The sequence below is a fragment of the Magnolia sinica genome, chromosome 12 (assembly GCF_029962835.1).
Source record: "Magnolia sinica isolate HGM2019 chromosome 12, MsV1, whole genome shotgun sequence".
NCBI lineage: Eukaryota > Viridiplantae > Streptophyta > Magnoliopsida > Magnoliales > Magnoliaceae > Magnolia > Magnolia sinica.
In genome coordinates, this window is record NC_080584.1 from 78368333 (window position 1) to 78440421 (window position 72089).

Consider the following 72089-nt stretch of genomic DNA (forward strand, 5'->3'; position numbering starts at 1 on the left):
GCGTCCACGGTGGTCGAGACTTAAGTTTGATATGTCTGATGCATCATGTCGATCTGGTCTCGCAATTCTTTGAGCTGGGTCTCCTAGAGATCACTGTTTTTAACCACTCCTTCCTGATCCTAATTAGGTTCGGGAGTCCTTTCGCATCTTCTTCGTTACAATTCGTGACAAAGGTCGGTCGAGGCCAGTGATGATGTTTCAAAGACATGCATCAAGGCTCAGTTCGATGGCTCTCGTAGCCATATCGGGACTCGAGCAGACGCTCCTCGCGACGCGTCTTGAGACACTACGAGGGCCTGACGTTTTGCAATTGTCGGAGCATTTACCTCCTGGACTAGAGGTGGATGTTACCTCTTCATTTGCTGCCTCATTTGGCTGACCTTATTGACCAACATTTCCATCTGGTGCTGTAATGCTTGGTATCTGCCTCCTCGGTTCCTGGATCACTGAGTAGGTTCCGTTGGCGTAGATTCTATCTGTAGTCCAGAGGTTGAATTTCGCGCCCTAGATGGCTCGGGATCAACAACGACAATTGGCATATGCATTTTCTTTTTTCTTCTTGGCATTCTCTCTGTGTAGTAAAAGTAGTTTTTTGTTCAAGTTCCCTCAGACAGTGCCAAAATGTTGATGCAAAAATCTGGTTTACCCTCACTGAGCTCCGAGCACTCGCGTTAAGACCTGTATGCTTGCACAGGAGAAGGACAAAGGAGACCCTGACTAGAGAAAGGGAACCTCTGATGCCAAAGTCAAGCTAGGAATCTGGGTAGGTTTTGAGTGAGAGATTTTGCGTACCTGTCTATGCAAATGAGTCCCATATTTATACCTTTTGTATAGAATGACCGTGCCCATCATTCTCGGCACAACTTATGCCATTTAGCGGGAATGACGCATGCGTTGAAATTGACAGTTGCCCTGAGATCGTGCACCAGATATTGTTTCATATGTGCGTAATTGGAGTTAAGCCTCGAGTGTGATTGTAGGGCATATCTCCGTCTAAGCCAACCTTATAATCTGAGTCCTTCCTATGACAGTTTGGTTGTGTTGTCAATGAGCACTTGGTCTGAGTCGACGAATGAGGTGTGTAATGGCTTCTTCTGGGTTCCAGGTTGATGTGAAAGCTCTACAAAAGAATTTGGACAATATAGTACAGCTTGCTCTAGGCCACAGGTCGGCTTGACTTGCTCAGCCATCCCTTCTCCCCGACGTAGTCACCCAACTGGCCTAGCCGGGCTTATCACAATAGGAGTTGGCTCAAATTCTCCCATAACAGTGATTATTCCAAAGCACTCTTTTATCACTTGGTTAAACTTTCTTGGTTGACTTACAACAAAAAATAGATTAAAAGGATTTAATAATATACCGAATGAAAATTGTACTTTTCGTTTGTGGGATTAAATCTATTAAGTATATTTTCTTTCAATTCCTTTTCCTTTTTTGCTTTGGAGGAAAATTCACTATAAATTTAATCTCATTCCATTATTAGGATCTTCCATAAGAGACAGATTGTGATTCTCTCCTGATAATACCGGAAAAATTCCTATAAACAACGTTAAAATGTAGGCTTTGCTTCTTGGTATTGTTTGGCATGCTTGGAGGGAAAGGAAAGTATCTTAAGATGCATTTTGAAGAATGTAGGAAGTAATGTCATGCGTTATCTTAGTCCTAACATTGCAAGCAATGCATCTGCAAATCCCCTTGTTGCATGGAATCTTCCCACTTCCATTAATGAAACCCATCTTAGACCCTTTATACAATGCCATAATAGTATTTCTGCCAGATGCTGGAACTTGTCTTGTGCAGCTTTTCTGCTTTTCCTTCACAGGATGTATCTATTGGGGTGCATCTCTAAAATGTAGCGGCATTGCTCTAACGATTAATGCCTTAAAATTATTTTCTACAACTTAAGGACGTTGGTTTCAAGTTTCATTTCATATATTTCCTTTGACCTCTACATTAAGGAATTAATCCAATGTAAGATCCAGCCTGGTCCTTGTGGGGTATGCGTTTGTATGCTCGATTTATGAATTGTAAAGTTAAGTGTGTAAAGATTGACCTTATTTCCATTGAATTTGAGAAAGAGAAAGCTGATTGTGAAGCTCTATTTTGTCCCTTATCCTTCTCCCTTGATTCGCCTCTTTTCTTCTCTTAAGCTAGCCCTCCTCTATTTTGTCAGAAGCTTTGGTTGTTTCTTGCTAGGTCTGGGCGTGGGCATTCCTTTCCCTGACCTAAGGTGTGAGTTATTTTCTATTCTTTCCTAGCCTTAGATGTGAGCTTTTTCTTTCTCCTAAGGTTAGCCTTTTGTGAAGGGTTTTTACTTTCCTCACCTTTTGTTTCTTCTTACTCTTTAGTAGTCACAAGTTGAACAACAACTTGGATTTGGTATTTCTAACTTTTGATTTTTCGAATTTTTATAGGCAATGCAATTGTTGGTTTGGAGTATCAATGTCAGTCTGATTAGTGAATAAAAGTAATATTTGATTCGCATTATGGTCAGGGCAATCACTTGTCATTAATGGGAGACCCATTGTCACATAAGTGTCAAAATCAAAGTTCAAATAGCAAAATTAAGATGAGTATCAACTAGTCATTTCAACATCAAACTCAAAGAAAATTCTAGAGCAACCATGAATCAGGGGATACCTTTCATGTCTTTTTTATCAGTGTAGTGGTTGGATCCCTGTAAAGCCACAGAATATATGCAGGGTAGTTACCTCATTCCTTCACCCTTGGATGCAATTAAGTTGAACTTTCTTAAACAAACAACTAATGCAGATACTTGAGTCATAACGAACCAAGCCAGTTTTAAGCCTAACTAGAATGTTAGGGTGTTTTAAGCTTTGACATTCTGTTACATGCAACCTCTATCAAAGTGATGCAGGAGAGAGCTTAAAACAATAACAGAAAGATCACTATCTTCCTCAAGTGGTTAAAACCTTAATCTACAAGGAAAGTTCTTAGGTCCATAAGAAAATAGGAGAGAAAATTTCGATATTTTATTGAATAGTGTATGTTATGGTAGAATTTGAGCCGACCCCAATTGAAGTCAGCTCGACTCGGCCACATCCTCGGATGGTTCAACCGAGCTTCGTTCAAGGTCTACTCAACCAGACGAGCGGCCGCATCAGATACTTCATCAGGTAAGATCACAAAGCTAGGTAAGTTTGACATGTGACGTGATATGGGCTCGGATGATTTATACTGAACCAATTGCAAGTGATCGAGACATACCTATTTACAATTGATTTGACATGATCCGAACCTAGTCAGGGATAGTTGTGCGCGACACGTTTGTTCTGTCTGAATCCAGATGATCAATCGAGATACTGCGGCTGAACCGGGCTTAATCAAGTCATGCACGATAGTATTAACTACTGCACATGATCATGGAATAACCGACGACATCAGCGTACGCGTAGTTCTCGCCTAATGACAGAGATCATTCCGAGATTGACGGACATGTTCACTCCAACCAAATAATATAAATAAGAGATTCACCCACAGGAATAAGTACGTAAAATCTCTCACCCGAAACCTACCAACACTACTAAGAGCCAGATTCCTAGCCTGACCTTGGCATCGGAGGGTCCCCTGCTTAAGCTAAGGTCTCCTTTGTCCTCTTCCTGTGTAGGTTTACAAGGCTCGGCGCAAGTGCTCAGAGCTCGGTGAGGGTGAAGCGGATTTTTACATCAACATTTTGGTGTCGTCTATGGGAAGCGATATAAAAACTTCTCCTACCCTACTAGAGAAAATGGCAAGAGGAAAGAAAAAAGCACAAGCTCTGATAATCGTGGCTAAATTATCTTGATGATATGATAAATCTTGGGGGTTATACCTCACTGGGATAGCCATTGACGTTATCAAACCGTATCCAGTGTGTAGGACATGCAGAGGATGTGCATGCCGGTGATTATGTGGAATAGGAGGAGCCAGATGATCTTGTGACTTTCTATTCTTAATTTCATTTGTGTTTAAATTTTTACTGTCATGTTTTGTAATAAGTTAAGACATTAGTTTGTATAAGTTTTTGGGTAACCACAAGAATATTTCGCTATGCATATTTGAACTCCCGCTTATACTTGATTGCTCATATTCCACTAATTTATTAACTCTGATAGAGAAGAAAAAAAATGTACGTGATATGTGAGCCACAGTTATAAGTTAACACTCGAATTTTTGGGGAACGATTAGTGTACTCGGGTTTTGAGAATGAGTGTGTTACACTTATCTTATCCAATTAGAAGATAAAAGATTTAAAGCACAATTTGAACTTCTCATTGAACTAGTTCTCACATGAGTATTGTGATGATTGGAAGGGATTCCATCATCCTACCATGCCCAGGAGACAATGGTAAGCAACAGGATTTTCTAATCTCATAATCTCAAAATGGAAAAGAAGATATTCAAAGCTATTGCAGCATCTATTGTAATTTGAGTCATAATAAATCATAAAAAACTGAAAATATTCCTTAATAATCAATAAAGTTTAACATAAATAAGAATAAAAGAAAAATAAATATCCTAACACGCTACAAGCTTCACCTCTTATCTCTAACTAAGAAGTTTAGTTAACCATAAACATGATTGAACTAAAAACTCTTAAATAAAACATAAAAATAAACTAAGGAAAATGAATAAAAATTCTTGGAAGGCTGCTCCACCCTTTGGCTTTACTCCTTGAATCCTAATTTGTGCTTAGAAGCAATTAAGAGACTCATATTTATAGTATTTGCTCAGACCGACTTTGAAACCACCTCAAATTTACATAAAAAGTTACACTTCAGTCGGATCGAAGTTGGGTTCGGTCGAACCGAATTAATGCTGAAAATTCCACTCTCTCGCTGGTCAATTCTATGTAATTTCGGTTGGATTGAAGTTGACTTTAGTCGAACTGAATTATGGCTAAAAAATTTATTTCTCGTTGGACTGTTTTGCCCGATTTTGGTCAGACCAAATTGAATTTTAGTTGGACCGAAGGGTGTTTCAGGACATTTTTGTTTCAGGCTCAGAATTCCAGAAGATGTTTTTTCACGACAATTTTAGGAATATATTTTTTTTAGGACAATTTCAAGATTCCTTTTCTTCACTTCAAATCTTTAATTCTTTTCATTCCTCACTTGGTTTTCTTAGATCTTTGGCATGTGAATTCTTCATCAATGACTTCCAAATATTCAAATATTCATTTAGTAATTTTTTTAACATAAATCTTCCTTTTGGCATTAATTTCACCTTAAGTTCTTGAAATCACCTCGCACTTGAAAACATGCATAATTAGATTGATTAAGCACTATCATATTTATAAAACTAAGGTATAAATAAGGAGAAATATGTAATATTTCACACTCAACACTTCTTTCTAAGTCTCGACTACTTATCGGTCGATGGAAAGCTCCACTAACTCTCACGTTTAATTCTTGTAAAAGGACTTCATCTCATCATCTATCGCTGTTATCCACTTTTTAGCATTTGATTTATCAAGATTCTCTTGAAGAGCAGACGGATCCCCCTCATCTATAAAGATGAAAAATATAGCATTTGAGTCATCCTTATGTCTTGTCGGTAACTTGCGATCTTGGGACAATTTTATTCTCACAAGTGGCTACTCCACCCTCTCTTGTACCTCTATAAGCATCTCTGTATCAGTCTGTGACTCATCTCTATCTACCTGAACGTCCACAATCAACTTTTTCACTTCCTTGTATTCATCCTTAAAAAATAAGGATCCTTCGTTGAATTTGACATCACAATTAAGGATTATTTTATGTGTGACCTAGTCATACGGCTTGTACCCTTTCGCACCACCACCATATCCAACAAAGATGTACTTTTTTAATTCTTTTGTCTGGCTTATATCTCTCAATTGAGAGTATATGAGAGTGAGCATCGCAACTAAATACACACAATCCTGAGTAGTCTGCTTGATGACCACTCCATACTTATTTTTGAAATTTTACATTCAATAATCATAGAAGGGGACTGATTTACCGAGTAATAAGCCATGTTAATGACTACAGTCTACAATTTCTTGCCCAAACCAGTATTATTGATCATGCATCAGACCCTCTCCAAGAGAGTCTGATTCATCCTCTCAGCCACACCGTTCTGCTCTTGGGTATGGTACACTGTGTTGTGCTTCACGATCCCTTCGTATTTGCAGTATCTATTGAATTCTCCAAAAGTGAATTCTCCACTATTATTTATCGTCAGCACTTTCACATTTCGTTCTGTCTATTTTTCCATAATTGCTTAAAGTTGGTGAAAACATCGAATTTATTTTTAATAAAATAAACTCATATTTTCCTATAATAATCATTAATTAATATAACAAACCATGTTGACCCTCCACCCAAAACCACGGGCGTCGGCCCCCGTACATCAAAATGCACATAAGCAATCTAAATTTTACATGGAAGCACCTAGAAATGAATCAAACAAAGTAATATCAATTGCACAACCAAGTCTAAACATAAATAATCTAAATTTTACGTGAAAAAATCCTTTTGAGAAAAAACCACGGAACAAAGCGATGAATAATGCACTATGAAAGCAAAAATTACAAGAGAGATATTACTGATTCAATCAAACCTCGAATCTACTCTACAAGCCCAAGTTATGCCCTTGAAACCTTTAGAAACGAATTTAGAAAGCCTTAACTCTTCTTCTCTCTCCTAAATCTTGATTACACCCGATATATATAATATTACAATCAGATGAGGAAACAAATTCCACACTTACACAATTCTGCCCATGTGCTCATTGACACTTTTGATGGGACTTCGATGACATCAAAACACTTTCGATGAAATCAAGAAAAACACCAAAATGTTCCAGCAGTAAAATGTGGATTTTTTAGATTTTTCTGATGGTATCGTGTACCTATCCATGGCATCGACCACTACTCGATGGCATCGAAAGATCCTATTATTTACAGATTTAAGAAATCAACAACAAAGACCACCACGGCATAATGCTCCAAACAATTTCATCGTCAACAAAGACTGGATGAACCTACTGCATTCCTCTTAAATTTCAATGAACTTGCCTGAAGTGGCTGCAGGGAGATGCCAAAATTTCTGAAACGTAAAGGCACGTACTTTGATCTCTTTGCCCCTGCCGCAATCATAGATGGCTCTACAACCATACCCGGTTATAAGGCTAATCCGATTCAAACCGGGGGCGTAACCTGAAGTCAGGGATTACTGATGTGAAAGTAATCCACGTGCACGTTTGAAAAGTCATCACGGCTTTCTTAATGGAACCCAACTAACACATGCGTCTGGCCCATCTTGGACTTAGAATGCATGGTGATCCAAATGCCATACAGCTACGTGGTGAGCGGACTCCATGGGCCCTACCATGGTGTATGAATTTATACCACTCAAGCATGACCAGTGACACAGATTGTGTAGTGAGGAGCTCACCACGCTATACGCAGCATATGGAATCCATCTATTTCTGTGGAGCCTACCCTGATATATATGTTTTTCTCTTTACTCTCCATCTATTTTGCGAGCTTATTTTAAGAAATGAGCCACATTAAAGGATATTTAAAAATAAAGTAAACTACATTATTGGAAAAAGTGAGGATTGAATGGCAGCCTTTTGTTCCCTCCTTTTAAAAAATGAGCTCAAAATTAAAGCATATCTAAAGCTCAGGTAAACCATACCATAAGACCAAAAAAAAGTAATTTATATTTGTGTTTCCTTTGGGTCGGCCTCCGTAGCTCAGTGGTAGATACTCCTGTTACACTAACACCAGGGATCCAATGACCATGTAGCGTGGGAGGTGTGTGGGTGTGGGTAAAAAGTTAAAAAGCAAAAAAAAAATATTGCATTACCTTCAATTCAGGACATTATCATCAGGTTAAATGAGGTCACTGTCACCCTACTTTAGCTGCGCGGCGCAGAAATTGCCATGCAATCGGCGTCCCATCCTTCCTTAAATGAGAAATTATACGATGCGCTGATGGATTATTTTCCTATATGCATTACTTTCTTTATTCTTATAACTGAGACCATGGTTAAATTATCTACACCGATGGTTTTATGTGGAGCAACGTGGATGGAACACTTACAAAATTTTCTGCTCATCAAAGAATTGAAACCTCCAAAACTGGGATACATTTTCAGTGAATATTGACGGTTACTGTTTTCTCTTATAAAGTTGTGCCACGTTTTGAATGGTTCAGATTGTTTTATTAGAATTTCGTTAGATGATACTCAAACCAATGTTATTCTCAAGCTTTCAGTGGCCTAGATTAACTAATCATGGTTTCACTAATCTGAACTGAAAGTCCACTAATACCACGAAAACACCCGCATTTCCTACCGTATAAATAGTCTTCCGAAGGGCGTCTTTGAGGGAAGCGGATTGCCAGTGATCCTGGACAGAGAGATATACCTGTCCTCAGTGCTGTGTGGGCCGTAGAGATGTACTTGACAAATCTACTCCATCCATCTGTTTTTAATTACCACAATAGGATAGTAACCTTAAAACCCAGCAGATCCAAAACTCAGGTGGGCCATCCCAAACGAAACAGTTGGAACAAAAGCGTCCACCATAGAAACCTTCTTGAAGGTGACCGTTATGTTTATACGCCGTATGAACCATTCCTAGGGTTATTACCATCAAATAAATTATAGCCACAAATATCATCCTGATACAAAATTTCTGGCAACTGTAGCCGTTCAACCACCACGGTTTGATGTGATGTGGCATCACTATTGGGTTTTGATTTGCCTGATTTTTAGAACCCTACCCTACCGTGATCTTCTAAAACAGTTAAGTAGGGTGGATTTTTTCAACGACATTTATGGCCTCGGGGGCAAGTAGAGCTAGACACCAAGCAACTCGATCAGTTGCTTTCCCCAGCTCGAGTTCGGCTTATTTCGGTGACCGAGTCATTTGTCTAGCTTGACTTCGCTCGGGTAGCAGCTCGAGGCGGAGATGGAGTATGAACTTTCAAGTTTTTGAGTTCGAGTTTAGTTCTGGGTGACAGACAAATCATACGGCTTCCGCTCCACTGACTGGTACGTAAGAGAAAATCTATGGTAGGGTTGCTAACATTTTGGCTGTGTACACACGAGCTTCTAGTTTGGTGAATGGGGTCTTTTTTGGTAATCTAATCATAGGTGTGATGAAACACATGAGGATGGATAACTAAAGAAAATATTTTTGATTGCAGTGTCCTATTTATTAAGGAATTTCTCTTATGAATGTAGACCGTTGCTAAATTTCTGTTGTAAAGCAGTCATTAATAAAAGGAATAATTTTTCAATTTGAAGATTTTCACATTGAAGATTTTTTTAATCAATTTTCATTAAAAATGCAGACAAAACCACGTGAATGGTGTGGATTTCTGAAACATGAGCCCCACCTATCATAATTTAAAAGGCATGTATAGTGCACAAACATGAGCCCCACCTATCATAATTTAGGAGGGCGTTTCAGTCACAATAAATTCTCATTCTCACATCTATCTTGCTTGTCCATGCATGTTTCAGTAGGCATGGATACCAGAAGAAGCTTGCGATTTCTCTCTCTTCTCCTCTTCTTCATCTTGTCTCTCAAGGCCTACCTCTCCAATGATTCAGATTCTATCACCCCAACTCAACATCTTAGTTGGCCTCATAACCTAACCTCTCAAGGTGGGGCATATGAACTGGGTTTCTTCACACCAGGCAACTCCCAAAAATGCTACATAGGCATCTGGTACAAACGAGTCCCACAACAAACAGTTGTCTGGGTAGCCAACAGAGAAAAACCCCTCCCAAACCCCTCCAATTCAATCCTAAAAATTGCAGAAGACGGCAATCTCGTCCTCCTCAGCCCCTCAAATTTCCCAATCTGGTCCACCAATCTAATATCCAAGCCATTGAATTTGACTGTAGCGGTCCTCCTAGACACTGGAAATCTTGTTCTGAGAGACAGATCCAATTCCTCTGTGGTGCACTGGCAGAGCTTCGATCACCCAACTGATACATGGCTGCCTGGAGGGTGGCTTGGATTGAACAAGGTAACGGGTGAAAACCAACGGCTTACTTCATGGAAGAACTCGGAAGATCCAGCCCCTGGGCTGTTCTCCATAGAGATCGACCCAGGACCGAGCACACAGTATTTTATTATGTGGAATGGGACTAAAAGTTACTGGAGTAGTGGAAATTGGGATGGGGCAATTTTCAGCAATGTCCCCGAAATGCGATTGAACGATTTCGATTTCATTCAAGGCGAACGGAGGAATTACGGTTTCAACTTCATCAATGATGAACAGAGGAAGTTTTTCAATTACTCAGTGAAAAATACTTCCTCCCTTTCCAGATTCGTGATTGATCATTCTGGTCAGATCAAGATGATTTCATGGCTAGAATACTCCTCTCAATGGAATCTGTTCTGGGCGCAGCCAATATCTCAATGCGATGTTTATGCTCTTTGTGGTTCCTACGGAAGCTGCAACGAGAAGAGCTCGACCTGTACGTGCTTGCCCGGTTTTGAGCCCAAGTATCAGAACGACTGGGATTTGAGGAGTTGGTCGGGTGGGTGTATGAGGAAAACCCATTTGGAGTGTGGGCAGAACGAGTCATTCGATAGTGAGAAAAACGGGTTTTTGGCTTTGCCAGACATGAAGCTGCCAGACGGCTCACGATCATTGGTGGTTGGGAGCATCAGAGAGTGTGAATTGGCCTGCTTAAATGACTGTTCTTGCACTACTTATGCTTTTCAGAGCAGGTGTTTGATATGGAACGGAGAATTATTGAATCTGAAGCAGCTGTCTGATGGAAATAGTGAAGGCCAGACGTTTAATCTCCGTGTTGCGGCCTCTGAACTGAAGATTTCGGATCGTAGTAAGGGGACCAGTACATGGGCTGTTGTAGGTGTGGTTGCAGGGGCTGTTCTTCTTTTGGGTATTGCTCTGTTTTTTATTTGTAGGTGGCAGCGACAACGGAATATGGTCAGTTCAGAGGCAGTTCAAGGCTCTTTTATTGCATTCAGCTACCGAAGCCTGCAGATTGCAACGAAGAATTTCTCAAAGACATTGGGCAGCGGAGGTTTCGGTTCTGTTTTCAAAGGGACTCTGCCTGATCTAACAATGGTGGCGGTGAAGAAGCTTGAAGGGTTTCGGCAAGGAGAGAAGCAGTTCCGGACGGAGGTGAGCACGATTGGGATGATCCATCACATTAATCTCATCCGCCTTCGTGGGTTTTGCTCGGAAAGGGCTAAAAGGCTGCTCGTCTATGATTACATGCCAAATGGGTCTTTGGATTCTCATCTGTTTGGTGAGATTGCCAACATCCTGGATTGGCCGATGAGGTACAAGATAGCAATTGGGACGGCGAGAGGAATAGCTTATCTCCACGATAAATGCCGAGACTGTATCATACATTGCGACATTAAGCCTGAAAACATACTTCTAGATGGTGGGTTCTGCCCAAAGGTAGCGGATTTTGGCCTGGCAAAGCTCATGGGCCGGGAATTCAGCCGGGTTTTAACAACCATGAGAGGAACAAGAGGCTATCTTGCTCCTGAATGGATTTCGGGGGTGGCAATCACGTCAAAAGCTGATGTCTACAGCTATGGGATGATGGTTTTCGAGATCATATCAGGAAGGAGAAATTCTGAGCACTTCGAAGTAGGGGAAACGGTGTTTTTCCCAATTTGGGCTGTGAGGAAAATCACGAGCGGTGAAATCCATTGCTTGTTGGATTACAGATTGGAGGGAAATGCGAACATGGAAGAGCTCGGTCGAGCTTGCAGAGTGGCAGGCTGGTGCATTCAGGACAACGAGAATGACAGGCCATCGATGGGGCAGATTGTTCAAATCTTGGAGGGTGTTTTGGAGGTGAACGTGCCGCCGGTACCAAGATCACTTCAGATTCTTGCGGAGAATTAGTCGGAAAATCAGAACATCGTTTTCTTCTCTGAGTCTTCGTTGTATCAGGGGCCGAGCAATGAATTAAAAAATTCGCGATCCAAGACCACTTCGTCAGCAGGTTCCAACGAGTGAAGATTGTCATGGTGAGATCTCAATCGTTCAAATTTTCCAATATAATTTATGGCTCAGAAATTACGATTTGTTATAGTAGCTCTGGTTTGTTTATTTTCTTTGTATAAGCCGCATTTGGATGTTTAATTGAGTTAAATTGCAATATTTCGGTCTAATATAGTTGAAATGGCCACGCTTAATGAAGGATTGCTCCCTATCTGTGGTGTAAATTGTTTCAGATTCAACTTGAAACCATGGAATTTAGCCTCCCCGCTGAGTTAATTGTTTTGTATTTCGAAGCACCGGTAAAGGTTTGCCACAGTGCCGGGATCGTAACCGTGATGGTCACTATTTATATTTGATTAAAATCTGCATTCTTTTTTTACACATAAATTTTTTTGTACATATTCATATGCAAAACACATGCATAAATTGCTGCTCACACTATCCAAAAGCCTCCTGTGTCCAGATTAAATTGGGGTTCAAAATTAGGAAAACTTAATCTAGACCTTACATATGTCCAGATCCATATCATCTTCGGTCCAGATTTCACCTAAAACAATCCTGACCCAACCAGATCTAGCTTATATTGAGTTGAATCCAACCAACATAGTTTGTTTTGGGGCTGATATTTAGACCCAATAAAATTAGACAGGTTGGTTCTAAAACATTCATTGACCTGCATAACCCATTTGCACCCCAATCAAGCATCCTATCATTCAGTGTGTTCAACTGAATATTTCAATATTGCAGCATGTGAGAGGAAGTCTACGAGAAAACCAAGCCTGCAAGAACCCAACAAAAACAGAAATCAAGACCATCAGGTCATCAATTGTCCCTGTGATGTTCTCGCCACACGTCTAAATTGAAACACATGCAAAAGATCTGAAATATCCATCAATCAGGGCACATACCCAAAATCAGGCAGGTCCACTCATAGACAACTAGAGCAAAAATAACTACATTTTTTATATTCAACATACGTATGTTGCCTGCCTGATTAGTGACCCAGTCAGATTAATGGACTCGATGTTGCACAATCCAAATGTTGATTGGAAGATACCAGCGAAGAAAGTTGCAGTGAAAGCCAGCTTTCTGTATGTGAGTGGATCAGCAGAAGGATTTACCACTTTCCTAAGCATGGAAGACAGCAGCAACGAAACTACTGCAACCGGACCGATGCCGATCTCCCTTGTCGAACTCCCCATTGCAGCATAAATTAACAGCGGGACAACGTTGATATCTAATTTGAGCAAACAACCACAACTCACAATCAGATAAACTAACTGCAGACATACATACGAAGGAAATGATGCAAGGTGCTGGCAAAAAAAAAAAAAACTGCAGATGCTTTGTATTAGGGACATAAAGTGAGGCCAACCGGGAGTAACCAAAATAGTTGATATTCTATGTTGGCTCCATGCAATCACAGACATCTAGAAAGATTTTATTTTATTTTAATTCTTCTTCCTCTTCAAAGAGCGACCGTAGAATTTTGCATTTATATCAACACAAATATAAATTGCACTGGATTAAGTGCATCAACAGAAATCACCTCCAATTTGAACCACATGGTCCCCTTGAATTATATCCCATTAACCCAATATAGGTTTCTCAGGAAAAAATAAAAAACTGCTAGTGTATGGAAGTTAGCAATTGAAACATAATCCTGCCAAATGTGTTATCCAAAGATGGCTATACCACCTTCCAGCACTACCGAGTCATTTCCCTGTTAAAAAATAAAATATCAATGAATAGAAAGCATATAAAAGATTTCCCACAAATTGCAATTAACGTAGTTCTCACCTTGAGAAACTACACAGTTGGACTTACGAGGAATATGACTAGTTTTTGGTTCCATTCTTATTATGAATTCCAAGTGAGAAATAACAAGTTCTAGCTCATCCGCAAAGATAAAGATTTCTGACATCTACTGCACATGATTCAGTGATCCAAGCTGTTAATCTGAGGGGGCCCTCCATGAATAGGAATCCATTGGAAATCTCCTAAATATAGAAGATCAAGCGCTTCAATTAGCTCCCAAAAAACAGATGGTGAAGATGAAAATTACAACAGGGGTCCACATTCAATGGAAAAGGCCAGATATTGGGGGTTATGATCATCTGATATCAGATCTTATAGGTAGATTTCCCACCCACGTAGGAACCCATCAGATTAACGGTTTGGATCACTAAACCAACTCCCCACATGCAAGGAGTCCTTTGCATCACCAAACAAGGACCTTACAATTCTTCACTACAATCTGGCCATTTCCTCTTAATTTGTTGAACCATTCACTGCAATTCAGTTTAAAATGTTCATCCAAATGCAACCTAGTGAATGGGTACTATTGCCAAAGCCTCCACAAGAGCCACAAATGACTTTGGAATTGATAAGCAACACCAAACAATTCAGGAATGTCAGAAACCAAACCATAAACCACATAATCAATCAACATATATTGATACGAGGCCTTTTCAATAATTTAGCATTTCCAAGAATTGTTAAAAAAAATACATCCAACTATACTGAAGGATACCATGTCAAAGTCAATGCAACATATCAAATTCGATAAGGGAGTATGTTGCTAAGTAGAAATCATAACACATGGTAGCACATAGAGAAATAATAATAATAATAATAATAATAATGAACGTGATGATAAGTAGCGTGCTAAAAGAGTGAGGATAACACTCTGTTCTTCCGCAAGGAATTTAGACACCTTTAAAGTAAAAAAAAAAAAAATATGAGAGAAATATCACACCATACAAAGAATTGTGGAGCCAATGCACATGGTTAAAGGACGAAAACAATATTTGAAGCAGAGTAGAATAATAAAACTTATCAAAAAAATGAAAATAAGAAGTTGCATATTGAAATAATCAAGAAGCCACGGTATAAGAAGTTGCAAAGGTAAGAATATCCGCAAGCTTTGGATGACAAGTTTCAAATAATTCTGTTAGAAAAGGAACTTAACTGCATCAATTGCTTTGCACTTTCTTTTGACTGGGCATCATAAGAGAAGAGTGTAACCTCCTTCGTTGCACACAATTCACCACTTTCACTAAAACTAAAACAAGAATAAGAATACATAGCATAGCAACAAATTTAGGAGCATAGGCAACAACGCTCAAGGATGTACAACATGGTTTTTTAACTTTATTTTGTCACAATTGCTTTTTAGTGTATTTCTCATTCATTATTTACAAAGGTATTGTATACATTTATAGAGAGATTGGCTACGCTATTCTTAGCTATACAGATTACGCTATATAGATTTTCAGGACTAGAATCTCTTTGATTTGATTTATTCCTATAATCTCTTAATTGACAACTCACGCCAACACTCCCCCTCAAGTGGAAGCATCCAAATCTTTAATGCGCAACTTGTCTAGTGAGTTGTAAAAACTCTTTACTTGATACGGCCTTTGTAAGAATATCCACCAATTGATCTTCGGACTTCACAAATGGAAACCGAATTATTTTAGCTTCGAGATTTTCTTTAATAAAATGTTTGTCAATCTCCACGTGTTTAGTGCGATCATGCTGAATAGGATTGTGAGCAATTGAGGTAGCTGCCTTGTTATCACAAAAAAGGTCCATCTCAGACGTAGGAGCAAATTCAATTTCCGTTAGAAGTCTTCTGAGCCATAGAAGTTCACAGAGTCCTTTAGCCATTCCACAGAACTCTGCTTCCACACTTGATAATGCCACCACCTTTTGCTTCTTACTCCTCCATGTAACAAGATCCCCCCCAACAAACATGAAATAGCTGGAAGTGGATCTTCTGTCTGTGGTGTTCCCCGCCCAATCTGCGTCTGTATAACCATTAACTCTGAGATGGTTATTTTTTAAAAACATAAGCCCTTTCCCAAGAAGGATTTTAAGTATTGTAAAATTCAGACCACTGTTTCCATATGATCCTTACTAGGTTGATGCATAAATTGACTTACAACACTTACTGCATAAGCAATATCAGGGCGGGTATGTTAGAGGGAAATAAGTTTCCCAACTAACCTCTAGTATCTTCCTTTGTCTGTTGGCATTTGGCTTGGATATTCTCCGAGCTTGTGATTCTGAACAATTGGAGTGTCTGTTGGCCTACAATCCAACATTTCAACATCGCATGGTAAAGCCAATATATATTTTCGCTGGAAAAGAAATATACCTTGCTTTGATCTAGCCACCTCTATTCCCAGAAAAATATTTAAGTTCTCCCAAATTTTTTATCTCAAATTCGGTTGCCAATTGTTTCTAAAACTTAGCGATTTCCTCTATATCATCCCCTGTGATGATCATATTATCGACATATACGATTAAATCTGTTACCTTGCCCTGTTGGTGCTTCAGAAATAATGTATGATCCGAATTACTTTGACAGAAGCCATACTTCTTCATTGCTTGACTGAACCGCCCAAACCATGCTCGAGGTGATTGTTTCAGTCCATACAGTGCAGGCTACAATTTGCACACAACTTCAGTTTTTGAGGATGTTGTGTAGCCTGGAGGAGTATCCATGTAGACTTCCTCTTTAAGGTCACCATGAAGAAATGCATTCTTTACATCAAGCTGATGCAATGGCCAATCCAGGTTGGCTGCGAGAGATAGCAGAACCCTGACTGTATTTAGTTTAGTTACCGGTGAAAAGGTTTCTTGATAATCTACACCATATGTCTGAGTATATCCTTTTGCAACTAGCCTCACCTTGTATCGTTTTATAGATCCATCTGCCTTGTGTTTAACAGAGAAGACCCACCTGCACCCAACTGTCTTCTTCCCTAAGGGTAGTGGAACCAAGGTCCATGTTTGATTTTTTAGTAGTGCCCCAATTTCTTCCTCCGTTGCTTTGGTCCACTTGGGATCTATTAATGCTTCCTGAACTGTAGTGAGAATATGACATCCGGAAACCTCATGTGAGAATGTCTTGAGAAGCTCAGGTAACTTTTCAGTGGAAACATAATTGGCAATTGGATATCTCGCCCTTCTTTCCTCAATGTTTCGAGAATATCTATTTGGTGGCTTGCCTCGGTTATGCTTGAAAGGTAAGTTATACCCAGCGAAAGTATCTATGTTATTTATAAATGAGGGTGTTCCAATATTACTTAGCTTAGGAATATTCTCAGGAGATGGACCTGCATGTACTAAGAGACGGGGGGATTCTGGTGTTTCTCCTGATGGTGTAGGCTCAGTTTCCAGAGGTCCTCTATATTCAAAGGATATGTCTAGCCCTGAAGATGTATCTGTTGATTCCTCACCAATTATTGATGTGTCATTCTGATCTTCAAGTCATTCAAAGGTTAGCCACTTCAACTCTTCAACTCCCCCTGAAGTAAGGCCGAGGAAGGGTAGAATGATGCAGATTCCAAAAAAGTGACATCCATAGTCACATAGGTACGTTGAGTAGTAGGGTCATAGCAGCGGTAGCCTTTTTAATGCGCAGCATAGCCCAAGAAGAGGCACTGAAGAGTACATGGGGCAAGTTTAGTGCGCTGGTTCTTAGGAAAGTGTACATATGCCACACATCCAAATATGCCAGGAGGGAGCATTTGGGCTGTAGGTAGAGAGACCGAGGTTGCCAGGGACTATAATGGAGTACAAAATTTTAAGATTTTTTAGGGAAGGCAGTTGATCAAATGGACAGCAGTAGTAATAGCATCGGGCCAATGCCGTGTGGGGACAGATGTGCCGAGGAGGAAAGCTCGGGTAGTCTCAAGAATATGGTGATTTTTTCGCTCAGCGACCCCATTCTGTTGTGAGGTCTGAGGACATGAGGTCTTGTGGATAAGGCCATGATGTTGAAAATAGGTATGAAAGTGGTGATTAACATATTCGCCACCATTGTCATAACGGAGAATCCGGATCTGAGCAAAAAACTGGGTCTTAATCATAGCATGAAAAGACTGAAAGATCTGGAAAACTTCATCCTTTTGTTTCAATAAGTATAGTCAGGTCATGCGGGTGCAATCATCAACAAATATCATAAACCAGCATATACTAGAGACAATAGATAAGGGAGATGGTCCCCATACATCCGAATGGGTTAAAGCAAAAGGGGTATCACTTTTATTCATGCTTAACAGATAAGTAGCCCTATAACTCTTGGCTAAAAAATAAGTATCACAAGTAAATTCAGAGGTCTCAACATAAGAAAATAAATCAGGAAATAAATGTCATAGATACCTGAATGATGGGTGTCCCAAACGACGATGACACAACCAAATCTGTCGAGTCTTGGAGCCATGCGAAGAAGATGCGTGATGTGCTCAACTTGAACTGAAATCTTCCAGTAGTATAATCTCCCCTTCTTAGTACTATGTCCAATTATCTTCTTAGTGAGAATATCCTGAATAAGACAAAAATCGGAAAACATTAACACCACATAATGTAGCTCTGTAGTAATTTCACTAACAGACAATAACTTGTGGGACAAGGAGGGAACAAGTAAAGTATGACATAAATGAAGAGATGGTGATAGGGTCACAGATCCGGCCCCTGTGACCAGTGAGATCACCCCATTGGCATTTGCTATGCTAATGCGCCGTGGAGATGAGTGGTGAGAGAGATCCGTGGGATCAAAAGTCATATGGTCCGTGGCTCCAGAGTCGAGAAGCTAATCACCACGGTTGACATCTTGGCGATGACTAAGCAAGGCGTGATAGAGATTACCTTGATCCATAAGGGAGAAGTCCTGTTGGGAGGGGACGATGGGTGGCATTAGAGAGAGACAAGGTTTGACTGTCGTTACAGCAGCCTTACCAGTGCCTTCAGCCGTACTAGTAGTATCCCATTTTTTCTTAGCTTGAAGTTCGTGCCACCAATCAAGGTATCCATGCAACTGGAAACAGTTGTCACGTGTGTGCTTCATATTGCCACAGTGAGAACATTTGAGATTGTCAAATGAGGATCGGCCTTTAGAGACAGATTTTCCATGATGATGGGGAGTCGATCCAGAGAACCCAAGCTTGAGGCCTCTCGAAGCAAGCACAACTCTTGGAGGTTCATGATCACCTGCGTTCATCACCACCTAGCGAAGGGCCTCTTTATGGACATGAGCAAAAGCTTGCTCCACGGTGGGAAACAGATGTAGCTGCAATACGTCACTGCGGATGTTGTCTAACTTGTCGTCAAGGCCATCCAAGAAGACATAGACCCGATCTTCTTGGAGGAGATTATTAAACCTTTGAATGTCAGCAGGGCACTCCATTGGATTTGGACATCAAAAATCAATCTCACGCCAAAGACCTTGCAAGTCAGTGTAGTAATTTTCCAGGGATCCACCTGCTTGGCGGAGACGTGAGACATGACGCCGGAGATCATAAAACTGGGATGTATCACCACCATCAGTACCACCACCTGTTTAGCCGTGGGAAAACGAATAAATTTTTTGATTAAATTGGATCCATGGAGTTGATTAGCCATCCTTTGACAATGGTGTTATCAGTGCGCCATTTGCGGAAGGATGGATCGGTAGGAGATGGCGAGGTCAGTTCGCCATTGATGTAACCTAACTTGTCTTTGCCAGAGATGTACATCTCGACAACTTAGGACCATAAGCCATAGTGGGAACCATCTAACTTGATGTCAATCGGTAGAGCCACGGGTTCAGAGGTCACGATTGGGGCCTGAGATTTAGACAAAGCTTTGGCCATCTTGGAGGTGAATAATTCAGAAAGAATCTGGTCGGTGGGAGATTCATCCATCTGGTTTGGGGTTACATTGGATGCCATAGGAGAGGGTGGTGGGCAAAAGGAGGTTTAGAAGCTAGTAATGGATGGGCGTGAACAGGGACTAGATCGTGACTGGCTCTGATACCATGTCACAATTGCTTTTCAGTGTATTTCTCATTCATGATTTACAAAGGTATTGTATACATTTATAGAGAGATTTGCTACGCTATTCTTAGCTATACATATTACGCTATATAGATTTTCAGGACTAGAATCTCTTTGATTTGATTTATTCCTATAATCTCTTAATTGACAACTCATGCCAACATATTTTACTCTCATGTGGGAAATACTTGAATAATTTGGAAATGGCTTCTCTGAAGAAAATTTATTTAGCATGGACACAGACATTGTCTGAGCCTTGGATGTAGATGTGGAGCCAAATCCATGGCAGCGTTGAAAATTAAGACTTCCATTGTTTTTTGGACAAGGTTATTTACATGGTGAGATCCACCTGATGCACAGTTATGATACCCTGATCATGTGCATGGTTGGCACCTGTAATTGAATGTAGAGGTGTGTTTGGGCTCATCAGAGCTCCATGTATAGGAGCAAAACACAGATCCTCGAGTCAACCAACACACTTGCTCAAGCAAGCCAAGCTCGAAACTCATGTAAATCATGTCAGATGATTTTTGTTACTGCAGCCATCATACTCTAATTCAATGCACCAAGTGTGATGCAAACATAGGTACTAGATCCAAGACTCCAAAAAATGCCAGCAAAAGCAACATAAGGACTACTAATCAAGACTTGTACTTATCTATTTTTTCATGTAAATTCAATTGCAATTGATTACTTTCTACGCAACGGACAACTCCATTAGCTTCTATGTTTCATTTTTGTATAGAGAGTATATTTCATCATATATTGCTGTCATCCACTTCTCTGCATCTCTGTCTTCTTGTGCTTCTTAAAAAGTAAACGGATCTCTCTCATCTGTAATGAGAACGAATGCAACGTTTGAGTCATTCCTGTATCTCAATAGTAACTTGCGATCCCTTGATGGATTTTTCCTGACAGGTGACTGCTTCACCTCTTCTTACATCTCTACCTACAACTCAAGTTCTTTAAGTGCTTCACCCTTGTCTGTTTCAACATCAATAACTGATTTTTCTATTTCCTTGTGCTTATCCTTCCGATACAAGGGCCCTTCATCAAACTTGACATTCAGACTAAATATGATTTTCCGTGAAACTCGATCATACAATTCGTAACCTTTCACTTCTTATCATAGCCAACAAAAGTATACTTCTTCGCCCATTGGTCTAACTTATCTCTTTCAACTAGTAGTACATGAGAGTAAGCATCGAAACCAAATATCTACAATCCTGAGTAATCATCTACCTGACCACTTTATACTTCATCTGAAATTTTGTAATCAATATAAACATAATGAGGATGTTTCTCTTAAACACCAGCCTAATCAAATCATTAATCTTCATTATAAGTTTATTTGGACCCATCATTTCATTATAATTGCAATCAAACCTTTGGTCTTTAGTACTAGCCTCATCCTACCATTTTTTAATAAATATGAACCAAATCCAACCGTTCAACTCCAATATCAACCTAATCAATAGGTTTATCTTCAATGTCCTTTTAATTAAAGGGACTAGTTAGACTTTAATGGGATTTACAAGCACCTAAATACAATTCGTCTCACTTTGATAGACTTTAACAGATTTCAATGGTCTTCATTAGGCAAGGAAAATTGTGAGTTTAGTAGATCATTATACATTTTTTACCATGTCGTTTTAGAAGAAACTTGTGATCATGCTTTGACGAAAGGAATGGTCATCTTGTATGAGAGAGCCGAATTAGGTTAGGTTGGATTGTCTCCACCATCAGGCTCAACTTCTTGTTAGTATGCCTTCACTCTACCCCACATGAGAGTGTAAGTATGTCATGAACAAAATATCTGTTGGACCTTTTGGGCACTTTCATTTGTTGATGATCATAAAGTCACTTCAGGGGCTCATTTATCTATACTATGAATAAGCTTAATGATACATTGGAACTTGATTAATCCTTAGACTCTAAGATGTGGTTCATGACTATATGTGTCATGCCCCAAAAGTAGGATATAAAGTGCGCAACCTTATAACCGAGTTATGGTTCAGGACTCGTACACCAAGTGTACATCATTCCTATCATCAAACAATTGTGAAGGGGCACAATTTGATTTATTATATGTCTCCACACATTAACATTGATACATCCACACAACTACACGTCTTGAATTGATACTTATTCCATCACATCCACAACCACAAAATAAAACTCAATAGAATCAAACTATGACCACCCATTTGGGACTTTATTTAACTGGAATATCAAATATTGTACAATAAAAGCATAGTTATAGATTTAATTTAATATCAGTAATTACAATGAATGGAAGCTAAATCTTTTATAAATCAACTACATAAATAGATTATCCATCTAGTGCGATAAGTTCATCTTCCATCATATACGACCATTGGTCTTGGGTTTCATCCACTAACCCAACCTCATTCTCTGGCAATTGATGCAGTTTACCTGTCTTATTCATCTTTGTACGGTTGTCAATCCACAATATTAACTGGCCAAACTAGTGAGTGAACCCTGCATGGTTCAAACATAACAAAATATATAATATAGTACAACAAACATGGAATGGTATATATACATGCAAACATGAGTATGGATGTTGAGATGTCATGGGATATATGTTAAGTGGGATAATTGTCCACTTGCTTGGGTTGAATATTCGTCAACCCAAATTTTTACCCTCCAGACATCCACTATAGGTAGGCATGGGCAATTTGTACCCATCAGACATCTACCTAATTAGGCATAGGTAGTGTACACATCTACTCCGTGGGTAGGCTTTCACTAATGTGAGCATTTGCAATGAATCTACTAGAAGAACCATCCAGGGAGATCCCTCTAGAGCCTAGGCACGAGGTGTGCATGCAAGCATCTATAGCATACCTCTAGGAATTAGCATAATGCTATGAATGTAGGTACACTCATATCTATGATTTGTCATAAGTGACCAACATATAAATCTCACTAAGAGGAAATCATCGGTTTATGTCATCAATGCATTGCATGTCACATATAGAATTCATATTAAGTATTCAGAATGTAAATCATACAACATGAATTATAATCAAATAAAATCAGTATCAATTACATCCGTTATGACAATCATAACAATTACAACAGTCATAGGATTCACTCACCTATTCCTATTAGAATCAAATCCATCGTCGAATGCTTTATAATCTAGAATTCAAATCCCTATTAAGATGATTTAACAATTCATGAATTCAATTAAGTTATCCCATCAAGTGGGGTCCACCTTTGATCAAACTAAGATGACCCACCATTACTCTTTTAAACTAAATTTAAAAACAAAAAAGGAACTATTGATCAATGCAGTAGATCGATCAAGCTAACTCGAAGGCCCTTTATTGACTTCTAATTGATCGGCTATAGATCAGTGAAATTTAGAATTAAACATTTCAAGTGTCTAGACAAATTTTGTCACCTTTGATCGATCGAACTTGCTTGTTGATCCATCAAAACAGGTCGGGTTAATTCAATTTATTTGCTGGACAATTTTGATAATTCTCAATCAGTACCCTGGATAGATTGAAACCGATCGAGGAGACCCTTGATCGATCGAACTTGGACTTTGATAAATCGGACCACGATACGATTTTTTGACATTGTTTGCTGGACAAAAATTGACACTTTTGATCGATCAAACATCAACTTCAATCGATGAACCAAAGTCGGCTAGGTTCTATTATACATTCGATCGACCGAAGTCGGCTAGTTTAAACGGTCGTTAGATTTGATCAACAAGTTTAAATTCTACCTAAAATTCCAAATTGCTTGTGGGTTGATTTCTACTAGTTTAGACAGGTCGAAAGGTCAAAAATCAAAAAAATTCCAATTTAAATCTCTAGACACTTTTTGATTATTTCAAGTTGTCAACTCAACCGGTCCACGGACGTAGAAAATTTACACAATTTTCTTAATTTATTTACTAATTTGATTAAAACTCATTAATTACATTTTAAAGGTTTGTGTAGGATTATTTAAAGTGGTTAAACTAGTTTTTATGAGAATGACTCATTCAATAAATCAACTCCTTCAAAAAATTATTTCTCTCATGGAATTGCAAAAAACTTTTGTGATTTTAGGAGTGCCTCATGGATTCAAGGTAATTATTGATCTAGAAGATGGTGATCAACTTCTTCACGACATTACCTTTGCCAGTTTAGATCCTCAAATCAACTGAAATGCGGTGATCAGGCTAATACAAAACAATTAACTTAGTTCGGGAGGCTAAATTCCATTGTTTCAAGTTGCATATGAAACAAATTAAACCACAAATAGGGAGCAACCCTTTATTAATCGTGGCCATTTCAACTATATTAGACTGAAATATCGTAATTTAACTCAATTAAACATCCAAATTAATGCAGCTTATACAAAGAAAATAAACAAACCAGAGCTATTATAGCAAACTGTAATTTCTGCGCAATGAATTATATTGGAACATTTGGACAATTGAGATCTCACCATGACAATCTGCACTTGTAGGAACCTGTTGACAAAGCGATCTTGTAACGCGAATTCTTTAATTCATTGCTCGGCCCCTTGTACAACGAAGACTCCGATAAGAAAACCATGTTCTGATTTTCCGTCTGATTTTCCACTAGAATCTGAAGTGGTCTTGCTACCGGCGGCACGCTCACCTCCAAAACACCCTCCAAGATTTGAATAATGTGCCCGTTGACGGCCTGTCATTCTCATCTTCCTGAATGCACCAGCCGGCGACTCTTGTTAACCGAGCTCTTCCATGTTAGCATTTCCCTCCGATCTGTAATCCAACAAGCAATGGATTTCACCGCTGGTGATTTTCCCCATAGCCCAAATAGGGAAAAACACTATTTCCCCTACTTTCAAGTGCTCAGAATTCCTCCTTCCTTAAATGATCTCGAAAACCATCATCCCATAGCTGTAGACATCGGCTTTGGACGTGATTGCCACCCCTGAAATCCATTCAGGAGCAAGATAGCCTCGTGTTCCTCTCATGGTTGTTAAAACCATGCTGAAATCCTGCCCAATGAACTTTGCTAGGCCAGAACCGCCACCTGTGGACAAAACCCACCATCTAGAAGTATGTTTCCTGGCTTAATGTCGCATTGTATGATACAGTCTAGGCATTTCTCGTGAAGATAAGCTATTCCTCTCGCCGTTCCAATTGCTATCTTGTACCTCGTCGGCCAATCCAGGATGTTGGAAATCTCACTAAACAGATGAGAATCCAAAGACCCATTTGGCATGTAATCATAGATGAGCAGCCTTTTTAGCCTTTTCTGAGCAAAACCCACGAAGGCGGATGAGATTTGTTGATCCAAAAAACCTGATACACCTCCTTTTTTATCGCCACCTGCACAAGAAAGATGTAAAGGGGACTCTGGTGTTCACTCCCCAAGTATAGGGTTGTGATGTAGTAATAAACTCGGTGAGACCGAGGTCAAATCCCAAGGGACTGATACCTGTACGTTATCTGAAACTAAGTAGAACTAGAACTAGACTAAGATGTAATCTAGATCAAATAGAATTTAAGGAATAATTATGGAATAATTATCTAAAACTTAAACAATTCAGGGAAGGGAAGCTGGGGACTCAGAGGATCCACTTGTAGAGATCAGGGAGATCTTATGCCATCACCATGAAAATTAAACTGAACTTCTTTTAAGATAGTTTTAAAGAGATGAAAGATATATAAATTAGAATGGATTCCATCATCAAACCATGCCCAGGAGGTAAAGCAAATAACAGAATTAAACTAATTACCAACCACTCAACAATGCATGAAGGTTAGGGAGGATACCGTCATCCAACCATGCCCATGAGACGATGGTGAACAACAGGGCTTCTTGACGTCATAAACATCAAAGGGAGGGAGAAATACTCAAAGCCATCGCAAATCTATTGTAATTTCAATCACAACAAACCATTAAAAAAACTGAAAGTATTCCTTTTAATTGAACTAAAATCAACATCAGTCAGTCTAGCATAATTCAAAGGCATAGAGTCAGTCCCATCACACCACAAGCTTCCCCTCTTAGCCCCAGCTAAGAGGTTTAGCCTGCCATGATGCGGCTAACCCTTAAACAAAAACAAAGATAAAAAAGAAAAAAACACTTTACTATCTATCTCTCTCCCTGCTCCACGTCCAAGGTCAAGTCGTCCCTCCTCTGCCCCCTCTTCACGTTCTAGATCTCTCCCTCTTATAGAAAAAGGCTACGTTTGGGAGCTGCTGTGATAGAGTCAGAAAAGAAGTAGGCTGTGGAAGATTTCTTTACGCAGCAAGGTCGGTGCGTATATATCCCATACGCAGTAAAAATCTAATCCTCATAATTCCACTCTTCCTTGTAGTTCCTCCAGAAGATCAACGTCCCTTGGGGCATTTTTGAGTGGCCTACATGATGGACGGATCAGATCAACTGTCTGATCATCACCGAGACCACACCATAGTCCGTAAAAGTCGGCTGCGTCCTAGCGCAAAATAGGGATTTGCGCTGATTGCGCTGCGACGTTGGTGGGGCCCACTTCTTTGCTATTTTAATAAATCCAACCCGTCCATTAGAGTCGACTCGAATTTCCAGTTGGAAATGACTACTCTTGGATTGCATTTGATGCGGTCCACCTGATCTTTCTCACCGCCGTTCGTCCAATGTTTAAACGATCGAAATTGATCTCAAATTGTATTGTGAAATTTCTCCACCTAGGCACTGGTTACAGGGCCCTTTGGAGTCCATTGGACGGTCCAGATCGGACTGATCAATTCAGAGGGTGGCCCACAACATTCCTCTGCAAGCTCGCTTACGGACCACCGTTTTGATGCTCGGTGGGCCCCAGGATGACGTTCCATAGTAAATCCACACTGTCCATTAGAATCAGAACAAAAACATATTCAGAGATGTCTGGTTTTGGATCTGCGTTGACGTGGCCCACGAAATCTGTAAAGCCACCATCCGTTATACGTTTGAAATTGCATCCGTGTGTATACACATGCATGGGTCCCAGAAAACACCTGGTGTACGGTTTATTTTTCCTCCCAAGCATAATGGACGGACCCAATTGCACATATAATGGTGGTGTGAGCCCACTTCGTGGTTCAGCGGACGCTGGTCCGTTTCTCTGGCAGAAAATAGAAAATCTGTTTCAGTTTTTAAAAAGGGACGGGTCAGCGCAATGGCTGACCTGTTCTTCGACCAGTGCATGTCCGATGCATGTGTACCCTTTGTACACGCATTGTACGTGGGGTCCATCATGATCTACTCAAGCAATCTACTCCATCCATCCGTTTTTTCAGCTCATTTAATGAGTTGAGCTGAAGATCGAGGCATATCTAGATATCAGGTGGGCCCTAAATCAGAGTTGTATAGGCTGATCTGTCCGTTGGGCCACTTCCATAAGGATCCAATGACTGAAATTCGACGTGTACGGTTAATTTGGGATTCTCAGGTCAGATATAAAGTTTCGAGCTAAATGGATGGTGGGAACCCTATGATCTTGCATTCTGGACCAATTTCGAGCCACTTGAGCTTCAGTTTCTCGATTTTCTCAGATCTCTGGCATGTAAATCCGTTGATCTTGCTCCCCTGGGGTCCGTCCCTTGCCTTTAATGCCATCAGAGCGTTAAATCCATGCTTTAAGTTTCCTTTTCAGTCCATGCTCGTAAATACACTCTGCATCACAAACATGATTAAAGCGGGCCATTAAACAGTATCATGTTCGTAAATCCAAGCAATAACTAGGGTCTAATATGCAATATTTGACCCTCAACACCTGGCTAGAGCCGGGGAACCTCCGATGCTTAAATCAGTGACTGGACAAGAAAGAAGGTCTTTTTGAGGTGTTTTCTACCTACCTTTGATCCTGGAGACGTCATTCTTTTATGGGAATGAGAGGTCCCGACGTGCAGGGATTCTCTTCCCAATTCTTAGGAGATTTGATTTGGTTTGTTTACGAATTTCACCCGATCCTGAAATTCTCGAAATCAGAGATCCTTATACTGAATTTTCGGGACGGTATTTTAGGTTTACACCGTCTATTCCTTGCTCGGCTTGGCCTTAATCGACTCTAATAGTAAATGAGTCTCGGATGGCTGTAAGGATGGAGCTTTTTGCCTTCTGTTGGATGAAATGGAGTCGATCCGTAACCGATATCCTTTCTTAATCCGATAGTCGACGCTATAACCGCCCTAATATGGGACGGTTTTATGGTTGGTCAGGTGACTTCTAGCATTCGGGTCTTAATTGGCCCCTTTAGACGTTGCTGCCTCATTAGCCGAGTCAACTTTATGCGTCTTATATATTTTTCCTATGGCTCTTGATTGTTTAAGTCTTGATCGGGATTCATTCCCTGCAACTCAAGCTAAGTTTCTCCTTTAAGCTTCGTCTTGTCTCGGTCCGACCTGTTGCCCCGGACCCTCTAGCAGTGTTAGTAGAGTTGGTCAATTCCATAACCGAGTCTCCGAACTTGTCATATTTTTCCCCAACAGTAAGCCCCCTTACTCCTTGTGTCAACTATGTTGATGCCAAGGAGTAACAAATCTCTAAGTCGATTTGCACTGGAGACAGGGGTTATAATGGAGCATTTAATACTCTTTAGCTCCTCCTTAACGCACTTCAGCCCGTTGCTCAAGGTCGCACAAGCGAACAATCATTAGAACATTTTTCACGCTTATCAGCGCTGGACGCGTGGCGAAGGCAATGATGGCTTCAGTAGGCGTGCGACACGTGTCAGGCGGGGGAGTCAAAACAGGCGTTGATTCAACTCCTCCTTAAATGCCTCTGCCGCATGGCAAGGCTATAAAAGGAGGAGTAGGACACTTCTTTCCCATTTTCATGCATTAGCTCCTTCTCCCGATTTCTCTTCTTTGTTATCACCATTTTCCCCACTGTTTTCATCTTCCTTTTCCTTTTTGCTTCCTTGTCTATGTACTTTTCGCCTCTCTGGTGAGTTTTCTCTCCCTCCCTTTCCTTTTCAATCTTAATGGCAATGCATTCTTCAAGTCCTAGGGAGGGGATTTCCAGTGATGAGGACGAAACGAGACATCTCTGAAATGTCTCAGAATTGCACATTGCTGACGGAGATAGCGATTGGCACCAACGAAGCTTTCCAGTTCTCTGAAAGAGTGTCTGGGACTTTAGCGGAACGTCCTGCTTTGGCAGACCCTTCTCACGAAGATGTATCTCTAGTGGCTGCCCCAGGCAGACCTAACCCTCCAGATATACCTGGGGAGGAACTGGAAAAAGAGGATGAAGAGATTAAGGGGGCCAGTGTGTCGGTTCCTCTTAGAAGATCAGCACGGGCCATTGAATAGGCATACGAGGAAGGGGAGGTTACCGAGGGAGGGGAGGCTGGAGACGAGCAGAGGGGTCCGGTCCCTTCGGTCTTAACTGAGGCGGACTTGGACAAAATTCGAGTCAGGTACCATGTCCCTGACTCAATTATTCTTCGTCTCTCCCTCCCGAGTGAATTACCCGACCATCCTCCTGCTAGGATGGTTGCGATTTTTCAAGTCACTATGCAATGTGGCTTGCGTCTGCCCATCAACTCGTTGCTTGAGATTTTTTTTTTCTAACTCTAAATCGCTCCCGGGCAGATAGTTTCGAATGGGTAGAGGAACTTGTTCGGATGCTCAGTGCTGTGGGCTGAGACAGATTAGCCCCCACTGACTATCGATGAGTTTTTCTATCTGTATTAAGTACGGCCAAACCCTCAACAGCCCGGCTAGTACTTCTTGTGCGCTTGGCGGAACAAGGGCAGTCCTTTGATAACCGACCCTCCTACCTCCAACAAGCACTGGAGAGAGAGGTGGTTCTGGGCGTGCGATTGCTGGGAGACTACAGAGCTTGGGCTCTTCGAACCTCATGTTCCTCGAGCGTTCTCTAAAGCAGGTGACTCGGCGTTTCCTTCCTCTGCCTTTTCTTGTTACGATACTTTCGAGTCTGACTGAACACGTTTTGCAGATATCCTCAAGAAAAGGCCGAAGCTAGAAGCTGGTGCTTTAACTCGGATCAAGATTTAAAGGCAGTCTTGGAAGATACTTCTTCAGCCAGAGCGTCTTCTTATCTCTTGCTTAAACTCAACCGTGACAGGTATTCGCTGGTTGTTCTGACGCATTCTTCCTAGATTTTATTCTAACTCTGTGCTTTGTCTGATATAGAGATGGCTGAAGCTCAGCCCCTTCTGAAACTAGCTTCCAAGATGAAGGCTCTTCTGAGGTCGATGCTTCTATCGGAGACTCAACCTTTGAAGAAGCCGAAGATGGCTCCAAAGGCTAAGGGGACATCCACCCTGGTCACCTCTGCCCTGGTCATCCTGACTGTGGTCGTACTCTCTGACCCAGAAGAGAGGGCGGAAGAGGTGGGTGCGATTCCTACTAAGTCCCAGGTGGCTCCTAAGCCAAGACCCGTTACAGAGTGGGTCTCGGAACTGAGAGAGGAGCAGAGAGGGGAGACCTCAGGGGAGGAGATGACTCAATAGGAGCCTTTGCCCCTTCAGCGGGACATGTCGGTCATGGTCCCTTGGGCCATCTCTCATGGGGGAGAGACGAATTATGCTGGCCTCTGTAGCTCCCCCTCGAGGCGGGTTCTTGCTCACGCGACAAAGGTGCTGCTGGAGGTAAGGTCTTTGATCTTTCCTGTCTTAAGTAGTTCACCACTCGTTTCGGCAACTTAGTTCTGATATCAAGTTTTCTTTTTACAGTTTGCCCCATGCGTGCTTAGGAGTGCTCGGATCTTACTGTTGCTAAGAAGCGAGTCAATGAGCTGGATGTGCAGCTTGAAGGCGCTATGACTCGGGTCGGCTTGTTGTCGGGCAACTTGGGTCTTGCCAAAAAAGTTACCGAGGATGCCAAGGCCGAGTATGCCTGCACGGCCATGCTACTGAAAGAGGCTCAGGAGGAGAGTCGACGAGCTCGTCAAGCTTATGCCACTTACGGGGATTAGCTAGCCCGAATCAAGGTTGAGGTCAGGGCAACCATTGAGCAGGCCAAAGATGAGGCTAAGGACCAAGCCATAAAGGCCTTTCTTGAGTTCCAAGAGTTTTCGGATGACAGGGATCGCTTGTATCAGGATGGGTACACAGCTTGTATCCAGCTGATGAAGCAATATTTTCCCAACTTTGATCTCTCGAGATTCGAAGAAGGTGCTTCTGGGTCTGAAGGTTCGGAGGCTGAGGCTGCCAGGTCTGCTGATGCTGCAGCTAGTATCGAGGTCGAGTACGAGGCAGCTCAAGAGGTTACTCTAAGTGGTGGTGGTAGCTAAGTTTAAGGCACCTCCTGAGTTAGCTCCTAATGAACCCTGGAGCTTATTTTTTTTAGCACTCACACTAGCATTTTAAGCAGACTAAGCTCTAGGGCAGGCTCGAGAGTATCTACAACCGAGGAAGAAGCTCGCACGTCATGGCCAACCTTTCTTTTGCCTTTAACCCTTTTACTTTATCAATGTAATGTCAAAGCAAGATGTAACTCGATGTAACAAACACACTGATGAATGAATATACTTGGTTTTCTTTATTCATGTGACTCGGTTTACAATTTTTTTTTCTTTTTTGAGTATTCCCAAACGCTTCACTTGGCCGACCTAAGGGTAGTAGATTTTTAGATGCTCGGCATTCCACGGATGAGGTAGCAATTGTCTGGTTAGGTCTTCCAATCGGTACGTTCCTGGTCGGATGGTGCTTGAGACGACATAGGGTCCTTCCCAATTAGGTCCCAGTGTGGCCGCGCCAACTTCCTTGGAATTAAGGAACATTTTTCGGATGACCAAGTCCCTGACTCAAAAATGCCTGACCTTGACTCGGGTATTGTAGAACCGAGCTACTTGTTGCTGTCGAGCCACCATTCGTAGCCGAGCTCTCCCTTTGTTCATCCATAAGATCGAGTCTGAGGACTAAGAGTTCTTCATTATCCTCTTCATTAAATGAACTGACTCGGGCTTAAAGCAACCCGATCTCGACTGGGGTGACGGCTTCTAAGCCATAAGTAAAGGAGTTTCTCCCGTAGCGGTTCGAGTCATGGTTTGGTATGCCCACAGTATCTTTAGGAGTTCTTCAGCCCATGCTCATTTGGCTCGGTTGAGCTTGGTTCAAAGATGCTGTTTGATAATCTTATTGACCACCTCAACCTATCCGTTCATTTGGGGATGATGGGGCGATGAGTACACATTTCTGATCCTGAGATTATTGCACATCTCTTAATAGCTCCTATTGTCGAACTGCTTCCCATTGTCAGTAATAATAGTCCGGAGTATCCCGAACCGACAGACAATATTTTTCCATATAAAGTTCATGATCTTCTATTTGGTTATCTTCGCCAATGGCTCTACCTCGGCCCACTTTGTAAAGTAGTCCACTACTAGGACAGCAAACTTGGTTTGGCCTTTTACCATAGGAGTGGTCCAATAATGTCGATTCCCCACTGTGTGAAGGGCCAAGGACCGGTCATAGGAGTCAGTTCCTCAGGAGGCTGTCTCGGAATGGCCACGAATCGCTGGCATTTGTCGCATCTCTGGACGAGCTTACAAGCATCGTATTAGATAGTTGGCCAGTAATATCCCTGACTTAAGACCTTGTGTGTGAGTGATCACCCTCCTGAGTGGTTTTCACAGATCCCTTCGTGGATCTCTCGTACTACGTAGTTGGCTTCATCGGGATTTAGGCATCGTAATAAAGGAGCATAGAAACCTTTTTTTATATAGCATCCCATTAAGAATGATGTAGCGAGAAGCTCAGATCTTCAATCATTGAGCCTCAGCACGATCTTCGGGGAACTCTTTATTGTCAAGATATCGAACGATCAGGTCAAGCCAAGTAGGTTCCGAATCAATTGTGTATATGGTCGAGCTAACCGGGTCAGAGATACTCGGCTTAGCGATGTATTCGATTGAAACAAACCTGGGTATGTCATTTTTGTCGGTAGAGGTAAGTTTTACTAGTAGATTAACTTTAGCGTTTTCTATCCCAGGGATCCGAGTAACCACACACTGTTGAAATCCATCGATTAACTCTTTGGCTTTCTCCATGTATACTTTCAATTGCTCTTTACGTGTTTGATACACACCGGTGACTTGATTAACGACCAATTGTGAATCACTAAAGACGTTGAGATGGGTAACGCCTAAACTGGCAGCAAGTCGGAGGCCGAGTAATAAAGCTTCATATTCTACCGTATTGTTCGAGGCTTGAAATCCAAGTCTTAAGGCATACTGCATGTAGGTTTGATCGAGAGTTTTCAGGATAACTCATGCCCCACTAGCCTTAGAGTTGGAGGAGCCTCGACATACAACTTCAGGGGATTGGGTCGGGCGCTAACTCGGGAGAAGCAGTCATCGATTCCTCAATAGGCTCGGTAGCATGCTCAGGCATTGGATCAGCTTGTGGTATTATTTCAGCAATGAAGTTGGCCACGGCTTGCCCTTTGATTGCTACTCTCATCTTGTATTGAATGTTGAATTCAATAAGTTCGATCGCCCACTTTTTAAGTCAGCCGGATGCTTTAGGCTTTTGAAGAATCTGACATAGTGGGAGGTCGGTCATAACGACAATGGTATGAGCTTGAAAGTATGGCCGAAGCCACCGCGAAGAGATTACCAAGACTAAGGCCACCTTTTCTAGGGGCGGATATCTTGTCTCTGCCGGTAATAGTGCTTTGCTAATGTAATAGACCGACAACTGTTTTCCTTCGTGCTCTCGTATCAGAGCTTAGCTAACTGCTGCGTTAGACACGGCGAGATACAAGAGCAGAGCCTCCCTTAACTCGGGTTTTGACAAGAGTGGTGGAAATCCAAGATAAGATTTCAATTCTTGAAATGCTGCTTCGCACTCTTCCATCCAATCCACCGTTTGTCATCCCTTCAGTTCTTTGAAGAATGAGAGACATTTGTCGGTAGCTCAGGAGAGGAAGCGGTTAAGTGTGGCTACTCATCAGATCAGCCTTTGTATGTCTTTGATTGCTTTCGGAGACTCCATGTCAAGCAATGCCTTGATCTTCTTCGGATTTACCTCGATCCCTCGTTAGCTAACCAGGAATCTGAGGAACTTTTCCGAGCTTATGCCAAAGGCACACTTACTCGGATTTAACTTCATTTGGAACTTGTGTAAGATCAGGAACATTTCTTCTAGGTTGGTTATATGGTCGGCCGCATGTATACTTTTAATGAGCATGTCGTCAATGTATACTTCTATAGTTTGGCCGATTTGCCGAGTGAACATTTTGTTCACTAATCTTTGATATGTCACTCCAGCATTTTTCAAACCAAACGGCATCACTCTGTAACAGTAAAGACCTTTGTCAGTGACAAAGGTAGTCTTAGATTTATTAGATTGATGCATTATAATTTGATTATAACCAGAATAAGTATCCATAAAATTAAGAAGCTCGTGCCCCACAGTGCTATCCATCAATTGATCGATCCTCGGAAGAGAAAAGTTGTCCTTTGTGTAGGCTTTATTTAGGTCGGTATAGTCAATACAGACTCGTCACTTCCCATTGGCTTTCTTCACAAGTATGATATTAGCTACCCATTCTGGGTAGTATATCTCTTCTATGAATTTGGTCTTGAGGTGCTTGCTGACATCTTCTTCAATGATAGCGTACTTTTCAGGGCCGAGCGGGCGTCACTTCTGTCGGATCGGCCGGTAGGTCGAATCGATATTGAGTTAGTGAGTTATCACCGAAGGATCGATCCCTGGCATATCCTCATGATTCCATGCAAATACATCAGCATATCGTCGGAGTAAGGCTATCAAATTGTCTTTCAGGGGTGATTGCAGAGACGAGCCAATTTGCACCGTTTTGGATTCATCTGTCTTGACCAAAGGTACCGAGATAAGGTCTTCCACCAGTTGTCCTCATTCATGAGTTTCGACCCGGGGACCCAGTGAATCAATGATGGATACCTCGGCTGGAGATTTTACTGTTGTCGCGTAGCAGCATCTTGCGTCTTACTGGTCTCCTTTAACGACTCCTACTCCCGACTCAATCGAGAATTTCATGGAAAGGTGGTATGTAGATACCACGACCTGGAGGAGACGTAAAGAGGGTCAGCTGAGTATGGCATTGTAAACGAATGACTAATCGACTATCAAAAAGTTGATCATTACTGTCGCCTGATGTGGAAGGTTTCCAGCAATAAGTGGCAGTGAGATGATTCCTTGTAGGAGTGTCTGTCCTCTTAAGAATCTGATCAATGGGGTACGAACCGGCCGCAATGCCGATCATTCAACACCCATTTTATCGAACGCCTGAGTGAACAGCACGTCAGCAGACGATCCTATGTCGACGAGTCTGTGGAACACGCTTCAGTTCGCGATGGTGAGAGTGATGACTAATGCATCATCATGGGGATGGTGAATGCCTCGAGCATCTTTATCAGTGAACGAGATATAGTATTTTTCTCTCTTTTTTCTTTCAAAGGCCAAGCTATGATCAGGATCTCAGACTCAGGTCAACTGATGCTCCTTGCGTGATTTTTCCGAGCATTATTTGAGTCGCCTCCTCCTCGGGGACTACCGATGATAGTACGGATTTCCTCCGTGGGTCGGTCATCACCCAGGTGTTCTTCGGCCATCCTGGTTCTTTCGATGTGTTCTCTGAGTTGGCCTTCTCGAATGAGTCTTTCAATCTCTTCTTTCAGATGAAAACAATCACTTATATTATGCCCATGATTGCGATGATAGTGGCAATACTTGTTCTTACTCTGTCAGTTGGGATTGCCTTGGAGTTTATCTGGCCTATTGACGAATCCCTCACTTTTAATCTCCATCAAAACCTGCTCTTGAGGTTTGTTGAGTGGGGTATAGGTTGAAAACTTTCGGTCGGGTCATTTTCCTGACTTACGTTCATTGCGCGTTCAATCGTCTTTGCACTTCTTCCCTCCAGCCGAGTCAACTTCCTTTCTAGCTGATTCTTTGGCCAGGGCTTTTGTATTCTGGGCGGCCTCACGTAAGTTCCGTGTTTCCTTGGCGTCTGTGTACTTATCCGACTGAGTCATGAACTCAGCTAGAGTTATAAGCGGATTCTTCTCCAGGGATGCCAGAAACGGCTTGTCCCTAATGCCTTGTGTGATTGAATTGAGTGTTGTCTCCTCTGAATGTTTCCAAACTTGAAGCAACTCAAAATTGAAACTCTTGATGAGTCTTTCTATTTTACGGCTCTCCCTCCTTCTGAACTATGTTGTTTAGATGCGCTGGGGGCTTCAACTTCTTCTTTCCACTAATGAAGTTGGTAAGGAACGCATCACTAATCTCCGCAAACGAGCTAATGGACTTTGGTTTCAGCTGTTTGAACCAAAGTCAAGCTACGTCAGCTAAGGTGAGGGAAAAAGCTTGACACATCACGGCATCCAAGGCATCATGCAATTCCATGTATGTTCGAAAGCATTCGATGTGTTCAGTTAGGTCAATTTTACTAGTGAAAGGTATAATCTGTGGAAGACGAAACTGTTCCGGTAGCCGAGCTTGTATTACTTCCTCCATAAACGGGGATGCTTTTATTTCGGGCCTAGTTTGATGTGCATCCCGACTTTGTTTCATGTCCGTAATCACTTCCCGCACTTCTCTTCTGAAGTCTTGGAGGTCAGCTTTCTAGGGCTCGTCGCTTTCTGCCATTCCTTCAACCGGAGGCTGGCTGCACCTCCGTTGATCTATCTCATGTCGGAGATCAGTAGGGGGTAGCACGACAGTCATAGAATGAGTGGGCACTGGCTCAGACGGACTGTGGGGCTGACTTCGCTGAGGGACTGATCGCGAAGCGATAGGCTCAGGGTTGACGACTTGTCGTGGGACATTCGTCGCCTGACCATAGGGTTGAACTTGTTGCCGATGCATCTGCTCCAACATTTGTTTCATGACGTTTATGTTAGATCTAAGTTCCTGGATCTTTTTATCCAATCGCCCATTACCTTGGTTCCGCTGGGTATTTCTTGTCGCAGCAGAGGCTGCTAGACAAGCAGTGGAATCTTAGTGGTTGTCGAGTTGATCCTGAGCTCCTTGGGCTATGCTCGTACCCGATGGCTCAGTGACAACGACCTCATTTGGCTCTTCTTGAACCGTTCTTTTAGTTCTCACCATTAGAACGCGTTTACAGCTTCTGGATAGAGTGTAGAACATGACTTTTTATACCATTTCCCATAGACGGCACCGATCTATTGATGCAAAAAACCTGATACACCTCCTTCTTCATCGCCACCTGCACAAGAAAGATGTAAAGGGGACCCTGGCTAAAGCCGGGGAACCTCCGATGCTTAAGCCAGTGACTGGATAAGAAAGAAGGTCTTTTTAAGATATTTTCTGCCTACCTTTGATCCTAGAGACGTCCTTCTTTTATAAGAGTGAGAGGTCCCGACATGCAGGGATTCTCTTCCTCATTCTCAGGAGATTTGATTTGATTTGTTTATGGATTTCACTTGATCCCGAAATTCTCGAGATCAGATATCCTTTTACTGGATTTTCAGGACTATATTTTAGGTTTACATTGTCTCTTCCTTGCTCAGCTCGGCCTTAATCGACTCTGATAGTAAATGAGTCTCGGATGGCTGTAAGGATGGAGCTTTTTGCCTTCTGTCGAATGAAATGGAGTCGATCCGTAACCGATATCCTTTCTTAATCTGATAGTCGACGCTATAACCGCCCTAATATGGGACGGTTTTATGGTCGGTCAGGTGACTTCTAGCAGTCGGGTCTTAATCGGCCCCTTTAGACGTTGCTGCCTCGTTAGTCAAGTCATCTTTATGCGTCTTATATATTTTGTCTATGTCTCTTGACTCTTTAAGTCTCGGTCAGGATTCATTTCCTGCAACCCGAGTTAAGTCTCTCCTTTAGGCTTTGTCTTGTCTCGGTCCGACCAGTTGCCTCGGACCCTCGAACAGTGTCAGTAGAGTTGGTCCATTCCGTAATCGGGTCTCCGGACTTGTCATATTTTTCCCCAACAAGATTAATGTGCTGGATTATCCTGATCGTGATCACCTCTGTCCGAAACTACTTCTCTCCTTGCCGAAGCCCTTCGAGCTTCCTCACCGCCACCATTGTTTAATCAGGCAGAGTCCCTTTGAAAACAGAATCGAAACCTCCGCAGCCCAATGTCTTTGAGAAATTCTTCGTTGCAATCTGCAGGCTTCGGTAGCTGAATGCAATAAAAGAGCCTTGAACTGCCTCAGAACCAGCTATATTCCAATGCCTCTGCCACCTACAAATAAAAAACAGAGCAATACCCAATAGAAGAACAACCCCTGCACCCACACCTACGACAGCCCATGTATTGGTCCCCTTACTACGATCCGAAATCTTCAGTTCAGAGGCTGCAAGTCGGAGATGAAGTGGCTGGCCTTCACATTGCCATCAGACAGCTGCTTCAGATTCAGAACGGTCATTTAAACAAGCCAATTCACACTCTTTGATGCTCCCAACCACCAAAGATCGTGAGCCGTCCGGCAGCGTCATGTCGGGCAAAGCCTAAAACCTATTTTTCTCACTATCGAATGACCTGTTCTGCCCACACTCCAAATGGGTTTTCCTCATACACCCGCCCGACCAACTCCTTAAATTCCAGTCGTTCTGAGACTTAGGCTGAAAAGCAGGCAAGCACGTACAAGATGAGCTCTTCTCGATGCAGCTCCCAATGGAACCGCAAAGAGCATAAACATTGCATTGAGATGTCGGCTGCACCTAGAACAGATCCATTGAGAGGAGTATTCCACCCATGAAATCATCTTGATCTGACCGGAATGATCAATCACGAATCTGGAAAGGAAGTATTTTTAACTGAGTAATTGAAATACTTCCTCTATTCGTCATTGATGAAATTGAAATCGTAATTCCTCCGTTCACCTTGAATGAAATCGAAATCTTTCAATCGCATTTCAGGGACGTTGCTGCAAATTGCTGAAGAGTTGAACACGACAAGTAAATGTAGTTTTATTTATTACAAATACGTGTACACAACAAGGGTACATGTTCACTCCCCAAGTATAGGGTCGTGCTGTAGTAATAAACTCGATGAGACCGAGGTCGAATCCTAAGGGACTGATACCTGTACGTTATCTGAAACTAAGTAGAACTAGAACTAGACTAAGATGTAATCAAAATCGAATGATTTTTGAGGAATAATAGTGAAATACTAAGCTAAAACTTAATGAATTTAGAGGAAGGAAACTAGGGATTCAGAGGATCCACTTGTAGAAATCAGGGAGATTTTATGCCTGCATCAAGAGTCATGGAGATTAGACTGACTTACTTGATCTTATTTTCACGAGATGAAAGGTATATGAATTAGAATGGATTCCATCACCAAACCATGTCCAGGAGACAAAGCAAACAACAGAATTAAACTAATTACCAACCAATCAACAAAGCATGAAGGTTAGGAAGGGTACCATCATTCGACCATGCCCATGAGACGATGGTGAACAACAGGGCTTTCTGACGTCATAAACATCAAAATGAGGAAGAAATACTCAAAGCCATGGCAGATCTATTGTAATTTCAATCACAACAAACCATTAAAAAAACTGAAAGTATTCCTTTTAATCGAACTAAAATCAACATCAGTCAGTCTAAACAAGAGGCATAAGCAAAGTCTCTCCCATCAGACTACAAGCTTCACCTCTTAGCCCTAGCTAAGAGGTTCAGCTAGACATGGATGGCTAGATCTCTTAAAAATAAAAAAAAATGAACTCTCAATATTCTCTCTCTCTCCCTTGCAATCGTCCAAGCCAAAACCGATCCGTCCTTCTTCTTGTTGCTGATCTCTCTCTTTATAGAGTGATGGAGGTCGATTTGTAATGGGAAGAACCGACCTTGTTTCGCACTTCTGTTCGTAGCAGCACCGGACTGCGAACGCTTGTTCTGTTCAGCAAAAACGCACCAACAGCTGCGTTCAATCCGAGATCAACAGAAGATCTCATCCCTTCTAGTAATTCTGACTTCATAGGACAGATGAAAACCCCGTTCTCTGGCTTTTGGACGGTCTGGATCATCCAACCGATCCTGGCCACATCTGAAAAAACGGCCTGCAGCGTCCAGGTTGGACGCGCTATAAATAGGGCCTGCGGAATGGATCGGCGTTGATGCTTGGTGGGGTCCAGTTAGGCTGTTGTTCTGAAAATCTATGCCGTCCACCGGGTTCCACTCAAAATTTCGGTGGGGAAAGAGTGGTTTTTGCCGTCCGTTGATGCGGCCCACTTTGATCAATCTTACAGCCGTTCAACCTGCGTTGAAATGGCTGAGACACCGTCGTCGCTGTTATTTTGAAACTCTTCCACCTAGGCCTTAGTAATATGGACTTTATGGATCCGATGAATGGCTTGGATTCTTCATATGGACAATGGTTGGGGCCCACAGCATCAACTGATGATGACGGCGAAGCTTCGCTGTAACGGCAGTTGCCGTTTTTAAGAAAGAAGTCGGTCAAAACTGACTTTGACCGGGTTTCTCTATCCGATGCACGTTGAGTGCACATACACTTTGTACACATGTGATACACATGGGCCATCATCATGATGGTCGTGAGAAATCCGTTTCATTCACATCTTTTCTCATATCATCTAATGGATAAAGCCTGAGTTTGAAGCATCTTTGAATATCAGGTGGGCCTCAGATCAGTAATTCATAGGCTGATCTGACCGTTGGACCACTTCTACAGGTATCCAACTACTAAAATTTGACGTGTACGGCTTATTTAAGGTCTGCAGGCCATATATGAAGTTTCGAGCTAAACAGATGGTGGGAATTCTGTGATCTTGTATTCTGTACCAATTTCAGGCCACTAGAGCTTCAGTTTCTCGAAATTCTCGGGTCTCTAGCATGTAAATTTGTCGATCGTGGTCCCCTGGGGTCCATCTCTTGCCTTGGTGACTCATGGGCATTAAATCTCTGCTTTTAACATCCTATTTCGAGCTATATGAAGTTTCGAGCTAAACGGATGGTGGGAATTCTATGATCTTGTATTCTGTACCAATTTCAGGCCACTAGAGCTTCAGTTTCTTGAAATTCTCGGGTCTCTAGCATGTAAATTTGTCGATCGTGGTCCCCTGGGGTCCGTCCCTTGCCTTGGTGACTCATGGGCATTAAATCTCTGCTTTTAACATCCTATTTCAATCCAAACTCGTAAATACACTCTGCATCACAAGCACGATTAAATCGGGCCGTTAAACAGTACCATATTCGTAAATCTAGGCAATAACTGGGGTCTAATATGCAATATTTGACCCTCAACAGTACACTTTACAATACTCACAAACTATCACTCTTGAATGACAACTCTGACACTTTACAACACTCACAAACTATCACTCTTGAATGACAACTCTCACACTTTACAACACTCACAAACTATCACTCTTGAATAACAACTCTCACACACAAGGAAAAACTCTTTTGAACTCTTAATACTTGGACACCTTTCTTTCACTCTTGAACTCACTCTTTATTATTTTTGTATTTACATAATGAGACACTTCCTATATTTATAGAGGGCCATGAAAGATTCTAGAATCAGTAGAATTCTAGAAACTTCCAAATATCCTATAGGGTTCTATTATATTTCGGAACATTCTAAGAGAATCCGGAAGGTTCTAGCATAGTTTGGAACATTCCGGAAGAGTCAAGAAAACTCTATCAAACTCTATAAGTTTCCAAAATATTCTAGAGAATTTTAGAATTTTCTAGAAGTGTCCAGAAGTTTTCGAAAGACTCTGGAATATTCAAGAGAGGTGGTGATGACATTTAACACTCCCCCTCAGCACCAACTCTCACAATTCTACCTTGCTCATCATGCCAAGTTGCTTTCTTAATTTAGTAAACTTAGCATTGCTAAGTCCTTTCGTGAATATGTCTGCAACTTGGTCATTGGTCTTCACATGACTCATCTCGATTTCTCCTTGAAGTACCTTCTCTCTCACAAAGTGATAGTGTACCTCCACATGCTTAGTCCTGGCATGAAACACTGGATTCTCAACCAAGCAGATTGCTGATTGATTGTCGCAGTGCAATATCATTGGATAATTATCTGGTTGATAAAGATCCCTCATTAACTGCATAAGTCATGTTCTTTCTTGTGTAATCATTGCCATTGCTCTGTATTCAGCCTCCGTGGTTAATAAAGATACTGTAGGTTGTCTCTTGCTACACCAAGAGATTGCAACTAAGCCAAGGTTGAATATGTATCCAGTAGTTGATCGTCGTATGTCATGATCACCACCATAGTCAGCATTGCAGTACCCAACTATCTTGCATGCTCCACCTTTCTTATACAATAGACCAAGGTCTATTATACCCTTCACCTACCTCAGTATTCGACATACTGCTTCAAGACGCGGCTTCTTTGGTGTTTGCATGAACCAGCTAATCACACCAACTGCGTAAGCTATATTTGGTCGCGATAATGTAAAGTAGTTTAGACTACCAACTATTTGTTGGTACATAGTTGCATCTTCCAAGTCTTTTCCTTCTTCCGAACATAGCACGGCATTAGCCTCCATGGGTATGGCAATTGGCTTGCATTCGAGCATCCCATATTTCTTTAATAGGTTTTTGGTGTACTTCTGCTGACGGAGGAATATGCTTTTGTTGCTTCGGTCAATCTCTAACCCAAGAAAATACTTCAGTTCTCCAAGTTCCTTCATTTGGAATCGCACGAACAAGTTCTCTCTTATCCTTTCAATCTCACCGTTATCATCTCCAGTGATGATCAAGTCATCCATTACTCTAGCACTATTGCTAGTTTACTTTCCTGGAATTTTACAAAGAGACTGGAGTCCGCAGGTGCCACCGAGAACCCGCTTTACACTAACAATTTCCCTTTCTTGCCATACCATGCCCTCGGTGCTTGTTTAAGCCCATATAAGGCCTTCTTTAGTTTGCAGACATAATCTTGATGCCTTCTACTCTGGAAACCACTTGGCTACTCCATGTAGATATCTCGATCAATTTCTCCATGTAGAAAGGCATTCTTCACATCCATCTGCCACAATTTTCAAGATTTGCTCGCTATAAGTGCTAGTAGTACTCGCACCGTTGTAATTTTTGCTACTGGGCTAAAAGTCTCATCATAGTCCAACCCATATTCTTGTAAGAATCCTCTAGCCACTAGTCGAGCTTTGTACCTTTTTATTGATCCATCAGGGCGAGTCTTGACTTTGTATACCCATTTGCATGATATCAGCTTCACATCCTTGGGTTTTGGAACTAGTTCCCAAGTCTGATTTTGGTTCAATGCCTTAATCTCTTCTTTCATCGCCTTCTGACACTCTATGTCTCGGGATGCTTCTTCAAATGTCATTGGCTCTTTTACGGTCTCTTCTTCTGCTAAGGCAGCATCCACGTATCTTGGGTTAGGCTTTCTCTGTCTAGTCGTCCTCCTAAGTGGTGGATTGTCTACCGTAACCTCATGTTGACTCGGGCAAAGCTCTTCTGAACTACTTTGATGTACTCTAGTTTGCCATGGACTCATCGATTTATCTAGTGTTCCAAACAGATCAGGCACTTTCTCACCATCTCATGCAAAAAGCGTCAACTCCTTAGTTGAACTAGGAGATTCTTCTCTTTCCCTTGTCTCCCTCATCTTCTCATGCAGTTCATCTTCTAAGTCTTGAGAGTTTAACAGCTCCTCCTTTAGTGGCGACCACCATGATTCAACGATCCAATCATCACTGTACTTGATAGCTCCTTGATTGGAAACTACGGCAAGGGCTATTTCACCCGTCTCTGTCACTCTTGATGAAGTAGCTACTTCCTCAGTGAATGTGTTAGACTGCTTAAGTGGTTCATCAAAATCTATCTCCTTCTCTGAACAATCTCTTTTGATGGATTTAGACACTGCTAAGGATGCCTGAAAGTCCCAGTCATCTTCATTGTCTTCTTGGTGATTTTTAGAAGTCACCAAGTTACCTTCAGCTGATTTTTTCTTGAACCAACAATTTTTTGCAAAGTGACCTTTCTTGCCGCAATTGAAACACTGTATATCATACCTTCGAGATATGAAGGGTCGTCGTTTATTGGTGTTGTTGTCAGATTGAACTTCCCTTGTCCGAGGACTTCTTCCTTACGCTTCTCTCTTCTTGGACTTTCCAAAGTTCTGCTGACTTTATTCGCCCTTTCTGTTTTGTTGTCGATGTTTGCCTTTTTTATTATTGTAATAGAGTGCTTCCTCTTCCTTGTTTATCGACATTTCAGCCATTTGTTTGCATAAACTTTCTTGATTGGCCAACAAATTCTCCAACTCTATGAGAGTAGGTTGAGTATGCCAACCTCGTATTTTCGTGATAAAAGCATTATACTTGGGCTTCAACCCGTGTATAATGATCCTCCTCATTCTTTCCTCATGAATATTTGCTTTCGGATCCAACTCTAAAATTTCTCAGCATAAATCCTTTACTCTTGTAAAGTATTCGCTTATCGACTTATCTCCTTGGGTGGTGGACATTAACTCATTCTCCAAATATTGAAGTCGAGCATCATTTGTTTATGAAAACAATGATGCAAAGGTGTCACATGCCATCTTGGGTGTGTCGTCATCCTTGATTCGCCCAGGCAACTCATCCTCAATGGTTGACTTGAGCACGTACATTGCCTTCCCGGCCTTAATCTTTCACTTTCAGAGTGCTTCAGCATTTTTTTAGGAGGTGGGGTAATCTCATTCCCATTAACAACATCCCACAAGTCCTGTCCTTTAAGGTATAGGATATAATGCGACTCCTCTAACTTTGATAGTTGTGGTTGTTAAGCCTCGTAACTCCGCTTGTTGTGTTCACAAGATCCGCCATCGTGACTTGGTGTGATTATCACTCCCTTTACCAAGCAAGCCAACAAACTTTACAGTCTCCAAACTGTGTACGATCACCTTAGAAAATGGATCCCGACCAAACCTCGCTCTGATACCAACTTGAAGAGTTAAACATGGCAAGTAAATATAATTTTATTTATTACAAATACTTGTATATAACAAGGGTACACTTTACAACACTCACAAACTATCACTCTTGAATGACAACTCTCATACATAAGGAAAAACTCTTTTGAACTCTTAATACTTGGACACCTTTCTTTCACTCTTGAACTCACTCTTTATTGTTTTTGTATTTACATAATGAGACACTTCCTATATTTATAGAGGGCTATGGAAGATTCTAGAATCAGTAGAGTTCTACAAACTTCCAAATATCTTATAAGATTCTATTATATTCCGGAACATTTTAAGAGAATCCGGAAGGTTCTACCATAGTCTGGAACATTCTGGAAGAGTCAAGAAAACTCTATCAAACTCTATAAGTTTTCGAAAGATTCTAGAGAAATTAAAAATTTTCCAGAAATGTCTGAGAGTTTCCGGAAGACTCCGAAATATTCAAGAGAGGTGGTGATGATATTTAACAATTGCCCCATCCCAATTTCCACTAGTCCAATAAATTTTGGTCCCATTCCACATAATAAAATACTGAGTGCTCGGGCCCGGGTCGATCTCTATAGAGAACTGCCCAGGGGCTGGATCTTCTGAGTTCTTCCATGAAGTAAGCCGTTGGTTTTCACCAGTTACCTTGTTCAATCCAAGCCACACTCCAGGCAGCCAACTTGGGAGGTTAGGTTATGGGGCCAACATGGTTATAGAATCTGAACTATTTGAGTGGTAGGCGTTGAGAGAGAAGATGAAGAAGAAGAGGAGAGAGAGAAATGGCATGCTTCTTCTGGTATCCATGCCTGCTGAAACATGCTTGGACAAGTAAGATATATGCAAGGAGAAGTTATCTCGCGACTGAAACGCCCTCCTAAGCTATGATAGGTGGGGCTCATGTTTCGAAAATCCACACTATTCATGTGGTTTTGGCTGCGTTTTTAATGAAATTTAATTAAAAAATATATTTCAATTTGATAACATTAGTCTTTTGATTAATGACTGCTTACAAGAGAAATTTATCAACGGTCTACATTCATATGAGAGAATTTCCTTAATAAAGAGGATACTGCAATCAAAACTGCTTTAAAAAAAAAAAAAAAAAAAATTTATCCATCCACGTGTGTTTCAGCACACCTATGGTTTGGATTACCAGAAAAATGACCCCATTCAGCAAACCAGAAGCTCGTTTATACACAGCAAAAACGCTAGCAACATTACCATGGAATTGGGAAAAATTAGCACCTTAGGTACAATGGTTTTTTTTTTTTTCCCCCTTGACACCAAAACTTATCTGGCCAATCGCAATGGCTAGGGTTAGGATGTTGGTTTTTTGACAAAAAAAACCCTTGCCTATTATGGTAAAGCAGTTAAAAAAAACATTCTTGCCTGTTAGGATAAAGCAGCTGAAAAAAGTAGGAGTATTTTTGTCTTTCTAAGTTTATCAGTAATACTCGAGATCTACTTTAGTGCTTAAGTTTCTTTCTGTCTGCTGAAAAAACATGGGCAGTACATTGGGTCTATACAACGCAAAATCCCTTAGAATTTCTCTTCCGTGAGATAGGGAGCGGTGGAGAGGGAAGCGGACTAATTTACTTGTTTGCGCGGTTATAAGATGTCTTTGAAAAATCCACTCTGTTTATCTGTTTTGGACTAACAGAATTCTAACAATCAGTCACATCCAAAACTAAAGTGGGCCACACCAACGAAACAGTGTGAACAGATATGTTAAGGTTAACGTTGTAGCCTTCCTGGAGCTGAAGATGATGTTTATATGCCATCCAAACCATTCATAATATTATTACAACTCAGATAAACTCTGTGGTACCATGTAGCCAAGGCATATGAATATATCTCTGTGGACCCATGTAGCCAAGGCATATGAATATATCTGTCACGAACAATCCTCTCACGGTGCGGAGGGGTCAGTCAAAGAAGTGGATTGTGCCTAGGGTCACATGCAATCCGCTCTTGGTGGAGAGTGGCAGTTAACATGGTGAAGCTGGTTGCTTGTGACCCGAGCACAAAGATATTTTTGTGCCCAGGGCTATGTGGGTCCCACGGGGATGTCCTTGACAAATCTACTCTGTCCATTTATTGGTGGGCTTGCAGTTCAGAATAGTGAGACCACTGATTAGTTAATCTAGGCCACTGAAAGCTTGAGGATAACACTGGTTTGAGTATCATCTAATGGAATTCTTAATAAAACAATCTGAACTATTCAAATCGTGGCACAAGGTTATAGGAGAAAACAGCAACCGTCAACATTCGGTGAAAATGTATCCCGATTTTAGAGGTTTCAATTCTTTTATCAGCCATAAGTTTTGGAAATATTCCATCCACGTTGTTGCACGTAAATGCATCGGTGTAGATTATTTAACAGTGGCTCAAGTTGTAAGAATAAGAAAAGTAAGGCATATATAAAAATAAGCCCTCAGCTCATCATATAATTTCTCATTTAAGGAAGATAGGATGCGGATTACAGCAATACCAAAACCGCGTAGCTAACGTGGGGTGATGGTGACCCCACCATTGAAACCTTTCAAGGGGCCCACAGTGATGTTCTTTTGTCATTCAACTTGATGATAAAGTCCTGGATGCAATTTTTTTTTTTTTTTATTTTTTTTTTTTTGCTTTTTACACACACACCCACTTCCCACGTACACTCACACACATACACACCCACACTACATGGTCATTCGATCCCCCGCATACACTCGCGCGCGCGCACACACACACACACCCACACTACATGGTCATTCAATCCCATCAGTATGTTTACCACTGAGCTATGGAGCATAAATATCAATTTGATCCAAAACTTTTTTTTCATGTGATGTTTTCAATGGCAAACATTCCATGCTCACTTTTATTGTATCACGTGGTCTGCCTGAGTTTTGGATGTGCTTTAATTTTGAGGCTTAAAATGAGCAAACAAATTAAAATGCTGGTAACTAATTCCCACTTACACCCAGATCCATAGCTCAACTGGCGGACTGAGTGGAGATACCTCGTATCAACACTTGAGGTCTTGATGTCTATCCCCAGCGGGGGGTGGCTAACATGGAGTATGTACCGACATGGGTGTGTACTAACAAGCTAATCCAAAAAAAAAAAAAAAACTAATTCCTACTTTATTCCTACTGTGTGGTTTACTTGAGCTTTGTATATGCTTTAATTTTGGGCTAATTTCCTTCAATGAGCAGGAAAAAGGCAAGCATTCAATCCCACTTTTTCCTATGGAATGGTTTGTGTGAGGTTTGGATACACTTTAATTTGGGCTCATTTTTTCTAAAATGAGAGGCAAAAGGCTAGCATTCAATTCCCACTTTTTCGTATGGTGTGGTCTACTTGAGCTTTGGACATGCATTAATGTTGGGCTCATTTCCTAGAATGAGTTGGTAAACGGATGAACCGTGTGCATAAAACATAAACATCATGGTGGGCTCCACGGTAAATCCACATGATGTTATAGAGCGGTGAGCTCCTAATTACACAATTGGGGTCCCATGTCATGCCCTTAACAGGGTGTATAAATTCATACACCATGGCAGGCCCCATGGAGTCCTGTCACCACACGTAGTTGTGTGGCATTTGGGTCGCCATGCAATCCAAGTCCAAGATGGGGTCAGATGCATGTGTTAGTTCGGTGCCATTTAGAAAATGGTGACGACTTTTGAAATGCAGGCATGGATTACTTGCACATCAGTCGAGACCTTCAAAATCCCTGACTTCGGGTAATGCCCCAGGGTTGAATCAGTTTAGCCTCTATGACAGGTATGGTTGTAGAGCCATCTATGGTTGCAGCAGGGGCAAAGAAATCAAAACAGTTGGGTTAATTCAATTTATTTGTTGGACAGTTTTGGTAATTCTCAATCAGTACCCTAGATAGATCGATCAGACCACTCGAGGAGACCCTCAATCAATCAAACTTGGACTTCCATCAATCAGACCACGATACAATTTTTGACTTTGCTTGCTGTACAAAAATTGACACTTTCGATTGATTGAACATAAACTTTGATCGATCGACCAAAGTCGATTAGTTTGAACGGTCAATAGATCGAACGACCAAAGTCGATTAGTTTGAACGGTCAATAGATCGATCGACAGGTCGATCGCTACCTGAAATTCCAAATTGCTTGTGGGCTGATTTCTATTAGTTTTGATAGGTCGAAATCCAATTCTACGAGTCGAAAATCACAAAATTTCCAGTTTAATTCTTTGAACACTTTATGGTTATTTCCACTTATCGTCTCAACTGGACCATGGACGTGCAAAATTTACACAATTTTCTGAATTTGTTTTCTAATTTGATTAAAACACTTTAATTACATTTTTAAGGTTTGTGTAGGATTATTTAAAGTGGTTAAACTAATTTTTATGAGAATGATTGATTCAGTGAATCAATTCCTTAAAAAATTTATTTTTGTCATGTATTTGAAAAAAAACTTTTTTGAATTCAAGAGAGCCTCATTGATTCAAGGTAATTATCCATATAGAACACGGTGATCAACTTTACCTTTGCCAGTTAAGATCCTCAATTCAACTGAAATGCGCTAATCAGGCTTAAACAAAACAATTAACTTAGTTGGGGAAGCTAAATTCCACGGTTTCAAGTTGTATAGGAAACAATTTAAACCACAAATAGGTAGCAACCCTTCATTAAGCGTGGCCATTTCAACTATATTAGACTGAAATATCGCAATTTAACTCGATTAAACATCCAAATGCAGCTGATACAAAGAAAAGAAACAAACCAGAAACAAACCAGAGCGACTATAACAAACTTTAATTTCTGCGCCATGAATTATATTGAAACGTTTGGACGGTTGAGATCTCACCATGACAATCTTCACTCGCTGGAACCTACTAACCAAGTGGTCTTGCACCACGAATTTGTTGATTCATTGCTTGGCCCCTGATACTACGAAGACTCAGAGGGTAAAACCATGTTCTGATTTTCCGCAAGAATCTGAAGTGATCTTGGTACCGGCGGCACGCTCACCTCCAAAACACCCTCCAAGATTTGAACAATCTGCCCCATTGACGGCCTGTCATTCTCATCGTCCTGAATGCACCAGCCGGCAACTCTGCAAGCTCGACCGAGCTCTTCCATATTCGCATTTCCCTCCAATCTGTAATCCAACAAGCAATGGATTTCACCGCTCGTGAATTTCCTCACAGCCCAAGTAGGGAAAAACACCATTTCCCCTACTTCCAAGTGCTCAGAATTCCTCCTTCCTGATATGATCTCGAAAACCATCATGCCATAGCTGTAGACATCAGCTTTTGACGTGATTGCCAGTCCTGAAATCCATTCAGGTGCAAGATAGCCTCTTGTTCCTCTCATGGTTGTTAAAACCCGACTGAAATCCCGCCCAATGAGCTTTGCCAGGCCAAAATCCGCCACCTTTGGACAAAACCCATCATCTAGAAGTATGTTTCCCGGCTTAATGTCGCAATGTATGATACAGTCTCGGCATTTCTCGTGAAGATAAGCTATTCCTCTCGCCGTTCCAATTGCTATCTTGTACCTCGTTGGCCAATCCAGGATGTTGGAAATCTCACCAAACAGTTGAGAATCCAAAGACCCATTTGGCATGTAATCATAGACGAGCAGCCTTTTAGCCCTTTCCGAGCAAAACCCACGAAGACGGATGAGATTAACGTGCTGGATCATCCCTATCGTGCTCACCTCTGTCCTGAACTGCTTCTCTCCTTGCCGAAACCCTTCAAGCTTCTTCACCGCCACCATTGTTTGATCAGGTAGAGTACCTTTGAAAACAGAACCGAAACCTCCGCAGCCCAATGTCTCTGAGAAATTCTTCGTTGCAATCTGCAGGCTTCGGTAGCTAAATGCAATAAAAGAGCCTTGAACTGCCTCTGAACTAACCATATTCCGTTGTTGCTGCCACCTACAAATAAAAAACAGAGCAATACCCAATAGAAGAACAGCCCCTGCAACCACACCTACAACAGTCCATGTACTGGTCCCCTTACTACGGTCCGAAATCTTCATTTCGGAGGCCGCAAGACGTAGATGAAGTGTCTGGCCTTCACTATTTCCATCAGACAGCTGTTTCAGATTCAACAATTCTCCGTTCCATATCAAACACCTGCTCTCGAAAGCATAAGCAGTGCAAGAACAGTCATTTAAGCAGGCCAATTCACAATCACTGATGCTCCCAACCGCCAAAGATCGTGAGCCGTTGGGCAGTTTCATGTCGGACAAAGCCCAAAACCCGTTTTTCTCACTATCGAATGACCCGTTCTGCCCACACTCCAAATGGGTTTTCCTGATACACCCACCCGACCAACTCCTCAAATCCCAGTCGTTCTGAGACCTAGGCTCAAAACCAGGCAAGCACGTACAGGACAAGCTCTTCTCGTCGCAGCTTCCGAAGGAACCACAAAGAGCATAAACATCGCATTGAGATATTGGCTGCGCCCAGAACAGATACCATTGAGAGGAGGATTTCAGCCATGAAATCATCTCGATCTGACCGGAATGATCAATCACGAATCTGGAAAGGAAGGAAGTATTTTTCAGTGAGTAATTGAAAAACTTCCTCTGTTTGTCATTGATGAAGTTGAAACCGTAATTCCTCCGTTCGCCTTCAATGAAATCGAAATCATTCAATCGCATTTCAGGGACATTACTGAAAATTGCCCCATCCCAATTTCCACTACTCCAGTAACTTTTAGTCCCATTCCACATAATAAAATACTGTGTGCTGGGGCCCGGGTCGATCTCTATAGAGAACAGCCCAGGGGCTGGATCTTCCGAGTTCTTCCATGAAGTAAGCCGTTGGTTTTCACCCGTTACCTTGTTCAATCCAAGCCACCCTCCAGGCAGCCATGTATCAGTTGGGTGATCGAAGCTCTGCCAGTGAACCACAGAGGAATTGGATCTGTCTCTCAGAACAAGATTTCCAGTGTCTAGGAGGACCGCTACAGTCAAATTCAATGGCTTGGATATTAGATTGGTGGACCAGATTGGGAAATTTGAGGGGCTGAGGAGGACTAGATTGCCGTCTTCTGCAATCTTTAGGATTGAATTGGAGGGGTTTGGGAGGGGTTTTTCTCTGTTGGCTAACCAGACAACTGTTTGTTGTGGGACTCGTTTGTACCAGATGCCTATGTAGTATTTTTGGGAGTTACCTGGTGTGAAGAAACCCAGTTCAAATGCCCCACCTTGGGAGGTTAGGTTATGGGGCCAACTAAAATGTTGTGTTGGGGTGATAGAATCTGAACCATTGGAGAGGTAGGCGTTGGGAGAGATGATGAAGAGGAGGAGGAGAGAGAGAAATGGCATTCTTCTTCTGGTATCCATGCCAACTGAAACATGCTTGGACAAGTAGGATATATGTACGGAGAAGTTACCGTGACTGAAACGCCCTCCTAAACTATGATAGGTGGGGCTCATGTTTGTGCACTATACATGGCATTTAAATTATGATAGGTGGAGCTCATGTTTCGGAAATCCACACCATTCATGTGGTTTTGGCTTCGTTTATAATGAAATTTAATTAAAAAATATTTCAATTTGATAGAATTAGTCTTTTGATTAATGACTGCTTAGAAGATAAATTTATCAACGGTACAGATTCATATGAAGAATTTCCTTGATAAAGAAGACACTGCAATCAAAACTGTTTTCTTTATTTATCCATCCACAGTGTGTTTCAGCATACCAATGGTTTGGATTACCAAAAAAGGACCCAACTTCACCAAAATAGAAGCTCGTGCATACAGCCATAGGGCTAGCAACATTACCAAAGAATTTCTCTTCTTTTAGCTAGGGAGTAGTGGAGAGGGAAGGGGTGTAACTTCTTGACCCCAACGTACACAGATATGACTTCGCAAAATAGAACACCATTCTAAAAATAAGCAGATCCAAAACTCAAGTGGGCCACACTAAGGAAATAGTGGGAATATAAATGTTGAGGTTGAAGCCGGAGCTGGGCTATTGTTATAGGTAAAATTAGGCCGTTGGAATAATAAAGATCAAATAAAAACAACAAGGGAAACAACTCGGTGAAGGTTCTTATCTAGATCATCGACCTTAAGAAATTGAGCACAGCCTTTTTAGTTGACCTGAGCATTAATCATGAGTAAATGGCCCCAATCATCTATCTAGCATTTTAATATTGTGACCAAGGAACGACTATAAGTACTGACTTAAGTTTGAAGTTAGGCCCTAACTTTGATCAATAGTTAATCTCAATCCACATAATCTTGGTCAACCTGACTTAGAGATTAGCATCAATTGTCGACCACGATTTCCTCATATGCAAACCACTGGAAGATTCTCCTTCGTGTACAAGAGCATTATCGCCCCAAGGTCTTTGTCGAGAATCATGCCCAAGTTGGATCCATTAAGACCTTAACCTAACCTAGACATAAGAGGTCCCCAGTTACAACCAAAGTCCATTCTCATTTGGTCTTTGCGAGTGCACGATGACTAAGTGGATGACAAGATTTTAGTGCCAATAACGATGATGTTTATATGTCATCCAAATCGTTCATTGAATTCTTACCACTCCGATAAACTGTAAGAAGAAATATAATCCTAGTACAAAACTTCTATCACCCTAAGGCATTCGACCCCCACTGTTTCATACAGTATGGCACAAATAAGGTTTGGATCTTTCTGATTTTTAGAATCCAATTCTATTGTGATCTTTCGGAATGGATGAACGGGGTGGATTTTTTATGAACATCTCCATGGTCCCATGCAGTGAAGGCATATGAATATATCGGTCACAAGCAATCCTCTCTTGGTAGACACGGGCCAGTCAAAAAAGAGACTTGTGCCCAGGGTTACAGGCAATCCGCTCTTGGTGGAGAGTGGCAGTCAATGAGTGAAGCTGATTGCTTGTGACTGGAGCACAGATATTTCTACGCCGGGGCTGTGTGGGTCCCAAACAAGGGACTTGACAAGTCTACCCTATCTATCTATATTTAATGGCCAAAATATGACAATAATAATAATAATAATAATAATAATAATAAGAAGGCTGCCATACCATACCACACCAAAACCGTGGAGGTTGAACGGCTGTGGTGCCAGAAGTTTTGTATCGGGGTGATATTTGTATCTACAGTTTATTTGATGGTAGTGACCATATGAATGGTTTAGATGACATATAAATATCAAGGTCGGCTCCAAGAAGATTTTCATGGTGGAAACTTTTTGTTCCCACTGTTTTGTCTGGGATGGCTCACCTGAGTTTTGGATCTGCCTGGCTTTTACGTTCTTATCCTATTGTGATCATTAAAAATAGATTGACGGAGTAGATTTGTCAAGGAAATGGAAACGGATTGGCTACTCCCCTGCCACCAGCAGCCCTGTGGCTGTTGGTAGGTGCTCTGTGAGGCCCACCATGATGTATGTGTTTCATCCATTCCGTTCATCCATTTTTACAGATAATTTTAGGGATTTATCCTAAAAATTAGAGGGATATAAATATCAGGTGGACCATACCACAAGAAAACAATAGTGATTGGATATCCACCATTTAAATCCTCCTAAGGCCCACTGTACAGTTTATTTGACATCCAATCTGTTGATTAGGTCATAGAGACCCGGATGAATGGAATAAACAAAGATCAGCTTGATCCAAAACTTTTATGGTCCCCAAAAAGTTTTTAATGGTCGACGTTCATTCCACACTGATTCATGTAATGTGGTCCACTTGAGATTGGGATATACCTCATTTTTGGTTTCATACAATAAAATGATCTATAAAAATAGATGGACAGCATGGATGAAACACAAACATCATGGTAGGGCCCACAAAGCACCGTAGCTGGTGGCAGGGGGAGTAGCCAATCCGTTTCCATTTGTCCAGGACATCTCTACGGGCGAACACAGCATTGATCACAGGTATATCTCCATTCCCAAGGTCGCAGGCAATCCGCTTCCGTTAAAAAGGCCCTTCGGAAGAGTAATTATATGGTAGGAAATGCAGGTATTTTAGTGGTAGTACTAGTGGTTTTCAGGTCAGATTAGTGAGACCACCAATTAGTTAATCTAGACCACTGAAAGCTTGAGAATAACACTGGTTTGAGTATCATCTAATGAAATTCTCAATAAACTATCTGAACCATTCAAATCGTGGCACAAGGTTATAAGAGAAAACAACAACTGTCGATATTCATCGACAATGTATCCCAGTTTTGGAGGTTTCAATTCTTTTATCAGCAACACGTTTTAGAAATATTCCATCCACGTTGTTGCACATAAAACCACCGGTGTAGATTATTTAGCCATGGCTCCCGTTGTAAGAATAAGAAAAATAATGCATATAGAAAAATAAGCCCTTAGCATCATATAATTTCTGATTTAAGGTAGATAGGATGCGGATTGCATGGCAATCCCAGCACAGGGTAGCTAAAGTAGGGTGATAGTGACCCCACCATTGAAACCTTTCAAGGGGCCCACTGTGATGTTCATTTGTGGTTCAACCTAGGATCATAAAGTTCTTAATTGAGGGGAATGTAAATTATTATTATTATTTTTTTCTATTTTGCTTTTTACCCACACCCCACATTACATAGTCATTTGACCCGGTGTCACTGTAACATGAGTCTGTCTACCACTGAGCTATGGAGCCCAACCCAAACGATAACACAAATATCAGTTTGATCCAAAAGTTTTTTCTCCAAGTTTTCAATGGCAGACATTCGATCCTCAATTTTTCCTATTACATGGTTTACTTAGCTTTGGTTATACTTTAATTTTAGGTTCATTTTTTAAAATGAGCAGGGGAAAGACAGGCATTCGATCCTCACTTTTTCCTACCATGTGGCTTACTTGAGGTTTGGTTCATATGTTTTCATTTTGGGATCATTTCCTAAAATGAGCGGACAAAAGGCAGTCATTCAATCTCTACTTCTTTATATGGTGTGGGTTACTTGAGCTTTGGATATGCTTTAGGGCCTGTTTGGGCAAATGGATTTCGATGTATTGAGGTGTATAGAATTAGCTAATATGATGCATTTAATGTTGTCAGTGGACAGTCGGGTGGTTTGGGTGTAGACGGCAATTCCAAGACCAGCTACGGTTCTGTTTGGGGGTTGTGGTATTGAGAAATCTCACCAACTAATGCTGTTTGGAAAACGAGGAATTGCTTCCAAGGCCATGGGGAGCCGCTTCAGAGCAACCTATTGCGGCTGGTGGCGGCGACATGGCTCTTCGTAGTTCTCATCCTAACATCGAGCTACACCGCCAATCTCTCATCGATGCTCACAGTATCATATCTTGGACCGAGCGTCGTCGACGTCGCTTTCCTCAAGAGGACTCAAGCAGCGGTTGGGTGCAATGGAAACTCCTTCATAGTCAAGTATTTGGAGGTGCTGGGCTTCAGTCCATATAACATTAAGAGAATCGCGTCCATTGATGACTATCCTGAGGCGCTATCCAACGGTGAGATTGCCGCAGCCTTCTTCGTCGCCCCACGTGCCAGGATTTGGATTTGTAATCACATGTTTCTCTCTCCTCCCTTTTGATTTTGTTTATCCGGGTGGGGTGTTATATACACCATACATTTGGTGTATGCACCATGATGTTCTAACTATGTCCAACGGTGGCGATGAGTTGGACTAGCGTCGCCACCCTTGGATGAATAGGATGGTTAAAGATGATAATGCATCAGGAGATCCCTAACAATTGACGCCCAAGATCCTTCGATGGAGGTGACTTTTGGGCAATGGCCCATCTTCGAGGTAACCAAATGCCATTTCACAAGCGTCTGTATTTGTGTAACCAATTTCTCCTTTCAATACAATGACACAGGTGTTTCCAAAGGGGTCGGCATTGGCATCCGATGTATCAGAGGCGATACTACAAGTAACAGAGAGCGGAGAAATGCAGGAGTTAGAGAAAAGACTGCTATCCTCTTCAAGTGCTCGAGCTCAGGGACTGCCTGCTGACGGATCTACTGTCCTGAGAAGATGGCCATTGTCGAGCATGACAATGCAGATCGATGTTGTCCATAGGATACGGTCACCAACATGTGTGAGAGAGCCGGCGTCGAATCCAAGGAGGGATTTCGCAATCCCTCCATATTTCCAGCGAATACAGTGAAGGACACCCGAGTTCCTGCAGACGACGCTGCCCAAACACGTAGGAGAGTAGGGTAGGTGGGATTTGAGAATCCTATCCCACCTAATACCCTTTAACACACTGAGATCCATTTGGCCAAACAGGCCCTTAATTTTAAAGCAAGCATTCAGTCCCACTTTTTCCTATAGTATGGTCTACTTGAGCTTTGGATATGCGAGTCCTGTCCTGTCACCACATAGCTGTATGGCATTTGGGTCACCCTGCAATCTAAGTCCAAGATGGGGCCACAGCTGTCTGGCATTTGGGTCACCCTGCAATCTAAGTCCAAGATGGGGCGACATAGCTGTATGGCATTTGGGTCACCATATCTAAGTCCAAGATGGGGCCACATAGCTGTATGGCATTTGGGTCACCATGCAATCTAAGTCCAAGATGGGGCCAGACGCATGTGTTAGTTGGGCGCCATTTAGAAAGTGATGATGACTTTTCAGCCGTGGATTACTTGCATCAGTCAAGACCTTCAAAATATCTGACTTCAGGTTATCGAATTAGCCTCTATAACCGGTATGGTTGTAGGGCTAGCCATCTATGATTGCGGCAGAGGCAAAGAGATCAAAGCGTGTGCCTTTATCTTAAAGAAATTTTCGCATCTCCCTGCAGCCACTTCAGGCAAGCTCATTAAAACTTAAGAGCAATGCAATAGAACTATCTAAGTCTCTGTTGATGATGAAATTATTTGGAACATATCTTTTGCTTCTACATGATGGTATTTAGAGACCAGGACCCAGTACTTACATGGGCAAATCTTGTCTGGTTCCAAGTGTTTATTTCAAAGCACTATTTTATCACTTGGTTAACCTTTCTTGGTAAGCTTAAAATTGCCAGTCGTTCTGAGACTTTGGCTCAAAACCAGGCAAGCACGTACAGGACGAGCTCTTCTCGTTGCAGATTCCGAACGAACCGCAAAGAGCATAAACATCGCATTGAGATATTGGCTGCGCCCAGAACAGATTCCATTGAGAGGAGTATTCCAGCCATGAAATCATCTTGATCTGACCGGAATGATCAATCACGAATCTGGAAAGGAAGTATTTTTCACTGAGTAATTGAAAAACTTCCTCTGTTCGTCATTGATGAAGTTGAAACCGTAATTTCTCCGTTCGCCTTGAATGAAATCGAAATCGTTCAATCGCATTTCGGGGACATTGCTGAAAATTGCCCCATCCCAATTTCCACTACTCCAGTAACTTTTAGTCCCATTCCACATAATAAGATACTATGTGCTAGGGCCTGGGTCGATCTCTATGGAGAACAGCCCAGGGGCTGGATCTTCCGAGTTCTTTCACAAAGTAAGCCGTTGGTTTTCACCCGTTACCTTGTTCAATCCAAGCCACCCTCCAATGTATGAGTTGGGTGATCAAAGCTCTGCCAGTGCACCACAGAGGAGTTGGATCTGTCTCTCAGAACAAGATTTCCAGTGTCTAGGAGGACCGCTACAGTCGCGTTCAAGGGCTTAGATGTTTGATTGGTAGACCAGATTAGAAAATTCGAGGGGCTGAGTAGGATCAGATTGCCGTCTTCTGCAATTTTTAGGATTGAATTGGAGGGGTGAATGGTTTTTCTCCGTTGGCTACCCTTGTGGGACCCGTTTGTACCAGATGCCTATGTAGTATTTTTGGGAGTTGCCTGGTGTGAAGAAACCCAGTTCAAATGCCCCACCTTTGGAGGTTAGGTTATGGGCTAAGTAAGATGTTGAGTTGGGGTGATAGAATCTGAAGCATTGGAAAGGTAGGCCTTGAGAGAGAAGATGAAGAAGAAGAGGAGGAGAGAGAAATGGCATTCTTCTTCTGGTATCCATGCCTACTGAAACATGCTTGGACAAATAAGATATATGTAAGAAGGAGAAGCTACCGTGGCTGAAACGCCCCCGTAAATTATGATAGTTGGGGGTGGGGCTCATGTTTGTGCACTATACATGGGTTTTAAATTATAATAGGTGGGGCTCATGTTTCAGAAATCCACACCACTAATCATCTGGTTTTGGCTGCGTTTTTAATGAAACTTTGATTAAAACAAAATTTTTAATTTGAAAGCATTAGTCTTACTATTAATGACTGCTTACAAGAGAAATTTAGCAACGGTCTACATTCATTTGAAGAAATTCCTTTATAATTAGGACATTGCAATCAAAACTATTTTCTTTACTTATCCATCCACATTGCGTTTCAGCATACCAATGGATTGGATTATAAAAAAGGATCTAACTACACCAAACTAGAAGGTCGTGTATGCACAGCCAAGGTGCTAGCAACATTACCATAGAATTTCTCTTCCGTAAGCTAGGTAGCGGTGGAGAGGGAAGGGGAGTAATTTACTTGTACCCGAGGTAGATCCAAAAATTCAAGTCGGTCACACCAACGAAACAGTGTGAGGAGAAATGTTGACGTTGAAGCCTTCCTGAAGCTGACGATGATGTTTATAAGCCATCCAACCGGCTCATAGGATTATTACCAGTAAGATAAACTGTAAGAAAAAATATCATCATTAGACAAAGTTTCTATCCCTAATGCTTTCAATCCACACTGTTTCGCATAGCAGGGCCCACATAAGCGTTGGGTCTTTCCTATTTTTAGAATCCTATTCTATTCTACCCTTTCAAAATGGATAGATGGTGTTATAGGAAATATGGTCCTGCTCATCTCATGCAGCTCGGCGAAGTTATAATAACATCGGCATGGCCGATCATGGGGTAACTTGCGAAAGTCGATCTCTACCGAACCAACTTCAAATATAAACCGATTTTAGAGCCAAGCAAATTAGATAAGGAATCAACACCGACTGTCTATTCTGACGTCAGCTCAGATCAGGTCCTTGCCAAAAGAGCCATCAGGCTCGGACTTGATAAGCTTGGCTCGGACGATAGATGACCTAGAGTCACGCCCATAAACTAACTTCAATAACGCACGATGGGAGTAACATCCTACGCACAATCTTAACGTAACCGCCAGCGTCACTGTTCACGCACCTCTAGCCTAATGGCTAAGATCGTGCCGAGATCGACGGACTTCCACATCCTACCCTACACTATAAATACAGAGTTATACTATTGAGACAAGTACGCAAAATCTCTCACCCCAAAACCTCATCCACATAACTTAGACCCAGATTCCAGGCCTGACTTTGGCATCGGAGGGTCCCCTGCTCTAGCCAGGGTCTCCATTATCGTTCATCTGTGCAGGTGCTCGGATTTAGGAGCTCGGAAAAGGGTGAACCAGATTTTTGCATCAACATTTTGGTGTCATCAATGGGAAGAGAAATAAAAGACTGTTCCTACTCTACCAAAGAAAATGGCAAAAGGAAAGAAGAAAACACTCACTCCTGCCATTGTCACATACTTCGATCCAACTGGGCAGCGAAACTCGTCTTCTCAGTTGCATGCTGAATCAGCTCCAATGGGTCCAACACAATGACCTCGGAATCAAGGAAGCCGATATCACTCATTGCAAAACCAAGTCGAGACGTTGACAAATGTGCTCGTTCTCATGAGGCAACAGATGGCAAGGCAACTCCCCCCTCCCACTGAGGAATTAGTTGCCCTAGTAGCAGTGGAAAGCTCCACCCCTGCTGGCTCCCAAAGGGGAGCATCTCGGAGCCTGCCGATGTGAGCACCGACCCATGTCTCGGGAACCTCGGTGCTAGCTCCTAACTCCGACACGAATTGGAGAAAAGGAGACGCGGGAAGACTCCCAAAGCAAAGTCACTTCGCGAAACAGTTGTCGAGAACAAGAGCCCTTGGGACGCACAAATCAATGAACTACTAGGTTAGATTAACATCATGCGCCGAGCTTATCAAGCACAGGCTCTGACCATTATAGAAGCAATGATGGAAGAAACGAAGCCCCTCTTCACTAACAAGATAATGAGTGCAGCAATGCCTCCGAGGTTCCGAATGCCTCCCATCGCGCCACATTTAGGTTCTGAGGATCCAACTAAGCACATAGAATCCTATCGGTCATGGATGGAGCTTCAATCAACCTCTGGACTGATCATGTGCCACGCTTTCTCCATAACTCTCACGGGAGTTGTGTGAGGTTGGCATAGAAAATTGAAGCCAAAGTCGATCAGCTCGTTTGCCGAGCTCAGCAAAGCATTCCCGACAAAGTTCATCATTGGAAAACAACGTTGAAAGTCATTTACCCACCTGCTGACCATCAAACAAAAGGAGGGAGAAGCATTGAAAGATTACATCATCTGATTCAACAAAGAGGCGATGCAAGTTGATGACTACTCTGATAAGATGGCACTAGTCGCAATGATTGCCAGACTCAAGGAAGGAAAGTTCCTCTTCTCTATAGGAAAGAATCCTCCAACCACACTAGGAGAACTTATGAATCGAGCTCAGAAGTATTCAAATGCTGAAGAGTTCTTCAATTCCCGAAAAAATTCTCAAAACTCGGGAAATCCCCCACGGGATAAGAAGCACAAAGAAGAAGCTCTGCAGCAGTCAAACAAAAGGAGGTTGGATGAAGACACCTCATGTGGCCAGAGGCCGAGCAAAAGGCCTGAAAGCAAGTTCACCTCATACGCTCCCCTCAACACATCTCCAAAGAAAGTTCTCTTGGAGATCTGAGATAAGAAGCTTTTGAGGTGGCCGAGCTGTATGAAGACCGACACAAGCCAATAAGATAAGAGCAAATACTGCCGCTTTCACCACCACCATGGTCACAACACCAGCGACTGTGTCGATCTTAAGGAAGAGATTGAAACCCTGATCCGCAAGGGACACTTGCAAGAGTATGTCAAGGAGGATAAAAAAAAATCGGAGAGACGAGCAGCCGAGCAAAACGGTAGATAATAAGGTCAAGATCCGAACTATTCACGGAAGACCATCGAGGGGTGGAGATTCAAACCGGGCATGCAAAGAACATGTAAAGAGCACTGATCCTGAGCATTGGCAAAGAACCACGTATGAATCCATGCAGCTTGATTTTCACCGAAGATGACGCGCGAGGCATTCGGCATTCCTATGACGATGCCTTGGCGGTGACTATGACCATAGTGAATAGGAAGGTATACAACATCCTGGTTGACACAGGTAGCTTAGCCGATATACTATACTTCAAGGCCTTCGATAAATGTGAATCGATAGATCGCGTCTCTGACCCATCCAAACCCCGCTGCACGGCTTCGCAGGAGATAAGGTCATCTTTAAGGGTGCGATCCTTCTACCCATCACAACTGAAGAGGGACGAACTAGGTCACCTTGATGGTAGACTTCCTAGTAGTGAACTGCCCGTCGACCTACAACGTCATCCTCAGACGACCTTCACTCAACTCCATGAGGGCAGTGGTATCTATATACTACTTAATGATGAAGTTCCCCACTGTAAATGGGGTCGGTTACCTCCGAGGAGACCAGCGTGAGGCTCGACACTGCTAGTCGATTTCGGTAAGGAAAGGTATACCCAAGTAAGCTCTGATGATCAATTCGCTCGATGGAGGAACTCATAACCATTCCACTCGATGAAAGTGACCCCAGCAAAACTGTACAGGTCGGAACGTCTCTAAACCCTAACCACTGTGCTCGGATGATGAGTTTTCTTAGGGAAAACAAGGATGTATTTGCCTGGTCTCATCAAGATATATCAGGTATTGATCCCGAGGTGATGGTCTACAAACTAAATGTAGATCCAAGTTTCAAATTGATCAAGCAAAAGAGAAGGATGTTTGAGCCTGAACGATATGCGGCAATAGACGAGGAGGTCGAGAAACTACTTGATGCGGGCTTCATCGAGGAAGTATATTATCCTGAGTGGATTTCCAACATCGTGCTGGTTAAGAAGTCCAACAGGAAATGGCACATCTGCGTCGATTACTCCGACCTGAACAAAGCATACTTGAAAGATAGCTTCCCTCTTCCCAGAGTCGACCAACTGGTCGACAGTACAGTCGGGCACGAGCTGCTGACATTCATGGATGCATACTTGGGGTTCAATCAAATAGCGATGCATCCCTCAGACAAACAAAAGACTACTTTTGTCACTGACAAAGGCCTTTACAGTTATAAGGTCATGTCGTTCGGTCTGATGAATGCAGGGGCGACGTACCAACGATTAGTGAACAAGATGTTTGCTCGGCAGATCGGTCACACACTGAAAGTGTACATCGATGACATGTTAGTAAAAAGTGTCATGGCGGCCGACCATTTAAATGACCTCGGATAAACATTCTCTATCTCGAGTAAGTACCGGATGAAACTGAATCTGACCAAGTGCCCATTTGGGGTCAGCTTGGGTAATTTCCTCGGTTTCCATGTTAGCTAAAGGGGGATCGAGGTGAATCCATATAAGATCAAAGCTCTACTAGACACGGGGTCTCTCCGAACACTGAAAGAGATCCAATGTCTCACTGGAAGGGTGGCGGCCCTCAGCCGATTTGTCTTGAGGGCAACAGATAAATGCCTCCCTTTCTTTCAACAACTAAAAGGCAATAAAAAGGTGGAGTAGACCTCGGACTGCGATCAAGCATTCCAGCAATTAAAGGGGTATCTGGGATCACCCCTGTTACTGTCAAAGTCGGTGGAAGGAGAATCGTTACAACTCTACCTGGTCGTATCCCCTTCAGTCGTAAGCTCGACCCTTATTTGGGAAACGGAAGGAAATAATAGCTTGTTTATTATGTCAGCAAGGCATTGGTCTGCACTGAGACCTGATATCCGAGTATAGAGAAGCTCACTCTGGCCCTAGTAATTTTGTCCGGACAACTTCGCCCCTACTTCTAAGCACAGACCATAGTGGTCCTCACCAATTAACCTCTTCGCCAAGTTCTCCAGAAACCCGAGGTGTCGGGGTGACTGACTGTAAGACCTGTATCTTAGTCCATACCATTCCATAGGTTCCCACGATCCTCCCGATCGAATTCCGGCAACCCTCGACCTGTATCCGACGTTTGTGCGTGATCCTAAATTGAGTCCTGCAAACCAGAGTCGGCTTGACCCGAGACTTATACCTTGACGACTGCGCCGTCGCCATAGTTCCGATGCCGCGTCTCGCGCGCCAAGGTAATACCCAGCCCAGGAGATGTGAACCCGCGTTCAGTTCGAGAAAAACACCGTACTTTGCGAATTCTGAGAGAATCTCTACGACATGTCCCATCAATCACATTAATCATAAGTCAAGTACATACCATCACAAGCCATCACTCACCCATACCTCTCTTCACCAAGTCAACAACACTTATACCTAACCATTCCCTTCTTACTAAAAGTCAAAAGAAACCATACCCTCCATCCCATCTCCCTTACAACAACCCATCCTCTCTTTCATTTCTCACTCCATCCCAAGCACCAAAGGAGAGCCAACGTCCAAGCCTCATATGAGAGAGTCAAGTGTGGCCCACTCCTTACCACCTTCCTACCTTCCATCCCCACCATCCAAAGTTCATCTCGTCCGTTGGGATCGTTCCATTGGAGCTCTAGAGGCTATAGGCGGAAGAAGAAAGAGGAGATCAAAGGTGGGTGTTCTAGAGTAGATCTTGACATTTGATGTTTGGGACAAATGGGACCCATTTTATGTATGTGTTGTGATTATATGATGGGCCCATAGTGGCGGGGTCCCTCCACCGTCCGATCTCTCTCTCTCTCTCTCTCTCTCTCTCTCTCTCTCTCTCTCTCTCTCCTTTTTGAATAGTGATGATGATGGTGAGGTGTGTGGCCCATCTGATATGTGTGTGTGGCCCACCATGAAGGAAACATAAGTATCAGTTTGATCTATACCGTCCACCGAGTGGCCCACATGGCAGTCCGTTTGGACAGGCCTAAATGAACGAAACACAAGTATCAATTTGATTCGGAGCTGATGTGGGCCACACGTGTGGACCCCACCATGATGTACATCTCTATCATACAGCAGCAAGGAGTGGGGACCACTCCACACGTGCTACACGTGTGGAGATGGGCCCACATCGTACAGGCAAACTTCCATCCAGCGTCCAAACTCTCTGGACTCTGGTGCATTGAAGTTATAATATAAGATGTTATATTAAGTATATAATATTTAATATTATATAATATATATTATATTAAAAGAATACTATGGTGGGCCACTCCCACGTGGGACCGACCTTTAATATATGTGAAGATCAGCACCGTCCTGGTGGGTCTGGACGGTGCCATGGGCATGACGTATGTGTTTTATCGACACCGTCCAACATCATGGGACGGTGGGACCCACTAGATATATCCAGGCCATCCTTCTGTTTGCTAGCATGGGACCCACCTAGAAGTATTTGTTGTATATCCAAACCATCTGTCCGTTGGAAACGGCGGGGCCTACTGTTATCCCACGTCATCATGTATGTGGCCCCACCACGATGAATGTGTTGTATCAACCGTCCGTCCGTCCGTCTGGACGTGACCCACCGTGATGTGGGTTTCATACATGCCGTGCATCTATTTTGTTGCTGACGACAGCAGTTTGTGGGACCCACCTCTCATAGTGTGTGAGATCACACCGTCCACTGTTGTATGGGCCACCATGATGTATGTTTATATCTACACCGTCGGTCCATTTTGACAGCCCTAGACCACCCTGATTTATATATTTCATCCTAGCAGTCCATCAATGATCGTCCAGTGTTGGACGTTTGCTTTTCATATATATATATATATATATAAACAATATAATAATAATGATAATATATTATCTCATATGATGGTGGGCCCCACGTGGGACCCACCCACATGGATGATGACTGGCTAGTGTATTTCACACCAGCCATGCATATGTGGGATGTTAGCAAGTCCCGTGGACACCACCAGTGATGTATTTGTTTCATCCACACCGTCCAGACTGTCTGGACGGTGCTGGACAATGTTTGGATGGTGTTGTAGACCACACCTCAATGTATGTTCCATATCCACACTGTCCACAATGTTTGGATGGTACTGATTTACATAGACAATGTTTGGATTGATTTACTTGGACAAAGTTTGGACAGTGCTGATCATCATTAGTGAGCCATGTGCCACATGGAATGACAGTGTACAGTGAAACACATATTATACCTACAACTATTGAAATAATTTTTTGTGTAGTCCAAGCCCACTTGAGGCCCATTGGTGCAGCCCATCCATGAGGCCCATCATGATGTATATTTGAGGCCCATGTGATAGGGCCCACCTGCCTTATATTTAAGTCCCATATGATGGGGCCCACCTGCTTGAATCTGAGGCTCATGGATTGCGGCCCATCATGATGCGTATTAGGCCCATGTGATGCGGCCCACCATGACGTATATTAGGACCATATGTTGCGGCCTATAGTGATGTATATATAGCCCTTGTATGAGGCCCATTGCGATGTATATTAGGCCTTTGTGTGAGGCTAAGGGCCCACTTTATGTTTGCCTCTATGTGGGCCACTGCTTGGGAGCAATGTTGGTTGAATGTCCACATTGATGAGCGATGATGGTTAAATGTCCACATTATGACCTTCCCTTAGGCCCTTTGTTAGGCCAATTCTAATTGTCGAGGTCAATTTCGATCGTCAAATCTGATTGTCGAGGCCGAGTCCGATTGACGAGGCCGATTCCATTTGTCGAGGCCAATTGTCAAGGTGATTCTGATTGTCGAGGTTGATTCCGATTGTCGAGGCCGATTTCTGTTTGTCGAGGCTAATTGTTGAGGCCGATTTCGATTGTCAATCCCGATTGTCGAGGCCGATTCCGATTGTCGAGGCCAAGTCCGATTGACGAGGCCAATTTCTGTTTGTCAAGGCCGATTGTCAATCTCGATTGTCGATTCCGATTGTCGAGGCCGAGTCCAATTAACGAGGTCGATTCCGTTTATCGAGGCCGATTGTCGAGGCTGATTTCGATCGTCAATTCTGATTGTCGATTCCAATGGTCGATTCCGATTGTCGAGGCCAAGTCCAATTGACGAGACCAATTCCATTTGTCAAGGACGATTATCGAGGCCGAGTCCGATTAATGAGGCCAATTTTTATTTGTCGATGCCGATTTCGATTGTCGAGGCTAAGTTCGATTAACGAGGCCAATTCTGATTGTCTAAGCCGATTCCGATTGTCGAGGCCGAGTCCAATTGATGAGGTCGATTTCTGTTTGTCAAGGTCGATTTCGATTGTTGATCTCAATTGTCGATTCCAATTGTCGAGACCGAGTTCGATTGACGAGGCCGATTTCATTTGTCGAGGCCGATTCCGATTGTTGAGGCCGATTCCGATTGTCGAAGCCGATTATCGATGCTAGTTACCGATATCGATTATGAGTATGTGATATCGAGACCGATTATTGATGCTGATTATGAGTATCTAACAGCATAGCATCATGATACATGCCCATACGCATCATCTGTATGTTTGTTATGAGATGTAGTTGACCATTGCATATGTCATTGGGCAGGTTGTTATGAGACTCCCTGATAGGCGGAGATTGTCTCACAGGAGTGCATGGTATGTGCAGGATTGATGCATGAATGGTTTGTATGACTCATGCATCTTGCATTGTGTGTTGTAATTACTGTACGCCCTAGCGACATTAGGATCGTAGCCTCCACAGGCATATCGTGGATGGCTAAATGAGACACTAAAAATGTTTGGTTCGAGCATCTGGGTACTTTGGATGTCCATGAGTGAAAGTCCCTAAACCTCCGTGGCCAACAGACGCCCTCACATCGAGACCGAGTGGATACACGAGTGCGCCTGAGTGTCAAATACCAATAGGCTGCGTCTCCCACTATGTCTGGTAGGTTGGGAGGGGGTATGGCCTTACCCACCCGAGAGTATGGGGCATAGCTAGGCTGAGTTTGACCAGCTCGTGATTGGGTCTGCCATCAACATGCCGAGTAGATATTGGCTGACTACTGGCCAGGCAGATGGTGAGGTCTCTTCCACTTGCATGGTCGCGCGTCAGTGAGCGACGATTGCATGTAGAGTGTACTAGACCCCGGTGATGATCTCATAGATGTACAGTACTGATTTATGGACTGATTGGGCAGGAGTTGTAATCTCAGCATTATACTCATTCATTCATTTATTCACTATCCACTCGGGTTGGTGGTGCGCAACTAATTGTTATGTGTACTTTCGCAATGGCTAGGGTTTCGGTTGGGGCGCGCGACTTGTTGAGGGTCAAATATTGCATATCAGACCCCAGTTATTGCCGGATTTTATGAACATGGTGCTGTTTAATGGTCCGATTTAATCGTGTTTGTGATGCAAGGTACATTTGCAAGCTTGGACCGAAAAAGGATGCTAAAGGCATGGATTTAACACTCAAGCATCACCAAGGCATTGGACGTGACTCCAAGGGACCAAGATCGAGGATTTACACGCCGGGGATCAGAGAAATTCCAGCCACTCACCTTAAACAGGCCTGAAAGACGTCTAGAATATAAGATCAAAGGGTTCCCACCATCTGATCAGCTCAAAACTTTATACAGGTCCTTAGGACTCCAAATTAACCATACACGTCGAATTTTAGCCAGTGAATCCCTCTAGAAGTGGCCCAACGGACAGATCAGCCCATGGATCTCTGATTTAGGGCCCACCTGATATCTGGATGTGCCTCAATTGTGGTCCCAATGGTTAAAATAATATGAGAAAAGGGATGGACGGACTAGATGCCTCACTATCATCACGGTGGACCCCATTACAGACTGGACGTGTACAGGGCACATATGGTTGGATGTGCACCATAAGTCCAAGACGGTCAAATCGCCTTGGACCTGATTTCTTCCGAAAATGGCAACTGTCGTTTCTTTTTTTTTGTGCGCAGACAACGGCACAGAGCACTCTTTTGGAAGCTAGTGGGCCACCATCACGGATCATCTGTCCAATCCAACTCGTTCATCACGCAGAGGGGCGAAAACCAGTCTAAACCATATTGAATTTGGGTAATATCACACCGGCACATTCCCACTACAGAGGTCACAAGAAGACTGTTTTGCAGCGTTCAAAATAGTGCAGCGTGATTGAATTAGTAGACCGCATCAAAAGCAATCCAAAAGCAGTCATTTCTGACTGAAATTTCGAGAGGAATCCGGTGGACGGAATGGATTTCTCAAAACAACATCGAAGTGGGCCCCACCGACTTCAACAGCGAACCCATCTTGCGCAGGCCCTGTTTTCCGCGTCCGGACGAGTCCGAGATTTGCGGGGAGTAGTGGGTCACGATCGTTAATCGTTTGAGTGATCCAGACCGTCCAATGTGTCCACAGGGAGGCCAATACCCTAGCCAAGATTTCAGAATTGACAGATAGGTTGATATCGCGCCGCAAATATGCTCCAAACGCAAGACGTTTTGCGCTTTCGCTGCGCATGCGAACTCTACTGCGTAAACAGTTTTCATCCAATTTCCATCAACGCCAGCTCTTTCCTCTTGTGCGTGAGAGCTCTCCAACGACGGTAGCAGCCTATAAAAGAAAGAGGAAAGGGAGAAGAAAGGGTATCTTTTGACGATTGTAAGGGAGAGAGAGAGAAAGATAGAGAGTAGTTGCTGTTTTTGTGTTCTTTTGTTTTTGGAGAGTTCCAGCCGCATTATGTCGGGCTAAACCTCTCAGCTAGGGCTAAGAGGTGAAGCTTGTGGCGTGATGGGGTTGATCCTACGGCTTGGATGCATGTGATGAACTATATTTGATTCTAGTTAGATGAAAGAATGCTTTAGTTTTTAATGGTTTATTGTGACTTACATTACAATATATCTGTGATGGCTTGAGTATTTCCTTTTCCTTTCTTGTGATTATGAAGCCATGACGCCCTGTTGTTCACCATCGCCCCTTGGACATGGTGGAATGACGGAACTCTTCCTGACATTCATACATCACCCAGATTCGCTGTGAATTAGTTTAATTCTGTTGTTTGCTTTGTCTCATGGGCATGGTTTTGTGATGGAATCCATTCTAATTTACACCTGTCTGATCTCTTGAAAACTAGATTAGATGAAGTTCAGAATTGATTTTCAGGTTATATCTTCCAACTGGATGAAGATGGGACTCGAAGTCCAGTTGAGTTCATGAATCGGCCGTAGATCTCCCTGATCTCTACAAGTGAATCCTCTGAATCCCTAGTTTCCTTCCTCTGAATCCCTTAAGTTTTAGATAATTATTTCACCATTATTCTTCAATTTATAATCAATTTAGATTTCATCTTAGTCTAGTTCTAATTCTACCTAGTTTTAGATTATGTACAGGTATCAGTCCCTTGGGATTCGACCTCGATCTCACCAAGTTTATTACTACATCACAACCCTATACTTGGGGAGTGAACACGACTAACTTGCGATCAGGAGTTTCCCACATTGAGTCTATCTATCCAAATTTAGTTATGGGACTGGTTTGGATAAAAGTCCTTTGTGATAGGCCCCACAGCATGCGATACCACGTACTATCATCCCGACTTTACATTGCAGCTTGGTTATTTCATTCGCACCACATATTGCATATTGTATTACATCCTCGATATATGGCATTTCGAGTTGCTATGTTTCTGCATTCATATGACTTAGATGAGGCTGATGGTATTCATAGCTCTTCAGAATTGCGTATGGTATTACATCATCGGTATCTGATATTTGACTCATTATGTCTTTGCATTCCATTACTGACCCACATTACTTTCTCAGTTTATGACACCATCTTGCTATATCTTTTCAACGCATATGCTGGATGAGATTGATGATATTTTATGGACTTGCTAGTATTTTCGCTTCCTCTGATATTATATTCTGAGCATGTATATATTACTCACACACTTACACCACCCTCTAAGCTTTTTATAAGCTTATGCACGATAGATGTGTGCAGGTGACATTATGATACAGCTGAGCTGAGGTAGGAGTGTGCGGCAGAGCTTCTGGAGCTTTTGACATTTATCTTGTATTTCCCTTTCAGCATTGTACTCGAATAATTATATCAGTGGATATGTGATGATGTATTGTTCTTGTGATTTGGGTATACTTGTGGTTATGCTTCTTATGAGATAAATGTACGTTGGAAAATCCTCCTTGTAGGATCTCAGGATCGGAATCTGGCACATGCGTGCTGGGAGCCGAGAATGGAGTACTACGGAGGCTGTCGACACCAGATTCAGCGATCAGGAATTTTGTGAGTCCGATTTTCAAGTTTGGGGCATGACACTGACCAAATGAGCGGTCGAGCTCGGAGAATTCGACATTTGGTATCAGCCCAGGATGGCTATTAAAGGTCAAGCAGTGGCTGATTTCATCGCAGAACTTTCCACCTAAGACGATGAGTTCACTATAGGCGGTTCCGGAGAGCCATCTAGCTTAGAAGTCACATCCGAGCAAGCCCAACCATTTGATCGAAGATCCTGGGACAAGGAATGACTTTAACAGCTGGATACTCTATGTAGATAGGTCGTCTAATTCGAGGTGTGGGGGAGCAGGGATCGTCCTTCAAGCCCTCGACCAAACGACCATCCAGTATGCTGTAAGGCTCAGTTTCCGTGCCTCGAATAATGAAGCCGAGTATGAAGCATTATTAGCCAGGCAGAAGCTAGCAGCCTCTGTAAGAGTCCAGAGACTCAAGGTTCGGTCTGATTCACAGCTCGTCGTTAACTAAGTATCATTGGAATATTAGGCGAAGGAAGTTCGAATGGTTACATTTTTAGATGAAGTTCGAAAGATGATCGGCAAATTTCAGAGCTGAAAAATCAGCCAAATTCCGAGGGCTAACAATTCATGGGTTGACACTCTTATGAAGTTAGCCTTAGCAACTGACGGGGATGTTCTGAAGGTCGACCACTACCACACTCATGGAACGCCGAGCATTTGAAAGTCTACTACCCTTAGAAAAATTTAGGGGGGGGGGGATCTACTCTTTAATATAAAGATGTATTCTTCAGCACGAGCTCGTCCAATCCTACGTTTTATACCACTATTCGCTCTACATAAGGCCTCCAACACATAAGGGGCCCTACTGATGGGATGACCTTAAAGAAGTAGTCAGCTTGTTAACCATTGTAAACTACCGAGGTCTTTCCCTCAAATGCAGGGAATTGAGCCTCCAATGATCTGATCCTTAAAGAAAAGGTCGGTTCGTCAAAACTTGCCCACTACCGAGAGCTTTTCCTCAAGTGCAAGAAAATGAACCTCCGACGACTTGACCCTTGAAGAAGTGGCCAGTTCGTCAATTATAAAGGACAATCTAAGCGGCAAAGTTACGACTACAATCAAATATGAAATAAAGCATGGCCATAAAATAAAAGCGTCAAAATAATCCAAGTATTCTTCAAAAGGGTGGCATTAAGTTTCCACAATATCCGATCAAATAAAAAAAAAAAAGAATTTAACATAACAAGGGGTGA

At 42.3% G+C, this 72089-nt stretch overlaps 2 protein-coding genes and 2 pseudogenes across 2 annotated transcripts; 1 reads left to right on the forward strand and 3 right to left on the reverse strand.

The window, feature by feature from the left end:
• Positions 1–9479: 9479 nt before the first annotated feature.
• LOC131221822 (G-type lectin S-receptor-like serine/threonine-protein kinase At2g19130) lies at positions 9480–12762 on the forward strand (annotated as a pseudogene).
• Positions 12763–24067: 11305 nt separating this feature from the next.
• LOC131220291 (G-type lectin S-receptor-like serine/threonine-protein kinase At2g19130) lies at positions 24068–42492 on the reverse strand (annotated as a pseudogene).
• A 272-nt stretch (positions 42493–42764) lies between these two features.
• LOC131220293 (uncharacterized mitochondrial protein AtMg00820-like) lies at positions 42765–43241 on the reverse strand. The gene has a single exon (XM_058215241.1). It carries the CDS (start codon positions 43239–43241, stop codon positions 42765–42767), a length of 477 nt encoding a protein of 158 aa, XP_058071224.1.
• Positions 43242–49244: 6003 nt separating this feature from the next.
• On the reverse strand, positions 49245–52011 carry LOC131220294 (G-type lectin S-receptor-like serine/threonine-protein kinase At2g19130). Its single transcript, XM_058215242.1, has 2 exons — positions 49637–52011; positions 49245–49589 (listed from the first exon to the last, which is right to left on the reverse strand). The coding sequence occupies exons 1-2, from the start codon at positions 52009–52011 to the stop codon at positions 49583–49585; spliced, it is 2382 nt and encodes a 793-aa protein (XP_058071225.1). The 3' UTR covers positions 49245–49582.
• Positions 52012–72089: the final 20078 nt, after the last annotated feature.

Coding starts and splice junctions, on each gene's coding strand:
- LOC131220293 (XM_058215241.1), bottom strand. CDS start 43,241: ATGAGTCCATGGCAAACTAGAGTACATCAAAGTAGTTCAGAAGAGCTT.
- LOC131220294 (XM_058215242.1), bottom strand. CDS start 52,011: ATGGATACCAGAAGAAGAATGCCATTTCTCTCTCTCCTCCTCCTCTTC.